The sequence below is a fragment of the Cololabis saira genome, chromosome 20, assembly GCF_033807715.1.
Source record: "Cololabis saira isolate AMF1-May2022 chromosome 20, fColSai1.1, whole genome shotgun sequence".
In the NCBI taxonomy this organism is placed as follows: domain Eukaryota; kingdom Metazoa; phylum Chordata; class Actinopteri; order Beloniformes; family Belonidae; genus Cololabis; species Cololabis saira.
In genome coordinates, this window is record NC_084606.1 from 12,203,145 (window position 1) to 12,275,233 (window position 72,089).

Consider the following 72,089-nt stretch of genomic DNA (forward strand, 5'->3'; position numbering starts at 1 on the left):
CTGCCGCCACACGGGACAGTGGGACAGGCTGAAGGAGCTACAGAGGTGGAGCAGACTGGTGTGAGGACGGTTTCTGGTCCTGGACCAAAACACCTCAGAGACAAACACATAATTCAGAAATGCATTTAGTCTCAGATCCTTAGACCTTAGAGGCTACTGATGCCACGTCTCTAAAGGGTTAATTCACAGACCAAGTCCAGGTTCTGTAGTAGATCAGTGTAAACTTTGTTAGGGACCAAAACAATAAACAACTGAACATGTTTACAGCTGATCACAATAACACGAAGGACACGTGGTGGTTCCTCCTCAGAGACAGACACAATCTCTGCAGAAGAGCACTAGGACGGTTTGTTTGTGTACGGTAAGTGTGCAGAGACCACGATCACATGGTGCCACCATGATGGACGGCAGAAGAACTAGTCCACCAGCGACGTTAGTGTGAGTAGAGTTAATAACACTTTGTTCCTGACCAATGGTCAAAAATCTAAAACCTTGTAGGTTATTATATTTGGAGAAGCCAGAACGTGCTGGGTGGTATGTTGACCTGTTCCCTCTAGTTCTGGGCTTGTTCAAGCGATTGAACAAGTCTGTCAGACTTCGGCGTACAGGAAGTTGTAAACACTGGTCTAAAAGCGTCCAAAGGTCTGGATCTTATCAGGTTGCTGGTCAGCACTAAAGAACCAAGCCAAAACTTGTGACTGGTTCTGGACTCTGAACTTTACCAGCCACATGAAGACGGTAGTGAAGTCAACCTGTTATCACCCAAAGGATATCTGGTGGATTAAAGCAGCCTTTCTCAACAGGGGTGTCGCGGCACCCTGGGGTGTCCTCTGACTGCTTTAGGGGTGTCGTCAAAAAATTACCTAGTCTGACATTTCATATATAAATATATGAATACATACATAAATACATTCTTTTTGCCAATGAATGAATGAATAAATAAATAAATAAATAAGATACCGTATTTTGACGACCATTAGGCGCAGACAAACGTCTTTTTTTTAAATGTGCCGCGCGCCCAATGACGCAATGCGCCCATTGTATTATTGTAAGGCGGACGTAATTGAGGCCACCATGAGAAGTTAAAAGGGGAAGGGGGCGCGTGAATCACCCGTGATTTGCGGACATGTTAGAGACCATCATCATTAGAGACCAGCTGACTTTCGATATCCCGGTGAATCACACGGTGGAGAGGAAGGGGACCAGCACGGTGACGATGAGAAGTCATCGTTCACTGTTGTGCTTGCCTGCACGCTGATGGACAGAAACTATGGTGATTTTTAAAAGAAAGACTGCCTAAAGAGACTTTTCCAGCCGGAGTCATTAAAAAGGCAAATGAAAAGGGCTCGATGGATGAAGGGATGGTGATGAGTGTTTGAGGCAGGTCTATGTAAGGTGACCCGGTGGTTTCTTTCACACATCACCATCGCTGCTGATCTGGGACTCTATGCGCGCCCATCTCACAGACAATGTAAAAAAAGAAGTGAAAAATATGAACGCTGTGCTTGCTGTTACTCCGGGAGGTCTGACGAAGGAATTCCAACCGCTGGACGTTGGTGTGAACCGGCCGTTCAAAGTTAAGCCTGAATTATGGTTCCGCGTTAAATCGACGCGTAGCCTACGGCATAGGGTACGCCGTAGGCTACGCGGCGCCGCACACCGTACGTGCGCGTCATATGCATTTACAGCGATGCAGTGTGGTTTTTAATTATAGTTTACTCTGGGGTGTCGTGAGATTTTATTCACTTTTGAAAGGTGTCATGACTGAAAAAAGGTTGAGAAAGGCTGGGTTAAAGGACTGATGTCTCAGCAGGACTTAGGAGACCTAGTCCAGCTTTTATCTTTAGCAAACTGGACTATTATAACGCTGGTCTCATGGGTTTCACTAGAACCTCCATCAACCAGCTGCGGTTAGTCCAGAACGCTGCTGCCAGAGTCCTCACTGAGACCAAGAGACCTCACTAGAACCAGCGTAAAGCCTTGTTTTCACTTTGCACACACACAGTTACACAGACATACACACTTGCTCACTCACCTACATGCTCACCCCACAGTTTTGGGGGACAGATAATCTCAGTAGCCTAGTCTTGATTCAGTTTTAGAGACCTGGAATGGTTGCTGTTTGTGTCTCTGCCTGTTCTCGTGTCTGTTTGTTTGTTTTCTCTCTTGCAGATTCCAAAGGCTTGTGTGCCCATTGTGTGTTTTCCTGTGTTTCTCTCATTTCAGATTTGCAGCAGACCCCCCTGTCCTCCTCATATATATGTAAAAATATAAAATAAAATAAATAGATAGATTATGGTTATTGCTGCTACCACTGTTGAGAAGATAGTTAACAGATGATGAAGCAGTGATGATCATTCATGATTATTCAGAGGTAAAGACCTTATGTACTGCAGTAATACTGATTGAGTAGTGTTGCAGTATAACTACATGTTAGATGACACTAACAGCTGGAACCAGATGTTGGTGACTTCAGATCAACCAGCGATGTCACATCCACTGAAGCCTGAGACGTGGAAATGTGAAAAGTAACGTCCTTCAAAAGAACTGCATTTATTCACAAATGCAGTTTCTGTGTGTGTGTGTGTGGGGGGGGGGGGGATTTACTAGCAGGCGGGGCTCAGTTACGCGTCCTGAAAGATGAAAACTGCGATGTCAGTGTCTCTGACGGGGGAGAAACGATGTCCATCAGCAGCATCTGCACAGAAACGTCTGTGTCATCAGTCATGAATGTCAGAGAGCTACATGAGTGAAAATAAAAAATTAAAAGAAAATGTAAATGTTTCACTTGAAGACAATCAAGGTGTATATAAACTGAAAATAAATACATGAGCTTTATTTCACTTTTGTGTTTTCATTTAGGCTCTATTATAGAAATTACATACACGGGAATGTCCACAGCATTTCAGTGTCAGCAGAGGTAGAACTATCAGATTCTGAGCTCATAAACGTAGTTTGTAAATGGTTGACAGGTAGATATTTTAGTTTCTTGTAAACATGTCTTGAAATGTAATACTGGACCTGGGTTGGGCTGGTGGGACAGCGGGTGGTGGAACATTTCCCTTATTTTTAAAGCCAAAACTTGACGGGTAGAGTGTGTGTGTGTGTGTGTGTGTGTGTGTGTGTGTGTGTGTGTGTGTGTGTGTGTGTGTGTGTGTGTGTGTGTGTGTGTGTGTGTGTGTGTGTGTGTGTGTGTGTGTGTGTGTGTGTGTGTGGTGACTCTTCAGCAGAAACAGAAAGCAGAAGCTGAACATCCAATCAGAAAAGCAGCTGCTGATGACTCATCAGTTGCCAGGAGACCTCGGTCTCAGTCTGCCATCAGCAGAGAGGAAGGATCTGGATCTCCCCGTGCTGGTTCCTGCTGAACTCAGACATCTAAAAGGTGTTCCGAGGTCACCTGTGGGGGTTCAGGTCCACCTGATGTGTCACCAGGAGCAGGTTCTGGTTCAGGTAACATGGACTGCTGCCAGGGGGGTCAGAGATAACATGAACCTGGAGTAACAATCACACAAACCTCTTCCATTAAATTATATTTTATTTATAAAGCATCTATTACAACAGGGGTTGTCTCTAGAATCTTTCCAGAGACCAAAACCAAATTTTTAGTGACATGTAACGGAACCGGTTCTCCGCTGCAAATTGTAATTTTAATGTTTTTCCATTCCTGTGCCTTTCCAAACTGAATTGCCACTAACCTCACGAGAACTGGCCCCTGCTGTAGCCTGGTTTTTGCAAGGTTTGTGGCAACAACGGGAACTTGGAACAATAAATCCGAGAGATGGATGGATGTAACCAGAGAGAAGACATTTCTGCCAAAAAGCGAAGACTTTGTGTAAATATCTCTAAAAAAATGTATTTCAATTTATTTATTTATTTCAAAACAGGGAAAGTGCACAATAAGACATTAATCTTGTACAAGCGAATATGCATTGTGCCAGGTTGTAGCAGCTTGCTAATTTCCACCTGTAGTCCCTGGGCAGGTTGATGGAATAGTACATAAAAATTAGTGTAGAAAAAGAAAAAATAAGTAAAAGAGCAGAACAAAGCAAAGAGACAATAGATAAAATAGATTAAATAGAAACATGGAAGCAGATTCAACAGAGCATGGGATCTGTCAGATGTTGGCACCTAAGATTTAAAGCTAGGCTGCCCCCCCAACACACACACACACACACACACACACACACACACACACACACACACACACACACACACACAACACACTTCATAAATGTATACACACTTGTTTTGACAGTAACCAACGCTTGGCAAGATGTGAGAAGGTGTGGGGACTTGTACATGAAATAATGTCTGTTGGCAGATTATTCCATTGAGTCATTGCAATACAGGAGAATGATGACCTCCCAAATGCAGTTTGGCGTTGGGATACACGACACTCACCCTGGTAACAGATCTGGTTGTTCACGTTGACTTCTCAGAGCAGAGAGTAACATATTTTCTCAAGAGGGGAGCTGCAGCATTATGGATAATTTTAAAAAGTAAGCAGGCATTTGAGTGCTTTATCAGATTTTGAAAGTTTAAAATTTCATATTTATTGAGTATATTACAATGATGGTAGCAACGTGGTGTTTTATCATGGATTTTTAGGGCACATTTGTATAATGATTCAAGTGGTTTTTGAACTGTTTTATTTGACTGAGACCAGCTTGTAAGACAATATAAAAAATGCAGTATAATCAATGCATTCAGATACATACTGGAGGGCTCAACTGGGAGTGAATTCCTTACGTATCTGAAATTAGCAAGATTAAATTTCAGTGTGTTTTTTATTTTTTTAACATGGTTTTTAAAGCTGAGAGTTGGGTCAAGGGTGACACCCAAATACTTGAATGTGTCCACATTGTTTATTTTTTGCCTATTTACTGAGACGTCTGGGCAATCTTTCAGTACGCGCCTGTTGGTAAAACACATGGTTACAGTTTTTTCTAAGTTTAAGGTGAGGCCTGAGTTATGTTACCAGGCAGCAATCTTTTGCATTGCCTTTGTTAATTTCTTGGCAACCTCTGTAGCGCTCTTACCATGACTATATATAACACTATCGTCTGCATACATTATTATGCTGACATCATCACACATGGAAGGCAGGTGTACATACTTTAAATGGAGAAAGTGTATTACACGCACACACTGGTGACGGTCACTAAGGTATGATTTAATCCAGTTTTGGGTGTGTAATGAGAGATTGTAATTATTACCAAGTTTATCTAACAGTTTATTATGATTGACAGTATCAAATGCCTTGCGCAGGTCTAAAAAGACCACACCAACCATTCCTCCTTGGTCTAAGTTGTTTTTAATGTCCTCAAGGAAATAGCAGCAGGCCGGGTCAGTGGAATGTTTTTTCTTGAATCCAAACTGCATCGGATGTAAAAGTGCCTTGGATTCAAAATGGGCAATGAGTTGTTCTGCCACTGCATTTTCCATGACCTTTGAGGCTGCTGGACGTAAACTAATGGGTCGATAGTTACTGACCTCCTGAGCATCACCAGATGTATGGACTGGAATTACTATAGCTGTTTTAAAAGTACTGGGAAAGATTCCTTCATTTATAGATTTGTTTATTATTGTAGTTACTGGTGAAATGACAGACTCTTTATGTAACTTTAAAATGCAGTATCCTGGCAGTGTAAAAATGGGATAGAAAATGTACTTTCCTAAAGAGGAGCAGGACGGGGCTCAGTTACGCGTCCTGAAAGATGAGAAACTGCAATGTCAGTGTCTCTGACGGGGGAGGAACGATGTCCGTCAGCAGCATCAGCACAGAAACATGCGTCTGTTATCAGTCATGAATGTCAGAGAGCTACATAAGTGAAAATGAGAAATTAAAAGAAAATGTAAATGTTTCACTTGAAGACAATCAAAGTGTATATAAACTGAAAATAAATACGTGCTTTATTTCACTTTTGTGTTTTCATTTACGGAAAGCTGTATTATAAAATTACATACACAGGAATGTCCACAGCATTTCAGTGTCAGCAGAGGTAGAACTATTAGATTCCGAGCTCATAAACATAGTTTGTAAGTTGTTGACAGGTAGATATTTTAGTTTCTTGTAAACCTGTCTTGAAATGTAATACTGGAGCTGGGTTGGGCTGGTGGGACAGCGGGTGGTGGAACATTTCCCTTATTTTTAAAGCCAAAGGTCTGAGTGTGTGTGTGTGTGTGTGTGTGTGTGTGTGTGTGTGTGTGTGTGTGTGTGTGTGTGTGTGTGTGTGTGTGTGTGTGTGTGTGTGTGTGTGTGTGTGTGTGTGTGTGTGTGTGTGTGTGTGTGTGTGTGTGTGTGGTGACTCTTCAGCAGAAACAGAAAGCAGAAGTTGAACATCCAATCAGAAAAGCAGCTGCTGATGGCTCATCAGTTGCCAGGAGACCTCGGTCTCAGTCTGCCATCAGCAGAGAGGAAGGATCTGGATCTCCCCCTGCAGGTTCCTGCTGAACTCAGACATCTAAAAGGTGATCCGAGGTCACCTGTGGGGGTTCAGGTCCACCTGATGTGTCATTGTTAATGCTGCTACCGCTGTTGAGAAGATAGTTAACAGATGATGAAGCAGCGATGATCATTCAGGATTATTCAGAGGTAAAGACCTGATGTACTGCAGTAATACTGATTGAGTAGTGTTGCAGTATAACTACATGTTATTAATGAGGACACAAACAGCTGGAACCAGATGTTGGTGACTTCAGATCAACCAGCGACGTCACATCCACTGAAGCCTGAGACGTAGAAATGTGAAAATTAACATCCTTCAAAAGAACTGCATTTATTCACAAATGCAGTTTGTGTGTGTGTGTGTGTGTGTGTGTGTGTGTGTGTGTGTGTGTGTGTGTGTGTGTGTGTGTGTGTGTGTGTGTGTGTGTGTGTGTGTGTGAGTGATAGAAAATTTACTTTCCTAAAACGGGGCTCAGTTACGCGCCCTGAAAGACGTGTAACTAAGATGTCAGTGTCTCTGACGGGGGAGGAACGATGTCCGTCAGCAGCATCAGCGCAGAAACATGCGTCTGTGTCATCAGTCATGAATGTCAGAGAGCTACATGAGTGAAAATGACAAATTAAAAGAAAATGTAAATGTTTCACTTTTCACAATCAATGTGTATATAAACTGAAAATAAATACATGTGCTTTTTTCACTTTTGTGTTTTAGACTGGGCTGTAACTTCAGAATCATGTAACCCTGTAGGCATTTTTGAGGAAAAGATGGCATACAGCATTTTTTGAAAGATCAGTGTGTCCCAAACCAGAATCCACCGTATGCCAAAAAAATTAGACCCCTGGTTTTCTATATTCCCACATTCAAGATGGCCACCCCATATGGTAAATTGGACTGTAAACGCTGTTGCCTATCCTGGTTTAGGCTCATAGATCAAGCAATTCCTAAGTTCCAATAATACTGTGTTTGGTATCATTTTAAAGGAGACATTTATAGCTGTCTTTCAAACCTAAAGTTGAACTTTTCTGACATACTTGGAGGTCAATAGAGCTCCAGAAACCCCAGAGAATGTTAATTTTTCACCATTTTCGCCTATGTTATTTTTATTTGAATTAACTCTGTGACACCTAGGAATACCAGAGACATAAAAAAACAAGTACAGCAATACTCACTTTCATATACAGTTTCAGAAAATGTATAATATCACCATATTATTTCTATCTTGTGGGTGATTGTGTGCTTAACGATTCAATTCTTTATTGATTCTCTTATCGATTCTCATATGGAAAAAAGGAGAAGAAACAATTTTAGTATCAACTTTGTTTTAATAAAACAAAGTTGATACTAAAATTGTTTCTTTGTTTCAATTTCTTTGTTTCTCTGATCTTTTTTGTTCAAAGATATAAAACTTTTATATCTTTGAACAAAAAAATTTAAGTGAGGTCTTAAGATGCCCCCAGCCTTGGGCTCCTCCATGGTGCCAGGGGGTCCCCACAAGATGAGTTGTAATATACAGTAAAATATGTATTTAATATAAAATAATAATAATAAAATAAATTCTTCTGTAGAAATTAACTAAAAACAACAAATTATTTTGTAGCAATTGAACAACAATGTCCAGTAATATGTTCAACACCACAAACTTAGTCACTGCTGGTAACATTCATCTATTGTGGCCTGATTCTCTTCCCTGCCTTGATGAAAGGAGAATCTAGCGGTAGATGCTCTTTAACTTCTCCATAGATGAGCTGACGAGCTGCAGCAAGACCCCGAGATACTTGAACTCCTCCATTTGAGGCAGGACTTCTCCACCCACCCGGAGAAGGCATGCCACCCTTTCCCGATGGAGAACCATGGCCTCGGTCTTGGAGGTGCTGATTCTCATCCCTGCCGCGTCGCACTCGGCCTCAAACCGCCCCAGCACATGCTGAAGGTCCCGGTCTGATGAAGCCAACAGGACAACATAATCCGCAAAAAGCAGAGATGAAATCCTGAGGTTCCCAAACCGGATCCCCTCCGGCCCCTGGCTGCGCCTAGAAATCCTGTCCATAAAAATTATGAACAGCCATAGACAACCAAGACAGCCTTACGACATCCAGAGACTTGAGGTACTCAGGGCGGATCTCATCCACCCCCGGTGCCACTGAGGAGCTTACGAACCACCTCAGTGACCTCGGCTTGGGTGATGGATGAGCACGCCTCCGAGCCCCAACCCTCTGCTTCCTCAGTGGAAGGCATGTCAGTCGGGTTAAGGAGATCCTCGAAGTATTCCTTCCACCGTCCGACAATGTCCCCAGTCGAGGTCAACAGCTCCCCACCCACACCGTAAACGGTGCCGGCAGAGTACTGCTTCCCCCTTCTGAGGCGCCGAACGGTCCTCCAGAATTTCCTCGAGGCCGACCGAAAGTCTTCCTCCATGGCCTCCCCGAACTCCTCCCAGACCGGAGTTTTTGCCTCCCGGACCGCCCGGGCCGCGGCCCGCTTGGCCTGCCGGTACCTATCTACTGCGTCAGGAGTCCCACAGGCCAACATAGCCCGGTAGGACTCCTTCAGTCTGACGGCATCCTGTACTTCCGGTGTCCACCACCGGGTTCTAGGATTGCCGCCACGACAGGCACCGGAGACCTTGCGTCCACAACTTCGAGCCGCCGCGTCGACAGCGTGGAGGCAGAGAACGATGTCCCCCGCCTCCCCCGTGATCCGAGAGAAGCTCTCCCGGAGGTGGGAGTTGAAGATGTCCCTGACAGAGGGCTCAGCCAGACGTTCCCAACAGACCCTCACAATCCGTTTCGGTCTGCCCGGTCTGTCCAACCTCCTCCTCCGCCAGCGCATCCAACTCACCACCAGGTGGTGATCAGTTGACAGCTCAGCCCCTCTCTTCACCCGAGTGTCCAAGACATGCGGCCGAAGGTCAGATGAAACGACAACAAAGTCGATCATTGACCTCCGGCCTAGGGTGTCCTGGTGCCACGTGCACTGATGGACACCCTTATGTTTGAACATGGTGTTCGTGATGGACAAACTGTGACTAGCACAGAAGTCCAACAACGAAGCACCGCTCGGGTTCAGATCGGGGAGGCCGTTCCTCCCAATCACGCCTCTCCAGGTATCACTGTCATTGCCCACGTGAGCATTGAAGTCCCCCAGTAGAACAATGGAGTCCCCAGTTGGAGCACTATCCAGTACTCCTCCCAGGGACTGCAAGAAGGCCGGGTACTCCGCACTGCTGTTCGGCCCGTAGGCACAAACAACAGTGAGAGACCTTTTCCCGACCCGAAGGCGCAGGGAAGCGACCCTCTCGTTCACCGGGGTGAACTCCAACACATGGCGGCTGAGCTGAGGGGCTATAACCAAGCCCACACCAGCCCGTCGCCTCTCACCCTGGGCAACTCCAGAGTAGTGGAGGGTCCAGCCCCTTTCAAGGAGCTGGGTTCCAGAGCCCAAGCTATGTGTGGAGGTGAGCCCGACTATCTCTAGCCGGTATCTCTCAACCTCACGTACAAGCTCGCCGTTTCGGGCTGAGCCCGGCCGGGTCCCACGGGCAAAGACCCGGCCACCAGGCGCTCGTCTTCGAGCCCCAACCCAAGGCCTGGCTCCAGGGCGGGGCCCCGGTGACGCCGATCCCGGCGACGTTACCTTCCTTTGTTCTTTCTCCTCCATGATTGGCGTGAACCGCTCTTAGTCTGGCCCGTCACCCAGGACCTGTTTGCCATGGGAGACCCTACCAGGGGCGTAAGTGCCCCCGACAACATAGCTCCTAGGATCACTCGGGCACACAAACCCCTCCACCACAGTAAGGTGGCGGTTCAAGGAGGGGAAAAATGTGATTGTTCAGTGAAATTTTTGATGAATTAAATTGATGAAAATCACTCAGGCCTTTGAATATTGCTTACATTTCATTTCATTTGTTTATTTGGAAGGGACAGATACAGAAAACATAGACGGACATAAATGGCTATCTGATGCCTGAATCATAGTGTTTCTAGCGAATGCTAATTTGCAACACTCGTCCCTAACAGGGCTCACATCACAATTAAAAGAAAGGAGTTAGTTAGAGTTAGAGTTAGTTAGTTACTAATAATGTGGTAGTCTTTACAAAATGCTGGTCCAAAGAATGAATGGTGGTGAATGGGACTGAGCTGGTTACAGCTATTTCAAGCCTTATAATAACTTCTCACAAAGAAAAAGTATGGTTATATCATACATTTCCTGACTCTTCAAAGTCCATTGGGTATTGTGGTTGTTGTCTTTTGGGTCGTTGATATCTCTTGATCCCACAAGATAAAATTAACTAGATAGTTTAGGCGAAAAATTGTATGGAAATGTGTGTAATTTATGGTTTAAGGAGGCCGTGTGACCTCTATGTTTGTCAGAAAAACACAACCATGGGCTCAGATAAAAGCTGAGAAGGTCCCTTTTACATTGATACCAAACAATCATATATCTACTATTGACAAATAGGAAACTGATCACCATTTCTAACTTTAGACTACAAATCAATAGTTGTGCTAATTAATCAATAATTATGACTAGACGATAACTTTGACAGCTTAGCATACGGCAGAAATGGATTCAGCACAAAAAAATCCTACCGAAACAATAGAGAAAGTGCTTTTCCTCAAAAATGCCTACTATGTTGTTTTCTAAGGGGCTTTTTCAATTTTCGGCCCTGACTATTTTCATTTAGGCTCTATTATAGAAATGACATACAGTACTGGGGAATGTCCACAGCATTTCAGTCAACAACGCTAGAACTATCAGATTCTGAGCTCATAATTGTAGTTGGTAAGTGGTTGACAGGTAGATATTTTAGTTTCTTGTAAACCTGTCTTGAAATGTAATACTGGAGCTGGGTTGGGCTGGTGGGACAGCGGGTGGTGGAACATTTCCCTTATTTTTAAAGCCAAAGGTCTGAGTGTGTGTGTGTGTGTGTGTGTGTGTGTGTGTGTGTGTGTGTGTGTGTGTGTGTGTGTGTGTGTGTGTGTGTGTGTGTGTGTGTGTGTGTGTGTGGTGACTCTTCAGCAGAAACAGAAAGCAGAGATTTCATCATCCAATCAGAAAAGCAGCTGCTGATGACTCATCAGTTGCCAGGAGACCTCGGTCTCAGTCTGCCATCAGCAGAGAGGAAGGATCTGGATCTCCCCCTGCTGATTCCTGCTGAACTCAGACATCTAAAAGGTGATCCGAGGTCACCTGTGGGGGTTCAGGTTCACCTGATGTGTCACCAGGAGCAGGTTCTGGTTCAGGTAACATGGACTGCTGCCAGGGGGGTCAGAGATTTTTCAATTTTTCAATTCAATTTTATTTATATAGCGTCTAATACAACAGAGTTGTCTCTAGACGCTTTACAGAGACCCATACCCAGAACATGACCCCCGAGCAGTTATTACATAAACAATGGCAGGTAAAAACTCCCCTAGTGGGAGAAAAACCTTAAGCCAAACAGTGGCAAGGAAAAACTCCCCTTTAGGAGGGAAGAAACCTTGAGCAGGACCAGGCTCATAAGGGGGGACCCTCCTGCCGAGGGCCAGACTGGTGGGTCAGGGACGGCAACAGCACAGCAGGCAGGTGGAAGCAGCAACGGGATGACCAGGGGTGGGGACCGCAGGCCAGCACGCAGCTCCCGAAGCTCCGGCCCAATCAGCAAGTCCCAGGTTGGGGTGCAGGGTCAGGGAAAGACTTGTGCTCCGTAATGCAAGCTACAAGCCACCCACGACCACCTGCAGGACAAAAGAGAGAAAAGGGAGGAGAAGGGGGGGCCAGCAACGGGATGACCAGGGGTGGGGACCGCAGGCCAGCACGCAGCTCCCGAAGCTCCGGCCCAATCAGCAAGTCCCAGGTTGGGGTGCAGGGTCGGGGAAAGACTTGTGCTCCGTAATGCAAGCTACAAGCCACCCACGACCACCTGCAGGACAAAAGAGAGAAAAGGGAGGAGAAGGGGGGGCCAGCAACGGGATGACCAGGGGTGGGGACCGCAGGCCAGCATGCAGCTCCCGAAGCTCCGGCCCAATCAGCAAGTCCCAGTTTGGGGTGCAGGGTCAGGGAAAGACTTGTGCTCCGTAATGCAAGCTACAAGCCACCCACGACCACCTGCAGGTTCCGGTGTCCGGCAAAGGATGCTGCAACATGGACAAAAGAGAGAAAAGGGAGGAGAAGGGGGGGCCAGCACAAGAAACTACAGGAGCGACTCTGACACACTAAAGTTTACACTACCTAGAGATTTACCAACACCAGCTAGAGGTTTACTAAACACTAACTATAGGCTTTACTAAACAGAAATGTTTTAAGTTTAGTTTTAAAGGTGGAGGTGGTGTCAGCCTCCTTAACCCAGATTGGAAGTTGGTTCCATAGTAGTGGTGCCTGATAGCAGAACGCCCGCCCTCCAAATCTACATTTAGATACTCTAGGAACTACGAGTAAACCTGCACTCTGAGAACGGAGAGCTCTGACAGGAACATAAGGCACTATCAGGTCTTGCAAATAATGCGGAGCTAAGCCGTTTTGGGCTTTATACGCAAGTAATAAAATTTTAAATTGGATTCTGAATTTTACGGGTAACCAATGGAGCGACACTAACACTGGAGAGACGTGGTCTCTCCTGCTAATTCCTGTCAGTACTCGTGCTGCTGCATTTTGGATCAGCTGGAGCCTATTCAGCAAATTACTTGGACATCCTGCTAACAACACATTACAGTAATCTAGTCTAGAAGATACAAACGCATGAACTAGTTTTTCTGCATCACTCTGCGAGAGGATTTTCCTAATCTTTGCAATATTACGGAGATGGAAAAAGGCTATTTTACAAACCTGATTGACATATGGTTTAAACGACAAATCCTGATCGAAAATAACACCAAGGTTTCTCACAGTTGCATTGGAAGCCATCGCAACACCATCTAATCCCTTCCTAAGATGCTCTGGACCAAGAATGATAACCTCTGTTTTATCTGAATTTAGCATGAACCTGAAGTAATAATCACACAAACCTTTTCCATTAAATTCTATTTTTATTTATAAAGCGTCTATTACAACAGAGGTTGTCTCTAGAATCTTTCCAGAGACCAAAACCAAACTTTTAGTGACATGTTAAGGAAACGGTTCTCCGCTGCAAATTGTATTTTAGTGTTTTTCCATTCCTGTGCCTCTCCAAACTGAATTGCCACTAACCTCACGAGAACCGGCCCCTGCTGTAGCCTGGTTTTTGCAAGGTTTGTGGCAACAACGGGAACGAACAATAAATCAGAGAGATGGATGGATGTAACCAGAGAGAAGACATTTCTGCCAAAAAGCAAAGACTTTGTGTAAATATCTCTAAAAATTTCAATTTCAATTTATTTATTTATTTCAAAACAGGGACAGTGCACAATAAGACATTAATCTTGTACAAGCGAATATGCATTGTGCCAGGTTGTAGCAGCTTGCTAATTTCCACCTGTAGTCCCTGGGCAGGTTGATGGAATAGTACATAAAAATTAGTGTAGAAAAAGAAAAAATAAGTAAAAGAGCAGAACAAAGCAAAGAGACAATAGATAAAATAGATTAAATAGAAACATGGAAGCAGATTCAACAGAGCATGGGATCTGTCAGATGTTGGCACCTAAGATTTAAAGCTAGGCTGCCCCCCCAACACATACACACACACACACACACACACACAACACACTTCATAAATGTATACACACTTGTTTTGACAGTAACCAACGCTTGGCAAGATGTGAAAAGGTGTGGGGACTTCTACATGAAATAATGTCTGTAGGCAGATTATTCCATTGAGTCATTGCAATACAGGAGAATGATGACCTCCCAAATGCAGTTTGGCGTTGGGATACACGACACTCACCCCTGGTAACAGATCTGGTTGTTCGCGTTGACTTCTCAGAGCAGAGAGTAACATATTTTCTCAAGGGGGGAGCTGCAGCATTATGGATAATTTTAAAAAGTAAGCAGGCATTTGAGTGCTTTATCAGATTTTGAAAGTTTAAAATTTCATATTTATTGAGTATATTACAATGATGGTAGCAACGTGGTGTTTTATCATGGATTTTTAGGGCACATTTGTATAATGATTCAAGTGGTTTTTGAACCGTTTTATTTGACTGAGACCAGCTTGTAAGACAATATAAAAATTGCAGTATAATCAATGCATTCAGATACATACTGGAGGGCTCAACTGGGAGTGAATTCCTTACGTATCTGAAATTAGCAAGATTAAATTTCAGTGCGTTTTTTATTTTTTTAACATGGTTTTTAAAGCTGAGAGTTGGGTCACCCAAATACTTGAATGCATCCACATTGTTTATTGTTTGCCTATTTACTGAGACGTCTGGGCAATCTTTCAGTACGCGCCTGTTGGTAAAACACATGGTTACAGTTTTTTCTAAGTTTAAGGTGAGGCCTGAGTTATGTTACCAGGCAGCAATCTTTTGCATTGCCTTTGTTAATTTCTTGGCAACCTCTGTAGCGCTCTTACCATGACTATATATAACACTATCGTCTGCACACATTATTATGCTGACATCATCACACATGGAAGGCAGGTCATTTATATATATGGTAAAAAGTAATGGCCCCAAGATTGACCCTTGTGGTATACCATGTGTACATACTTTAAATGGAGAAAGTGTATTGTTTACACGCACACACTGGTGACGGTCACTAAGGTATGACTTAATCCAGTTTTGGGTGTGTAATGAGAGATTGTAATTATCAAGTTCATCTAACAGTTTATTATGATTGACAGTATCAAAGGTCTTGTGCAGGTCTAAAAAGATCGCACCAACCACTCCTCCTTGGTCTAAGTTGTTTTTAATGTCCTCAAGGAAATAGCAGCAGGCCGTGTCAGTGGAATGTTTTTTCTTGAATCCAAACTGCATCGGATGTAAAAGTACCTTGGATTCAAGATGGGCAATGAGTTGTTCTGCCACTGCATTTTCCATGACATTTGAGGCTGCTGGACGTAAACTAATGGGTCGATAGTTACTGACCTCCTGAGCATCACCAGATGTATGGACTGGAATTACTATAGCTGTTTTAAAAGAACTGGGAAAGATTCCTTCATTTATAGATTTGTTTATTATTGTAGTTACTGGTGAAATGACAGACTCTTTATGTAGCTTAAAAATGCAGTATCCTGGCAGTGTAAAAATGGGATAGAAAATGTACTTTCCTAAAGAGGAGCAGGACGGGGCTCAGTTACGCGTCCTGAAAGATGAGAAACTGCAATGTCAGTGTCTTTGACGGGGGAGGAACGATGTCCGTCAGCAGCATCAGCACAGAAACATCAGTCATGAATGTCAGAGAGCTACATAAGTGAAAATGAAAAATTAAAAGAAAATGTAAATGTTTCACTTGAAGACAATCAAAGTGTATATAAACTGAAAATAAATACGTGCTTTATTTCACTTTTGTGTTTTCATTTAAGCTGTATTATAGAAATTACATACAAGGGAATGTCCACAGCATTTCAGTGTCAGCAGAGGTAGAACTATTAGATTCTCATAATCGTAGTTTGTAAATGGTTGACAGGTAGATATTTTAGTTTCTTGTAAACCTGTCTTGAAATGTAATACTGGACCTGGGTTGGGCTGGTGGAACATTTCCCTTATTTTTAAAGCCAAAGGTCTGAGTGTGTGTGTGTGTGTGTGTGTGTGTGTGTGTGTGTGTGTGTGTGTGTGTGTGTGTGTGTGTGTGTGTGTGTGTGTGTGTGTGTGTGTGTGTGTGTGTGTGTGTGTGTGTGTGTGTGTGTGTGGTGACTCTTCAGCAGAAACAGAAAGCAGAAGCTGAACATCCAATCAGAAAAGCAGCTGCTGATGACTCATCAGTTGCCAGGAGACCTCGGTCTCAGTCTGCCATCAGCAGAGAGGAAGGATCTGGATCTCCCCCTGCAGGTTCCTGCTGAACTCAGACATCTAAAAGGTGATCCGAGGTCACCTGTGGGGGTTCAGGTCCACCTGATGTGTCATTGTTATTGCTGCTACCGCTGTTGAGAAGATAGTTAACAGATGATGAAACAGTGATGATCATTCATGATTATTCAGAGGTAAAGACCTGATGTACTGCAGTAGTACTGATTGAGTAGTGTTGCAGTATAACTACATGTTATTAATGAGGACACTAACAGCTGGAACCAGATGTTGGTGACTTCAGATCAACCAACAACGTCACATCCACTGAAGCCTGAGACGTAGAAATGTGAAAATTAACATCCTTCAAAAGAACTGCATTTATTCACAAATGCAGTTTGTGTGTGTGTGTGTGTGTGTGTGTGTGTGTGTGTGTGTGTGTGTGCGTGCGTGCGTGCGTGCGTGCGTGCTTGCTTGCGTGCGTGCGTGCGTGCGTGCGTGTCAGTGTCCCTGATGGGGGAGGAACGATGTCTTTCAGCAGCATCAGCACAGAAACATGCGTCTGTGTCATCAGTCATGAACGTCAGAGAGCTACATGAGTGAAAATGACAAATTAAAAGAAAATGTAAATGTTTCACTTGAAGACAATCAATGTGTATATAAACTGAAAATAAATACATGAGCTTTATTTCACATTTGTGTTTTCATTTAGGCTCTATTATAGAAATTACATACACGGGGACGTCCACAGCATTTCAGTCAACAAAGGTAGAACTATCAGATTCTGTGTGTGTGTGTGTGTGTGTGTGTGTGTGTGTGTGTGTGTGTGTGTGTGTGTGTGTGTGTGTGTGTGTGTGTGTGTGTGTGTGTGTGTGTGTGTGTGTGTGTGTGTGTGTGTGTGTGTGGTGACTCTTCAGCAAAAACAGAAAGCAGAAGTTGAACATCCAATCAGAAAAGCAGCTGCTGATGACTCATCAATTGCCAGGAGACCTCGGTCTCAGTCTGCCATCAGCAGAGAGGAAGGATCTGGACCTCCCCCTGCTGGACTCATGAACTCAGACATCTAATTTAACCACAGATCATTAAGGCCCAATCTCAATTCTCCCCCTACTTTTCTTCACTCACCCTTCTTTTCTTCCCTACCCCCCTAAAAAAGAAGGGGGAGATTTTAGGGCACTTGAGATCTAGGGCACTTGGCCCAGGTGCCTGTCCCAATTCTCCCCCTACCCCTCGTTTTCATCCCTACCCTGATCAGGAAGCTGAGAGCCAAAAGCTGTTTTAATTTCAGCTGTAGCGCTGTTAATATGCCACTTTATTAAGTTTTAATATTTTTTCAGGCGAAAAGTAACCGTTAAGATCCCCAACCTCGGCTCAGTTTATCCAAATAACGCCTATTAAGAAATTTGCTCCGAAAATTTCGGAATCAAAGCTGCCTGCCGGCTCAAGAGCTGATTTATGGTTCCGCGTTAAATCGACGCAGAGCCTACGGCGTATGGTACGGCGTAGGGTACGGCGTAAGGTACGGCGTAGGGTACGGCGTAGGGTACGGCGTAGGGTACGGCGTAGGGTACGGCGTAGGGTACGGCGTAGGGTACGGCGTACGGCGCGTGTCTCTGCGGCTCTGCGTCGATTTAACGCGGAACCATAAAACAGCTCCGCTATCTTCACTTCAGCTTTATCTGAAAGTGTGTAAATTACCCAGATAACAGCTTTGTGGTTTCTGAAAACTATTATATCAGAAACATCCAAAACAAATCTGACGAGTCACAGGATTATTTCCCTCTATTTCCCACAAAAAAAATGCTTGCTCCCTTGGTCACAATCTGAGACGAGTCTGCCTGTTTGCCCTCGGTCGGCGAGTCAAATTGATGCAGAGCCTACGGCGTAGGTTACGTAGCCTACGGAGTAGCTTACTTAGCCTATGGCGTAGGTTACGTAGCCTACGGCGTAACCTAACAGCCTTTACTCCGGTGCGATTTTCGCGAACAACGGACAAAAAAGGGATTATGTACATTCACTGAGTGAATATTATGAAAGTAAAATATATATTTGTCGCTAGAAATGTAATCAAAACGCATTTTTATGCAGAAACTAACTCAAAATATTGATTTATTTAGAAATGTCCGCCATGTTTTTTTTTTTTATTCAGTCCGCAAATGACGACGAAAAGCATTCTGGGAAATTTTTATACCCCCTTGCTCGCGTCAGCCTGTCAAATCCCTCGATGTGAAGGGGCTATTCTCAGCCCCTAGCCCTCGTTATGCCCACTCCCCCTAGGTGAAAAGAGGAATTGGGACACCACTACCCTCACGGGAACGTGCAAAATTTAGGGGGAGGGATCAAAACGAGGGCGAGGGGGAGTATTGGGACGCACCCTAAGCTGCAGTTTTAGTCTGAAAACAATAAAACATTTAAACAACCTGCTGGAAATGACTTTAAATCAAAGCAAGAACCTCCTCACAGTCAGGTCTGCAGGCCACATCCTGTTCCAGGGCCTCTGCCCGTGGGCGAGGGGGCGCATCGCTGGCGGTGGGTTGCCTCCCGCCCTTTTCTCGCCCTCTGTGGGGTTGCTGGTGGCCTGGGTTCCGGGTTCTTCCTTGTCGGCCTCTGGTCTTGCGGGTGCCGGGGTTGCCTCCCCCCCTCCTCCACTATAGATACACTTCAGGTGGAGCTTTGATAGGATTATTACACACACATACACACACACACACACACACACACACACACACACACACACACACACACACTCATACCCACACACATACATACGCATAGCCACATAGACATATACACACACACACACTCACGCACACACACACATATATATATATATATTCATACATGCACACATACACACACATAGCCACATATGTACATACACACACACACACACACACTTAGCCACACATACACATACACGCTCACACACACACACACACACACACACACACACACACACACACACACACACACACATACAGCCACTCAGACATATACATACACGCACACACACACACATAGATATACACATTGGCTTGTTCACCTGCATGCTTGCTCTGTAGTTTTTGGGGTTAGTTAGCGGTAGCTTAGCTTAGACTGTGATCGGATCTCGAGATTTGGGTCGATTGCTGCTCGTGTTTTGGTCGGCTCCGTGTCGGTTTTGTGTTTCGTTTGTGGTTTTTGATTTCCAGTGCTCGATGTGTTTGTATGTGTATATATATATATGTATGTGTATGTGTATTTATATGTATATATATATTAAATATAGTAATAATGCACATATATATGCCTTAGGTTTTTACCGGCATGGTATCAACCATTAATATGTGTGCAGACAAGGTAAAAAAAAAAAAAAAAAAAAAAGAAAAAAACACCACACACACAAAATCAATGTTTCTGAATTCAAACGCCACAATCATTTGCAAACGTCCTGCTAGGGACTTTTAGTACAGTTCTTAAATGAAGCTCAAATCTTTAAATAAATCCTGAACCAACATTTAACCCGTAATATAATTTGCATTTATTCTTTGGGTTAATCTGGGATGTGTAGTATGAGGGAGAGCATCTGCATATTCTAATTTAACGTCAATATCATCAATATTTGGTATGAATAAACAAAACACTTGAATGGGCATATACTTTTCTGAACGTTTATTGAACATTGGGATTGAAACGGTGCCAGTGCTCCAGTCGTGCTCTTTAGAGGTTTCTATGGCTACAGTTGTCCACCAGATGGCACCATCACTGAAGTCTTGAAGCTTTGAATCTTTTTCGGCACAATTGTTAGGAAAGCCTCAGTGCTTCATGAGGCTTCACTTGCCCACCACTACAACAAACTGCTCTCAGTTGTTAACGGACGATAACACGTGCAATAACAAGATGTGCAATAACCATATGTGCAATATCTATGCAATATCTGTTTGTCTACCTCACACACATTCTACCTGCTTTTTTTGCACTGTTTTTTCTTTCGCATTACTTTTATTTCCATTGCAATTATATACTGTCTATATTTCGTAATTATATATATTTTTTACCTTTTACTTTTTACCTCTCCCCTGCATGTGTATGTTAAGTGTACTGCTGTTGAACAACCTGAGTTTCCCCATTGAGGGAGAAATAAAGGATTATCTTATCTTATCTTAAATTCAAAACCCCAATAAACAAAAACAGACCAAACTGGCCAAAGAAACAAAAGCACTCCAAGAGTCAAACTGATACAAATGAGGCCAAAAGAAAGAAAACCAGACCCAACTAACAGGGCAGAAACCTGCAGGAACCAGCAATGAAAGCTGGTTGCAACTGACCCAGATGAGGCCTTATATGCTGCACCTGGGCAGCAGGGGGAAGAGCTAAAGGGGGGCTGGCTGAGCTTCCTGGCTGTGTTTACCCCACAACACTATGAAGGTTTTGTTATGATTTGTTAAGACTCAGAAAACTGGATGAATGAAAAATGTAATTATGGACTACTGGAGAATGGGAGGATTAAATAGGTTTTACTTCTTCTACCCCTTTTCAGGCATGTTAAACAGGATATGTGTTTAATGTGTATTGTTATGCGTCTGCATGTATATAGGTACGTATATATAGATAAGTAGGTGCATGTATATAGAGATGTGTGTGGGGAGGTATATATAGATAGGTGTGTGCATGCATATATAGATAGGTATGTGCATGTATAGATAGGTGTGCATGTAGTATATAGGTATGTATATATAGATAAGTGTGTGCATGTATATAGGTATGTATATATAGATAAGTGTGTGCATGTATATAGGTATGTATATATAGATAGGTGTGTGCATGTATATATAAGTAGGTGTGTGCATGTATATAGGTATGTATATATAGATAGGTGTGTGCATGTATATAGGTATGTATATATAGATAGGTGTGTGCATGTATATATAGATAGGTGTGTGCATGTATATATAGATAGGTGTGCATGTAGTATATAGGTATGCATACGGTATATAGATAGGTATGTGCATGTATATCGATAGGTATGTATATATAGATAAGTGTGTGCCTGTATATATAGGTAGGTGTGTGCATGTATATATAGATAGGTGTGCATGTATTATATAGGTATGTATATATAGGTAGGTGTGTGCATGTATATAGGTATAGAAAGGTGTGTGCATGTATATATAGGTAGGTGTGTGCATGTATATATAGATAGGTGTGCATGTATTATATAGGTATGTATATATAGATAGGTGTGTGCATGTATACATAGATAGGTATGTGCATGTATATCGATAGGTATGTATGTATATATAGATAAGTGTGTGCATGTATATATAGGTAGGTGTGTGCATGTATATAGGTATGTATATATAGATAGGTGTGTGCATGTATTATATATATAGACAGGTGTCCGCTGTTTTCCTTACTGAATTCTCGTCACTGTTAACATCTGTATGCACAATGTCCCCTACTGTTATCCTCCATGGCGATTTCAACATTCATATTGACGACCCATCCTGCACCCTAGCAAACGACTTCACATCACTTCTAAACTGCCTTGGTATCACACAACACGTCAACCTCGCAACACATAGCAAAGGTCACATTCTCGATTTAATCTGCTGCACAGACATAACTCCCGCCAACCTCACTATCATGGACTTCCCCATCTCGGACCACAAAGCCATTCTTTATGACATCCACACCCATTTGCACAAAGTCAAAGAACAACGGATCATCTCCTTCAGAAACATCAAACACATCAACCCCACAGATCTCTCTACCCTTATCAGCTCCTTCCCCAATCCCCCCTCATCCTCCTCCCCTGCCGATCTGGTACAACACTACAATAACTGTCTCTCCTCCTCTCTCACTGCCCTGGCTCCACTTAAAACCCGCTCAGTTTCATTTACCCACTCTGCCCCCTGGTTCACCCCTGACCTCCACCAGCTCAAATCCACAGGCCGTCAACTGGAGCGACTCTGCAAAAGGACCGGACTCACTGTGCACATCCAAATGTACTCCGATCACCTTCAGCTCTACAAAAATGCACTTAATACCGCCAAATCATCATATTACTCCAACCTCATTAATTCTGCCACAGGAAACAATAGAGTCCTTTTTTCAACCGTCAACCGCTTACTTCAGCCTCCAAAAACCCTCCCTCCAGACATCTCCACTGACCAGTGCACCGCCTTCCTGGACTTCTACAGCTCCAAAATCAACATCATTCACCATCAACTGGCCTCAACACGCTCTTCCACAAATGACCCACCATGGATAACCACCACCAACCAACCCCTCTCCAGTCCTCTCACCAATTTCACTCCGGTATCAGAACACATCATCTCAGAACTAATTCGTAAAGCCAAAACCACCACCTGTCAGCTCGATCCCCTCCCCACCCTGCTTGTCAAAGCATGTCTGCCATCCATTTCCCCCATGATTACCAAAATAATTAATTCTTCCCTCACCACTGGAACCGTTCCCCCAATCCTCAAACTAGCTGCCATCACACCCACCCTAAAAAAACCAGGTGCAGACCCATCTGACCTCAATCACTACAGGCCCATCTCCAACCTTCCCTTCATCTCCAAAACTCTGGAAAAGGTGGTAGCAGCACAATTACAGTCCCACCTAAATTCAAATAAACTCCACGAACCCTTCCAATCCGGTTTCCGCCCCAATCATAGCACTGAAACAGCCCTGGTTAAAATCACTAACGACCTCCTCCGTGCAGCTGACTCCGGCCTACTCACCATCCTCATCCTCCTGGACCTCAGCGCAGCCTTCGACACCATTTCTCACCCAATACTCCTGGACCGCCTGGCTGGCATTGGGATCACTGGTGTTGCACTCTCCTGGCTTTCATCTTACCTCACTGACCGTCAACAGTTTGTCCAACTACAGAACCATAAATCCGGATGCACGGGTGTCACAATGGGTGTCCCCCAGGGGTCAGTACTGGGTCCACTTCTCTTCACCATCTACCTCCTACCCCTAGGTTCAATTCTCCGTCACCATGGGGTCCATTTTCACACTTACGCCGATGACACTCAGATATATATCTCCTCCAACCCCACCGCTGCCATTCCTCCCGCTTCCCTCACCACCTGCCTACACGACATTAATACCTGGATGAGCAATAACTTCCTAAAACTCAACGGCAATAAAACTGAGGCTCTTCTCATCGGCTCCAAATCCACCCTCACCAAGTCACAACCCTCTCCCGCCCCTCCCATCATCATCGACGGCTTCCCGGTACCCTTTTCCCCCCACGTCAAGAGCCTCGGCGTCATTCTGGACAATACACTCTCATTTGCACCTCACATCCACAACATCACCCGGACTGCATTCTTCCACCTCCGCAACATCTCCAGACTTCGTCCAGCACTGTCCCAATCCAGCACCGAAATTCTGGTCCACTCATTCGTCACATCCCGTATCGATTACTGTAATGCTCTCCTCACTGGCCTCCCAACCAAACTCACCAACAAACTACAACTCATTCAGAACTCGGCCGCCCGGATCATCACCCGCATCAAGTCATCTGACCACATCACCCCCGTTCTTATCCAACTCCACTGGCTCCCAGTCCAATACCGTATCATTTATAAAAACCTCCTCCTCACCCACAAAGCCCTTCATAACCTAGCCCCCACCTACCTCTGTGACCTACTGAAAGAATACACCCCCTCCCGTACCCTCCGCTCAACCTCTGCTGGACTTCTTTTCACTCCCACCTCACACCTTAGCAGCATGGGTGCCCGAGCTTTCAGTTGTACGGCACCCAGACTCTGGAACTCCCTCCCCCCATACATAAGACAAATAGACTCCATCACCACATTCAAAACACAACTCAAGACTCACCTGTTTAAACTTGCCCATTCACTTTGACCGGTCACCACACACTACCTCCCACCATACTGTTCTGTTATCTGTACTGTTGCTCCTTGATTGTATGTATTGTGTATGTGTGTATGTATCATAATTTCTACTTTATTATTATTGTATTTCCTTTATTGTATTGTTTTGTTTTTATTCTGTAAGGTGACCTTGGGTGACATGAAAGGCGCCGTTAAATAAAATGAATTATTATTATTATTATTATTATATATAGACAGGTGTGTGCATGTATATATAGACAGGTGTGTGCATGTATATATAGGTAGGTGTGTGCATGTATATAGGTATGTATATATAGGTAGGTGTGTGCATGTATATATAGATAGGTGTGTGCATGTATATATAGGTAGGTGTGTGCATGTATATATAGATAGGTGTGTGCATGTATATATAGACAGGTGTGTGCATGTATATATAGATAGGTGTGTGCATGTATATATAGGTAGGTGTGTGCATGTATATATAGATAGGTGTGTGCATGTATATATAGGTAGGTGTGTGCATGTATATATAGATAGGTGTGTGCATGTATATATAGATAGGTGTGTGCATGTATATATAGATAGGTGTGTGCATGTATCTATAGATAGGTGTGTGCATGTATATATAGATAGGTGTGTGTGTGCATGTATATATAGATAGGTGTGTGCATGTATATATAGATAGGTGTGTGCATGTATACATAAGTAGGTGTGTGCATGTATATATAGATAGGTGTGTGCATGTATATATAGATAGGTGTGTGCATGTATACATAAGTAGGTGTGTGCATGTATATATAGATAGGTGTGTGCATGTATACATAAGTAGGTGTGTGCATGTATATATAAGTAGGTGTGTGCATGTATATAGGTATGTATATATAGATAGCTGTGTGCATGTATATAAAAATAGATAGGTGCGTGCATGTGTATAGGTATGTATGTATAGATAGGTGTGTGCACTTTGGGTATACATTTATTTAATTTGTGTAATTTTAGTTAAATAGATTCATTTATTTATATACATTTATTTACAAGGGATTCTGTATGTGCAAAATGTGTGTTTATGCATGTGTATGCATGTGTGTGTATATGTGTATGTATTTATATATAGAGAGATAGATTCATACTAGTATTAACGTTGTTATGCTCTTAACGGTTTTGACATATCTGGAATGAATCAGTACATGAATGAAATTACATTTACTGGTTAAGGAAAGGAGTTCCTGTTTTCAGTTTTCTGACAGATGTGTTTCTGTCCTCTCTCTACAGATGTGCGTGGTTTCAGTCTTTCACTCTTTCTGAAACTCTTTTGTGGCTCTGTGGCTCGGAGTAAATGTTTGACGTGCCAGAATTTGGTCTTAAAGAATTGGCTCGTGTGCTCTTTGTGCGTTTCCATGTGTTTTTCGCGTCTTGGACTAGCAGCGGATGCCAGAGGCTCCGTCAGAGGTGACCGTTTCCTTCCTCTACGCAGGAGCACTATCAGTAGGGGCGCTAGCGCTTGGAGCTAAGGCCCAGCTCTGAGGCCTCCATCTGAGGACAGCCTTGATTTTATTACAGCTGACTGCATGGTTTTGAAACAAAGGCATTAAGGAATGACTACAAAGCCCAGCGGGTCTTGTAGTTCACCGCCGGAGAGGTGTCAAAAAGGGGCGGGCCTGAGGTCACACGCGTACAGGAAGGACAGTGAATTGGTCTGCAGGCGCTGCTGATGCAAAGCGCGTCCCCGCTGGTGGTTAAATAGCAGTGGCTTCCCGAACCTCGTTCTCTTATCCTCCAGGTTTCTTTTCCTCTAGAGCCGAAGAAAAGGGAAGCCCTTCACCAGGACCCCCTGCGGAGCAAAACTGACCAGCTGTTCACCAAGGAACGCTGTTCGCTCCCTCCGATACTCTCTCTTCGTGCTCCTCTCTCCGATACTCTCTCTTCATGCTCCTTTCTCCGAAGAAGAAGAAGGGGTCCACTCAAAGCTCCAATAAAATGGAGCAAAGCTGGGTTGAAAGTCACAGCCCAAGCCAAAAATTAGAGTATATCAACTCTCCAATGTCCCGGGGCCTCATCTATAAAGCTTGCTTGCGCAGAAAAAGCGCCTGAAAGTTGCGGAAGCCGCCATCTACGCAAAGCCTCGGATCTAAAAAGAAAAAACGAACCGAAAAATCTGCTTATCTTTACGGCAACTAGGACCCTCCCGTAAGAATTTACTTAAGACACGGGGAACTGGCGATGCAGGGTTTGAGGTGGTGAAATGAAGCCAGATTCATGTCATACTCTTAATAATGTCATCACATATCACAACATATATCAGACTTATAATAAAATAGCGCTGATCGTGTTCCTCTGTGTGTGAAGCTCAGCGTCAGTCAGGACTGTGCTTCTGCTGCTGCTGCAGCCGCAGCCACAGCCGCAGCCGCAGCCGCGGTGACACGCCGGGAACCTCCTCCACCGCTTTAGGACAGAACAAATGAGGGGCTTCGTATAGCGTTTAGGGGCTCCACGGAGCCTCTCATTTCTTCCCTAAAGGGACACAGATTTTTTTAATATATATAATGAGTTTTACGCGTGCGTGAAACCTTTAGGAAACCTTTAGGCTTAGGTGTAAGCCTAAATTAGGGTCCCGCGTTATAACGACGCAGAGCCTACGGCGTAGGGTACGCGGCGACGCGCACCTACGCCGTAGGCTCTGCGTTGGTGACGCGGAACCATAAACCTTCCCTGAGCAGCTCTGAGGGGAGACGGGAGAGAAGGAGAGGGAGCGGGGGGTGAAGCGGGGCTGCCGGGCCCTTCGCACAGGGTGTGATTTGCAGTTAATGGCTGATCCTACAGTTAGTTTTTAAACTATAAAAAGTGGGGGGGACAAAAACATGATTTTGAAAAGACGGGGGGACATGCCCCCCCTGTTGCGCCGGGGCACTCACGGCGTTCCGCGCACCAAGGGCGTGCTGCCACTCACTCGCTGTATTTTATACTATTTATTTTTCTACTTTTACTGTGACCACAAAATAATGTCGTTTTCCTGTCCTCCACCTCATCCTTAACATCTTGATCTCAGATCTCAGTGAAATTCAGTACGGTGGCTGGACACGTCTCATCCATTCTGAAGCCAAACAGGCTGCAGGAAGCCACTGCGCATGCTCAGCAGGCTCATTCATATGCAAAAACATACCATTTTTGGTATGAAGTTGGCGTGTAGAGGGCGGGATATGAGGCGGATTCAGCTGCGCAACCTTCCAGCTGGACTGTGATTTATAAAGAGAACCTTACGTGGAAGTCTGCGGGCACGCAGTTTTATAGATCCGGATTTCTTTTTGCGCCCGGCATTTTCGGCTTTTGGGTGTACGTGCACTTTTAGTATGAATTCTACGCACTCCATTTTAAATGAGGCCCCCGATCACTAACAAACATGTGCAGCAGTGTGATAAATGGCGCGACCAATCTCACACTGACCCATGGCCAGCAGAGGGCAAGAGAGAGGATCCAGCAGTTATGTAGGTTGATTTATGATTATAAATTGCCCGTCGGTGTGAGTGTGAGTATTTCTGGTTGCCTGTATATGTGGACCTGTGCCTCTTGCCTGTAAAGAGCTGGTACAGGCTCCAGCAAACCCCATGACCTTGCAAAGGATAAAGCAGGTATAGAAAATGGATGGATGGGTTTACAGTGGCACCTCAAGGAAAGAGGATGAGATTTGATGACCAAAGCGCTGGTGTTTCTGAATAAAGAGACTGCTGGAGCCTCCTACGATGGAGAAGAGCAAAAATAAATACTGTATGTCATATAAGAAAAAACAACAACAAAAACTAGAAAATAGTTTAGAACAAAGAATTAAACAATTTACAAACCTTCTCTCCAATAATCCCACAGAACAGCTAGAAAAGGAACTCAGTAACCTAAAAGAGCAACTGGACAATATTAAACACAAAAAAACACAATTTCTATTCCAACAATTTAAATATGACAACTTTCAATATAGCAACAAAGCAGAGACATTTTTAGCAAATCAACTACAACACAAAAGAGAAAAATCAATTATTCCATCAATAATTAATTTGGTAAATTAAAAAGTAAAATGACTCAAGACCCACAGGAAATAAATGAAAACTTCCAAACCTTCTATAGAAACGTATACTCTTCCAGTCAAGAACCTCTTCCATCTGAAATAGAATCCTTTTTAAATGATCTGGACCTACCCACTCTCCCCAAAGAACTAGTCGACACTTTAGACGCGCCAAACACCCCAGAATAACTCAGTAATGCCTTAAATCAAATGCCAAATAACAAAGTACCTGGAACAGATGGATTCCCAGCAAAATATTATAAACATTTCTGGCACATACATTCACCACTATTTCAGACTAACCTCAGAAGTTAAAACTACATCCAAAATTTCCACACACATGAATACTGCTAATATGTCACTTATATTAAAACCTAATAAAGACACAACCCACCCCTCTAGCTATCGCCCTATTTCTCTAATAAATTCCGATTTAAAAATGATCACCAAAGCATTAGCTACCCAACTTGAAAAAGCCACCCCCATTATTATCCACCCAGACCAAACAGGCTTCAGCAAAAACAGACACGCTTCCAATAATACTCGTAAACTATTCAATCTGATTAACCTAACATAGTAAACCAAAAGCAAAACTATAATTGTATCATTAGACGCAGAAAAAGCATTCGATAAAGTGAACTGATCATTTCTACTCAACACCCTCCATAAGTTCGGTTTAGTTCGAGAGTCGTTCATCCACTGGATCATAACTCTTTACACCTCACCTATGGCCACAATAACCACAAAGGATATCACATCATGAGGATTCACACTTCACAGAGGAACCAGACAAGGATGCCCACTCTCACCGTCTTTATTCGCCATCTTCATTGAACCCCTCACCATAGCAATACGAAAAAGCAATAAAATTAAAGGAATCCAAAATATTCATTCACAACATAAAATTAGTCTTTACGCAGATGATATACTATTGTTCTTACAAGACCCCTACAAATCATTAAAAGAAACCTATCAATCTAATCAGCAATTTCTCTGCGATCTCTAACTACAAAATTAACTGGAATAAATCAATTATACTCCCTCTGTTTGAAAACGCTTGGGATTCTGCAACTCAAGACCCACTCCTTCCCTTTCACATCGGAAATATTAAGTATTTGGGTGTCAATATTTCCTCCAGGCTGTCAGAGTTATTTGACCTCAATTATGTTCCACGACGTAAAAAATACAGGATGACCTCAAACGATGGACAAATCTTCTACTCTCACTAATAGGATCAATTGCAATGGTTAAAATTAAAACCCTACCTCAAATCAGCTACCTCTTTTCTATGCTTCCCACTACCGCAACAGATAAATGGTTCAAATCTCTCCACACTTCAATTACTCAGTTCTATTGGAAAAATAAAAAAACAAAAGTCTCACTCTCAACATTACAAAAGAGAAAATCCCAAAGCGGCCTTGAAGCACCAAACGTCTCACTATACTTTCTAGCGAATTAACTACAGTACCTAACAAAATGGACTCAACAACCCAAATACAGTAATTCATGGACAGATTTATGTCTTTTAAGTATTTATTTTTATCTATATCCTATATATGGCCTGAAAACCACACGTTATCTTCCTGATGGTGCCAGGAGTAATTAGATCCAAAACGGTGGTCGCTGGTAAAGAGTGATGATTTATTTATATTTAAACATGTCTATTTTCTTTTTCTTTTGTTTATTTTACGTTATCTAGCTAGAGATATATGAGGAAAATCTCTGATTTAAAGCAGCACTATGTAACTTTTCCACCTTAATATAATATTTCCAGAGTCATTGTGATGGTACATCAACTTCCAACAGGTTTAATGACACCTCTGTCATGGTCTGAGGGGTCTGTATCGCCTTCACTGGCACTATGTAACTTTGAGGAGCATGGTAGGAACCCTGCCACACTAAAAAACTACACATTTTTACGGCTTTGACTGCTTTACGGCATACGTCACTTCCCCCTCCTTCCCGATTCGTAGTCGAGACGAAAATGGGCGGGACGTGGAGCGCAGAGCTCAGGAGAAGATGGTATCATGGCCGAAGCAGCGAAAAAACCGAAGAAAATAAAAGTTTTATCGGAGGAGGCGAAAAAAGAAAGCGGGAGAGTAACAAGCTAAATGCCCGGACAAGAATAAACATTGGCCCGGTGTTCACTGGCTGGCGTGGTTTTGGTAATTCTAAAATTACTGACAATATCAACAACAGACACATAGAATAATAATAGTGATCATAAAATTGTGTAATTCGCAATGAGGAAGCTTTATAAAATAATAATACAATTGAATAGAATTACAGCACTAGAGGAAAGAATGCATTGCAAAGAAAATGTATAGAACATTTCTAGTATTTTTCCTGAGAACTGTAAAATTGTGCAGGGCTGATCTGCAAAATATAAGGAATGGGCATTCAGTTATTCACAGGTTATAAAGTATTTTTTTATTTTGTCAGTAAGTATGTTGGACTAGCGTATGAGTTTTTTAGTTTGGGGCGCATTATCTCGCTGAAACAGGACAGGGGGGCGGGGGTGACTTCACTAATAAAACCAAGTTGATTTTCAACATCGTCATATTATATTGTTTAGCCAAAAATAGATACATTACCTCTTCGCTATCCACCCTGCAAACGACTGCTGAAAACAGAAAAGTGGTTTTGAAAGTCTGTCCCGTTCATTCACTATCAAAACAAATGCACGCGACGGGAGATCAAGATCTTTCCGGCAGTACGCGCTGGTGCTCATGGGAAATGTAGTGTTCTTTCTGGTAAAGCACTACCGCTTTTGTCCACAGGAGCTGCCAAACTCAACAAAAGCTGAAAGTTACGTTGTGCTGGGTTTGTCTTCTCAGGTAAAGAAAAACTGGTAAATGTGTATGTTCTGATTAGGGAGGATTAAACCTGTCTATGATAAATGAAGACGTGTTATCAAGTGGGGCTGGCAGTGGCAATCCGATGCCACATGTTGGAAAGCACTTGTTAGGATTATTATGAAATTGTTAAAAGTATGAGGGGTTTTTCTATAAGATTCTACACTGGTTGTTGCTCTCAGCGCAGAACCACCTCCTGTTTTTATGACCAGACTGATTAGCTGAGTTCTTCTTTGAAGACGGTGAAGAGGAACGGATGTTTAAGATTGATGGGTCCCCTCCTGTTTTTCTCTGGGTTTTGGTTGTCGTAGATCTTTGCTGCGTTGGCATGTCGGATTAGAGATAGACAACAGAAAATATATGGCTGAAAATGTGACATGTTTAAGTTTCTTTCACTGCAGTTGGCCTCCCAGATAAGGTTCAACAGATAAGGTTCTGCTCCTATAACATACAAAACACCTCCCTTTTCCAGTATAAATATGACTGGATCGATAACCACAGTGTGCATTTCTCTCCTACCTATGTGGTTTGAGAGAGGTGTACCTCTGGCTGAAAAACATTGTGCATGATATAATAAAAACTTGTGTTAACATTTGATTCTGTTCACTGGTTTTCTTATGGTACACCAGACAAACGAACACAAGGATCTTTCAATGCCTATCATAGGACTCCACAACCATGTCCGTGGCTGCTGTGGAGGTCTCTGACTCCTCATTTTGGCCAGTGGGGGCTCTAGCTCCAGAATACTTCAGAAGTGCCTCATAAATGTACAATTAAGATACAATATGTAAGTTAGATCCCGCTTACATCACACATGAATCAGTTACCCAATTAAAATGACCATAATGCACATTTTATTAACATTTGTTAACATCCTATTAATTAAGCAAAACACACCATTAATTGTTGAAAAAGCTTTGTCATGTGTAGATTACAAAATGCTATGTCAATGTATATTAGTATATACGGTAAGTTATTTAACCCAGAATCTACCATATAGCAATAAAACATTCCACGATCAGGAAGTCGTGTGAGTTTGCGCTTGTTGTTGCAAACACACACCAGACCAGGATGCCTCTGCGGGAATTGAGTTGCATGACATGATGCCTCAGTTTTTATAGTTGCTAGTTCAGCAAAATTAAAAGACAAACATAGTTGTCTTCTGTGGTTAATAGCAACATATTAGCAAGAGGCTGATTAACAACCTATAGCCTACTGTCACTCATGTCGCTCATAGAATATTGCCCGTTTTATCCTCTTTTTCTTTTTCTGAACTAGGCACCTGATGGCTTCTTTGGTTTTTTACTAGTTTGCTCCATGATGAAGATGAAGACTCGACATCATTAGTTTTGTTATTACCTTCCAACACCGTCCATTCATCCGTCAATCAACCGAAATCACTTGAATCACGTATGACTGCATAGATTTTTATTTACTTATTTATTTTTTCATTTTGTACCTTACCCATTTAATTACAGTTTGTACCAATACCAGGCCTCGGCCATGGGACCAGTTTATTCTGTTACCATTACAGGTTACAGGAGCCAGTCCACTTGTTTAGATTTCATGTTAGGAGTGAGTTCATCTTCTTACGGTTATATCAGTTATCAAACCTGTTTTTTGGGAGCTACTATAAATGATTAGATCTTTTCATGTCCCTCTGATTCAGATGGAACTGAACCCGGGGACTTTGATGAGGTAGACCCATGTAAAACCCATTTCAAGACTTAACTAAAATTTTAAGACTTCTATCTATATTTGGAGTTACTGAACTGAGTCTTCGTGTAGCAGATCTATATTTACCTGTTTCACGTGGTTACAGTCACTTCCTGTTAAACTGAAAATGAATTTTATAATCCAAACATTTGTTTTAGTTCTGATATCACTATTTACAAGATACAACATGCAAATGTGTGAAACAAAGTTAACCTTCTTTCAAGGTTAGTTGTATAGACTTAATAGAATCATCTGCTCCGACCAGGTTTAAAGACCATGTAAATATGAAAAAATGACATATTACACTGGTTTATTATTTATTCAAGAATACATCTTGAAGAAGAGAGTTTAATAACAAGACAGAAATATGAGAAACAGGATTTGATAAAAAATAAAATCTCACAAAAGAATAAAAGAATAGAGACAAAACCTCGACACCTGACAACAGGTGAAAACTCAGCTGCACTCGTTTCCTTTGACGAGGAAGAAGGTTCCTGCTGCCACTCCGAGGAGACCGATGGTCTGACCCACTCCACAGAAGACCGCAGGTCCAACACCAGGGACAGTCGTCTCCACATCTGGACACAGAAAACCAGACGTGAACATCCGGACACTGAAGAGTTTTTTGTTTTTTTCACGTTTATTTTCTCAGTTTGAAGTTTAAATAAAGTTTAGATCTTATTGGAGTGTGAAGTGTTCTCACCCCAGGTTCGGGTCAGGGGTTCGGTCAGGGCCAGATGTTCCACTGAACATGTACATGTCTCCTTGCTGCGGGATGAAGTTCAATCTGGAGATCTGGTGGAAGGAGCCGTCTTTGTTGGGTATAGGAAGGTTGATGCTGGTTCCTTCAGTGACCTTCTCTCCGTTCAACCCCCACCCCCACCCCTTCTCACACACCCCCACCCCTCCTCATACACCATTGCAAGCCACTCTGATGGATGCACCGTCACCGCTCATGTCTCACCGTATTTGTTTATTTAAGGGATTGTTTCACCTAGTCTTAAAACAGAACTGATCATCTGGATCCACCCAGTGACTGCTGTGAAGAGAGCAGCTGACAACTAGGGAAAGACCTGGTGACTGCTTGAAAAGACAACTGACAGGAGGGAAAGACCCCATCGGGCCTGCCATAGGCTAGCTCCCTATGGTAGGAGGGACCTGGCACTGATGGTGTACAGGTCCCACCCCTCTACGGCTCCTAAAAGTTCAAAGAAGAAAACACCCCCAGAGTCAGCGAGAGCGGGGGAGGATGATGACTCATCGGCAGACTACACGGTAACAGACCCAGGAACGAAACAGACAACGAGAATGTTGATCAATATGATACCTGAGACAACAACACCTACTCCAAGAACTAAGCTCCAGAGTTGCAGATGTGGCTGGACCAAAGTAACATCTAATGCAGGCTTGAGAATACACCAAGGCTTGAAAAAGTGCTTGATTTCAGAACAACAGGGACCTTGCATCGACCGCTACTTCTTACGAAGCAAGTTGAGTAAGTCAAGCAAAGTTCAGCAGCAGGACCAAAACCAAAGTCTGCAGGACATCAATCCCCCTGTTCGAGAGGAAGAGGAGAAGCCAAGCATAGCGGTGCCCCATGAGCCCAACCTGCCACAGCCTGCAACTGAGAACAAGATCCAGGGGCGAAAACCACAAATCAAGTGGCGAAAGACCTTTGAGAAAAAGGAGTGGGAAACGATTAACACAGACATCAGCAAACTCCTGGAACAACTGAGGGGAACTGCAGTTAAGAAGCTGGAACGAATGGGAAACCTGATTTACAACTATGGTGCTGAGTGATTTGGAACTGCAGAAAAGAGGACGAAAATCAACCACCCCGATGAAGTCTAGGAGACAGCAGGAGGTAGATCGGCTAGTCAAGGAAAGAAGGCAGCTGAAAAAACAATGGAGGAAAGCTCCAGAGGAGGATAAAGGAGGGAATTGACCTGTTGCGGGCAGAAATCAAGAGCCGACTGTCAACTTTGAGGAGAGCTGAGAACCTGAGAAGGAGGCGTAAATTGAAGGAGTGGACAAGATCAAACTTCTTCAAAGACCCCTTCAAGTTTGTGAAGAGCCACAAAGGACAAAAGCGGCAAACTCAAAATAGCAAAGAAAGATCTTGAAGCTCACCTCAAAATGAACCACTCTGACAGCCAGCAGTGCGGACAGACAGCTCTTCCACCTGATATGCCACCAGTACATCCTCCAGAACATCAGCTGGAAATCAGCCCTCCCAAGTGGAGCGAAGTGGAGAGAATTGTACGTCAGGCAAGAGCTGCAACCTCCCCTGGGCCCAATGGAGTCCCATACCGACTTCATAAGAACGCAATAGAGGTATTACATTTTCTTTGGAGGCTGATGAAGGAGGTGTGGCAGAAACAAGCAATTCCAGCAGCGTGGCGGAGGGCAGGATGTATCCTAATCCCCAAGGAAAAGGATTCTGCCCACATCAGCCAGTTTCGCCAAATCAGCCTCCTGAACGTTGAGGGCAAAATCTTCTTCAGCGTAGTGGCTCACAGGCTGGCGGTCTACCTGGAAAAGAACCACTATATTGATACCACGGTGCAGAAGGCAGGGATCCCAGGCTTCTCCGGCATCAAATGGCATCAAATCCAGACCGCCAAAAAGGAGGGAAGAGATCTCCATGTCGTGTTCCTGGACCTCGCCAATGCCTTTGGGTCAGTTCCTCACAATCTCCTCTGGACGGCATTCGACTATTTCAGCATCCCAGAAGCAATCACCGGCCTCGTCAAATCCTACTTCCAAGACGTGCAGCTATGCCTGACAACTGATGAATATACCACCGCATGGCAACGACTGGAAATAGGGATAATGGCAGGATGCACCATCTCGCCTCTAGCCTTCACGATGGCTATGGAGGTCATCATCCGAGCCTCCCGGTGGGTAGTAGGAGGACAGAAGCTCAAACCTGGTCTTCGTCTCCCTCCCATCAGAGCTTATATGGATGACATGACCATACTTACCACTACTAAGGCATGTGCCAGACGACTGCTGAACAAGCTGCAGGAGAACATCCAGTGGGCCCGGATGGAAATAAAGCCGAGCAAGTCCAGGAGCATTTCAGTTGTCAAGGGGAAGTTGTCAGAACACCGGTTCTACGTCGGCGAGGAACCCATACCAACAGTGTCAGAGAAGCCAGTCAAGAGTCTTGGGGCCTGATTTACTAAAGGTTTGCGTGTGTAAAAACCTGTGCAAACTTGACAGCACCCGCAAACCAAGGTGCAAGCTGATCTACTAACAGCATGCAAAGAATAGCGTGCGCAAAATAACACACGCTATCCATTTAGTACTTTTGCCCTGATGAATAATCAATATGGGGCGTACCCGGCAGAACGCGCTAAATACTGGGAGGGGAAAATGCAAATTAGTCCATTTACCACGCGCAATGAGATTTACCAAGCCTGAAAGTTTTTGCGGGGATTGTGATTGCGTCTGTATTTAATACGTTCGAAAGGAAGGTGCTAATCTGCACAGCATTACTATTGTGGTGAGGATTCTCCACATGCAAAAGGAGAAATATTTTATTTGAATGTTAAATCGAGTATTATTCAGCAAAAGGTTGCCACAGGAGGCATCTTCATTTTTTTTATTTGTGATAATAAATAAATGACGTGTTTTCATGGAGAAAAAAGTGTTTCTTATTGTGCGCCAATGACGTGATCTACTAGTTTGCATTATTCGTTTTGGAATACTCAATTTAGATATATACTGCATGGGATTTGGACTCAGAATAATGGCTATAATTGCCACGGCATGCCACGGTCAGCTGGAGACAATTGTCTCGAGCTGACCGGAGCATCAAGACTGGAGAGATGATTAAAAATGATGTCCGAGCTGTCATGTTAGTCTATGTCCAAAATAACACTGAAAAGCTTGTCTGATTACGCTTTTAGTTGTCATCCATCCATTCAATACACGTAAATGACATTGATGTATTCACAGTGATTCATTATCAGCTGTAAATACTTGTGTACAGCCATTATTCTGAGTCCAAATCCCATGCAGTATATATCTAAATTGAGTATTCCAAAACGAATAATGCAAACTACAGATCACGTCATTGGCACCCCAGGATACAGCTTTGCCACCGAGGTGGCAAAGCGCTCTCTGCTCTGTGCGCTCTGTGTGCTCTGTGCGCTCTGTGCGCTCTGGGCGCTCTGTGCGCTCTGTGCGCTCTGTGCACTGCTCTGAACACTTCTCTTCTTTCGGCCATATGATGGTCCCGTCTGTCACACATTTACTGTCAGTGTTTGCTATATAATATATAATATTTGCAATATACTGTGGACATGATGTCTTTTTCTCCTCAGATCATGCCGAGCACCACCGGGTCACGTAAACCCGACCAATTCAATATTAAAATCAAATTCGGTCCCGTGGCCCGTTTTTCTATTTCGTATTTTTGATCTGTGCCTAAAATTGAAATATGAAAAACCAGACGTTTTTCCGTTTTTTGTGTTACCAACTGCATTTACTCTATCGCAGGTTTTCTCCGATATTGCGTTTCTTTTGGTGATGTTTAAATTTCTTTGCTGTAGTTCATGAATGTGTTTATTTGCCTCTTCCACTAATATCTCTAACTCCAACTCGTCAAATTTCATTTTGCGCTTGCGACTATCCTGCTTTCCATCCACTCTCCATGGCGCAGAGTTTGCGCTCGCAAACCTTAAGACACGCAACACCTCATTTAAATACTGCTGTTTGCACCTGTTATCAATTGCGCACGCAATCTTAGTTGATCACCCGCAAAACACGCAACAACAGCACGCGCAAACTTTTTCAGTGCACACGCAATTTAGTACTCTTTATTTAGGATCTTAGTAAATCGGGCCCTTGGACGTTGGTACAATGCCACCCTCAGGGACACAGAACAAGTGGACCAGCTTATGCTGGACACCATAAGTGGCCTTGAGAGTATAAATAAGTCCATGCTCCCAGGCAGGCTGAAGCTCTGGGGCCTCCAGTTTGGTCTGTTACCCAAGCTGATGTGGCCTCTTACCATCTACGAGGTCCCAATCTCAAAGGTTGAAAAACTGGAGAGATTGGTCAGCTCATTTGCCAAAAAGTGCCTGGGACTCCCCAGATGCTTTAGCAACATCGGGCTGTACGGAAGAGGCATTCTGGAACTTCCTGTTTCCAGCCTTGCAGAGGAGTTCAAATGTTCCAAAGTAAGGTTGGAAATGACACTGTCGGAATCCTGTGACCCTTATGTAGCCCAAACAGCTCCTACCCTGGTGACCGGAAGGAAATGGACCCCAACCGCAGCTACTCAGCAGGCGAAGTCAGACCTCAGGCTATGCTTCCCACCTGAGATCGCCAAAACAATCCTCAGACCGGGACCTTGTGCTCTGGTCCTCCTCACTTCACACGGTCTATATTATAGAGCTCACTGTTCTCTGGGAGGCTGCTGTTGAGGAGGCCTTCGAGCGCAAAAGTCTTAGGTACAGCGAGCTTGCAGCTGATGCAGAGCAACGCGGTTGGAAAGTCAAGGTTTGCCGAGTGGAAGTTGGCTGCAGAGGCTTCTTGGGCAAGTCTACCATCAGGCTGCTTAAGGACTTGGGGATTCAAGGCCAAACCCAACGCCAGACCATAAAAGCCCTCTCAGGTGCAGCAGAAGAAGCAAGTCGGTGGCTCTGGGTGAAGAGGCGAGACTCCTCCTGGGCCCCAAAGTAATGACACAGGGGGTTGAAAGCAGAGGGGGGCACACCTGGGACGCCAGGTGTTGCAGATGAGCCCTCTGGAGGTGTCGTAGGCCTATAATCAAAACACCGGGGAAAGAGGGTGCCCACCTGATGACCCCAAATGAGGCTTACAACCCCCACCCCCACCCCTCATCACACACCCCCACCCCTCCTCATACACCATCGCAAGCCACTCTGATGGATGGACCGTCACCGCTCATGTCTCACCGTATTTGTTCATTTAAGGGATTGTTTCACCTAGTCCTTAAACAAAACTGATTACTCTGGTTTATTATTTATTCAAGAATAAATCTTGAAGAAGAAAGTTTAATAACAAGACAGAAATATGACAAACAGGATTTGATAAAAATAAAATCTCACAAAAGAATAAAAGAATAGAGACAAAACCTCGACACCTGACAACAGGTGAAAACTCAGCTGCACTCGTTTCCTTTGACAAGGAAGAAGGTTCCTGCTGCCACCCCGAGGAGACCGATGGTCAGACCCACTCCACAGAAGACTGCAGGTCCAACACCAGGGACAGTCGTCTCCACATCTGGAGACAGAAAACCAGACGTGAACATCTGGACACTGAAGAGTTTTTGTTTTTTTCACGTTTATTTTCTGTTTGAAGTTTAAATAAAGGTTAGATCTTATTGGAGTGTGAAGTGTTCTCACCCCAGGTTCGGGTCAGGGGTTCGGTCAGGGCCAGATGTTCCACTGAACAGCCGTACATGTCTCCCTGCTGCGGGATGAAGTTCAGTCTGGAGATCTGGTGGAAGGAGCCGTCTTTGTTGGGGATAGGAACGTTGATGCTGGTTCCTTCAGTGACCTTCTCTCCGTTCTTGGTCCAGAAGACTTTGACAGGAGGAGGAAAGAAACCAGAGACGAAGCAGATCAGGGTGTTCTCCTGCTCCAGCTGCACGTCGTCTTCAGTGTAGATGACCGGACTGTTGGGAGGATCTGAACACAAACAGGTGGGATTTCACCTGGACTTTTTAACACTTTAAATTCATGTTTATGAACACAGTTCATTTATTTAATACCAACTACTGACAAAATAAACCAACTAGAATTAAAACTCGAGGAAATATTTCTAAAAGATCTCTGATCATCAATCAGTCTGATCACGTCGACACGTCTCAATAAAGTTGTGGTACACCAACAGATACACACAAACAGAAGAAGAATTGATCTCAGCAGGAGAAGAAGAACAGGATTCTGATCTGCAGGAGAACATCTGAGGTCAACCAGACCTGACTGATGATAGTTAACCGTTTATGAGGTTGGTCCAGGTGACAGCTGTGAAACATCTGTTTAAACCTGAAACATCAAAGTCTGAACGAGGAATCAGAACATCAGCTGACCACAGAGACGATGGTGATTGGCTGATCAGGAGTTTGATTCATCTGAGTTTGATTAGTTTTCCTCAGATCAGAGCAGTGAAACTAGAGTAGAACTGCTGCTGTTATAAAGTTAGACGTATTTGAGAATAATCTTCATCATAATCATCATCATCATCTTCATCATCATCATCATCTTCATTATCATCATCATCATCATCATCACCATCATCATCATCGTCGTCATCATTATCATCATCATCATCATCATCAGATGAGGTTTTATCAGAGTTGTTAATTTTATCCGCAGCTGGAGGGAAAGTTTATAATTTTATATCTGAGCTGCTTTAATTTAAACAAATTTATTTTGTAAGTTTGTCTAAACAGATCTGACATCTGTCAGGGCATCCTCAGCTTTAAGTCCCCCTGGGACTTAAAGCAGGAAACATCTTTTATTAAACAAAAAAGTGTCAACTTTTTGTCATCATTAAATAAACTTTATTTATCCACGAATTGTAATTAATTGACAGGCGTCGGAGCCAGGGCGAAAGATCAGCACAGCCCCCTTCCTGTCTCACGTCTCTCTTCAAAGGACAGTTAGTTTAATTACTTCAAAGTTTTTATCAGAGAGGAAATAAAGTTCATTAAACTGAGTTTTATTTCTCGTCTATTCCACAGAAAGTTTCAGTGCGTGAGGTTGTTGGAGGTAAACATGTCCTGTAGTTGCCATGACAACAACAACAGCAGGTTGGTTGAAGTAAACAACAACAGTTCATCTGATTATGTTAACTGTTTACAGTCTAGAACGGTTCAGTTTTATTTCTTATCTCTACATCCAAACATAAATTTTTTTTTCTAATATTTATCTTTTACATCAGAACTTCATCTGGGAGTTTTAGGACAAACTTCCTATAAATAAATGATTAATTAGACGTTGTTCTGATCAAATGTGACTTTTACGTGAATGAAAATCCAGATCTGATCTGAACCGGATCCAGACTCCTCCACCAGTCCCCTCTCCACGGCTCGTGACGATGGGACACTGTGCCTTCTCTGCCTCCGCCCCCCGCCTATGGAACTCTCTACCTGACGACCTCAGGAATGCACCTTCTGTGGAGTCCTTTAAAACGGGCCTTAAAACACTTTTCTACAAGCAGGCTTTCCCCTGAACTCTTCCCTTGACCCCTTTTATTCAAATTTTTTTTTCTTTCATTTTTGCTGCCCACAACTTTCTATCTTATTTAGTAACTAGGCTTTGTCTTTGTCTCTTAGTCTTGTTTTTAGTCTTCTTTGTAAAGTGCTCTGAGATCTGTCGCTTCAGGTGAAAAGTGCTATATAAATTGAAATTATTATTATTATTATTATTATTATTATTATTATTATTATTATTATTATTATTATTATTATTACCAGAAATGTTTCCTAAACTGCAGTAACAAAAACATCCATTCACATCAGACTGTTTTACTAATTTAACTTCTAGTTCTCCAGGATGAAGGTGGAGACGGAGATGAAGGAACCACCTCGGGACCCAAACCTTCATCATCTGGATCTGGACCCGGCCCGGTTCTTCCAGATGTGGAGTCAGGTCCTTCAGTTACTCTACGGTCCTGTCAGCAGGCAGCACAAGAATGTTGAAGGGTTCATGTTTACCTTTTTCTGGAGGAAGGTCCTTCAAGGCAGTACGAATAATGTTCAGGTTTGATCTACAGACCTGTAGATCAGCCACAGCGTTTTCATAACCTGCTGTGAAAGTTATAGGATCTACAAAAGGAGGCATAGCATTGACTCCTTCCTTCTTGATGAAGTCTGCGTACCACTTCACTTCACCATCCAGACCGTACATGTTCTCTCCATCAGAGTCTGAACAACCAACGATGCTCAGTTCCTCATGTAGAGCTGAGGAGACAAGAACCTGATTACTGACCTGCAGATGTCTTTACTTGTTTGTTTTGTATTTGTGTGTATTTCAATTGTTTGTTGTTGTTTGTTAATATTTTATCTACTTCTCTCCGTGTGTTTATTCATATATATATATATATATATATATATATATATATATATATATATATATATATATATATATATATATATATATATATATGTGTGTGTTTATTTTTGTGTGTGTGTGTTTCTCACCGTCAGCAGACACTCGGAGGATCCAGAGGAAGAGCAGCAGCTTCTTCATCTTCATCACTTCTGAAACAAACTGACACAAAGTTCAGCTGCAGCAGCTCTTGCCCTCACACACGCAGCCAATCACAGAGCAGAGGGGCGGTGACGTCATCGGTGTCCAGGTAGAACTCATAGATGACCACAAGACTCACACACACGCACACACAGACAAACGCACGCGCTTTCTTTTCTTTTTATTCAAACAATCTTTAGTAAAAATACAAAAACCGAACAAAGTTTTTCATCACAGGTACAAAATAATTATAAAACAATAAGAAAAAAGAAATAAATTAACTTATTCTTCACTCAGATCTAACTCTAAAAAACTGATATCAAGTAATATTTATGACGGTAAATCAGAGGAAATGTTTTTTTTTTTATGTAGAAACAAAGAATAAAACTTAAAACCTCTGACTGTATTCTATTAATACCACTACTACTACTACTACTACTACTACTACTACTACTACTACTACTACTAGTAGTACTGCTTCTAAATTCAGATAAAACAGAGGTTATCATTCTTGGTCCAGAGCATCTTAGGAAGGGATTAGATGGTGTTGCAACTGTGAGAAACCTTGGTGTTATTTTCGATCAGGATTTGTCGTTTAAACCATATGTCAATCAGGTTTGTAAAATAGCCTTTTTCCATCTCCGTAATATTGCAAAGATTAGGAAAATCCTCTCGCAGAGTGATGCAGAAAAACTAGTTCATGCGTTTGTATCTTCTAGACTAGATTACTGTAATGTGTTGTTAGCAGGATGTCCAAGTAATTTGCTGAATAGGCTCCAGCTGATCCAAAATGCAGCAGCACGAGTACTGACAGGAATTAGCAGGAGAGACCACGTCTCTCCAGTGTTAGCGTCGCTCCATTGGTTACCCGTAAAATTCAGAATCCAATTTAAAATTTTATTACTTGCGTATAAAGCCCAAAACGGCTTAGCTCCGCATTATTTGCAAGACCTGATAGTGCCTTATGTTCCTGTCAGAGCTCTCCGTTCTCAGAGTGCAGGTTTACTCGTAGTTCCTAGAGTATCTAAATGTAGATTTGGAGGGCGGGCGTTCTGCTATCAGGCACCACTACTATGGAACCAACTTCCAATCTGGGTTAAGGAGGCTGACACCACCTCCACCTTTAAAACTAAACTTAAAACATTTCTGTTTAGTAAAGCCTATAGTTAGTGTTTAGTAAACCTCTAGCTGGTGTTGGTAAATCTCTAGGTAGTGTAAACTTTAGTGTGTCAGAGTCGCTCCTGTAGTTTCTTGTGCTGGCCCCCCCTTCTCCTCCCTTTTCTCTCTTTTGTCCATGTTGCAGCATCCTTTGCCGGACACCGGAACCTGCAGGTGGTCGTGGGTGGCTTGTAGCTTGCATTACGGAGCACAAGTCTTTCCCTGACCCTGCACCCCAACCTGGGACTTGCTGATTGGGCCGGAGCTTCGGGAGCTGCGTGCTGGCCTGCAGTCCCCACCCCTGGTCATCCCGTTGCTGGCCCCCCTTCTCCTCCCTTTTCTCTCTCTGCAGGTGGTCGTGGGTGGCTTGTAGCTTGCATTACGGAGCACAAGTCTTTCCCTGACCCTGCACCCCAACCTGGGACTTGCTGATTGGGCCGGAGCTTCGGGAGCTGCGTGCTGGCCTGCGGTCCCCACCCCTGGTCATCCCGTTGCTGCTTCCACCTGCCTGCTGTGCTGTTGCCGTCCCTGACCCACCAGTCTGGCCCTCGGCAGGAGGGTCCCCCCTTATGAGCCTGGTCCTGCTCAAGGTTTCTTCCCTCCTAAAGGGGAGTTTTTCCTTGCCACTGTTTGGCTTAAGGTTTTTCTCCCACTAGGGGAGTTTTTACCTGCCATTGTTTATGTAATAACTGCTCGGGGGTCATGTTCTGGGTATGGGTCTCTGGAAAAGCGTCTAGAGACAACTCTGTTGTATTAGACGCTATATAAATAAAATTGAATTGAATTGAATTACTACTACTACTACTACTACTACTACTACTAATAGTAATAATAATAATAATAATAATAATAATAATAATAATAATAATAATCAGCACCAGTCCAGATCAAATCTGAGGTGATTCATGATCGTAGATCTTTCTTTAATATCTTCACCTAAACAACCGTCCTGATGTTCAACCTGTCAAACTACTTCTGGAGATCAAGCAGCTTCATCATCTCCAGTGTTCTGGTGTTCCTACGAGGAGGTTGTTCTGACGTGCAGGTTGTTGTTTCATGTCCAGTTCTTCAGAAGTCCAGCAGGTTCTTTCTTGTTCAGATTTGAGTTTTTCTGAACACATCACAACATGTCAGTCTTTTTAAGGGGTGCTGTACAGCTGAGCTGGTTGCAGATGCTCCGTGAAGCCTCGTCCTCATGGAGGTGGTGAAGGTTCAGATCCCGGCCTGAGACTCTCCTGGCTGATCGTCTGTCTCCGTCCCAACGATCCTCTCAACCAGCTGCTAATAAAGACCAGAACCACAACATCTAAGGGCCAATCCCAATCCGCACCCTCACAGACTCGCAGACTTACGTGCGCGCTCCCGCACCTTGCGTAAGGGCTTAGGGCTGTCCCGTTCCTCAAGTGGTTAAGTGCGCGAGGGCTCCCGGCAGCCATTTTGAGCCCTTACTGCCCCCTTCCCGCAAGTCAGCATCCCAGCACACTTTGGGGAAGGGAATTACCCACAATTGCGTTGTGACATGAAAGGAGGTTACCAGGGAGAATGTAAACAAAACAGGGGGCGGAGGAAAAGGAACCATGGGTGCGTCCGAAATCGCATACTAAATAGTATGTACTAAAAAGTATGCTTAAATTTGGCACACTTTTGAGTAAATATCAGTAGTGTGCATTCATTCGGACGTACTATTAAGTGCGCATACGTCACTTCCTGCCGTAGGGAGGGAATGGGGGGAGGGGGGTGTTACCATGGTAACCTGTCACGGCAGCGGTAGCAGCACCGCTCCGCTCCGAAATGCTCCGTTCTTTCTCGTTTATCCCGGCCAAACAAGATGACATTTCCCCTGCGCAGTGTGGTTTTATTCTCACCTCGTCAACTTCTAACGAGAAACAGAAGAAGAAGCTTAACAGACTTCGGGACTCCGACAGGGAACTGCATCGCCAGATACTCCTCTATTTAGAGGAAAAGGCAAGCATAAAACTTTTTTTTACTTCTCAGGGAATATGAGTTACGAAGTTCTATTTAATATGCTATACATAACAAAAAATAAAATAAATGTATTTTAAAGATATCCATATAAAATAGAATATCTTGTGAATATATCTAGTTTAATTCCTCATGTGATGTAATTAGGCCAGAGCACTGACAGTGCGAAGGCCCTATTGTACCTGTAGTTTATATTTGACATGTCTACTCATTAAATTAGACACATTTGCAATACACTGAAATTTACTTGGGTAATTTCATGGTTAGTTTAGGCTATTTAAAAACATCTGACAGAATATATATTTTGGTATGAACCATTTTTTGCAGTAACCCAAAGCAGCATACTAAGCATGACCATTTATAAGCCACTGTATACCTATAGCCTACTTTTGTGCCTTGTAAAGTGATAACAAAATAATATTACATTTTTAAAAAGAAAATACACCAATAACTCTTATTTCTTTATTTGATTTATTTGATTTCAGAACATGAAGCTGAAGCTCTGAAGCTCTGAAGCGCTTCCACTCCATCCAGCTGCAGGCCATCTGCGACCATCAGGGGCGCTTCCTGGACATACTTGTGGGTTTCCCAGGGTCTGTCCACGATGCTCGGGTGCTTAAGAACAGCCGATCCAGCCATCCTGCACAATATCTGCCTGGACAATGGAGACGTGATGGAGGAGGAGGACATGCAGCCCCCTGATGAAGACCCTGGAGCATCTGGATGTGCCGAGTTGTCCTCTGGAGAAAAAAATCAGACAAGCTGTCAGCCGCTGTCTCAGCTCCAGTGGTTGAAGTGCAAGCTCTGCAACACCATGATTACATCTAAATGTTAACAGATATTAATCAGATTTAAAATCAATAATTATAATTGACTAATCAATCAATGTAAATATTTATATAATAGTTTATACTAGTTATAATATAGTAGTTAGTATTTGGAATGCATAGTCAACATTTATTTCATCAAACATGATCTTGTTCTAATTTTTTTATTCAATTCAATCTGTTCATCTTTATTTTTACCTCACAGTAATATTATTTTTGATATTTGTTGATATATTGCAGAGATCAGTTTGGGATTGTTATAAAGGGCTACAGTGTATTATTGTCATTGTTATCATAATCAACATCTTCATTATTATTAACAATATTATTAGCATTAGCATATTATACTATATATTGATTCTAGTGAATTACTGCTTTAATAAAACTTATGTTACTTGTAATTGCTGTGGCGTATGGTGTTCAACCTTTGCCTATTGTATTATTTTATCCCCTGAGGTATTTTTTAGGTGCCAGCTGTTGTCCTTCTTCATGCAAGTTAATAATTATCCAAAATGTGTTATAATAACACCATTTAATATTAACCTTTCTATCATCCTCCTATCATAATGTGGTTTAATGAATTCAACACCCATAAAACCTGTGATACATACCACTGATTGTTTTATGGGTGTTGAATTCATTAAACCTCATTAAATCAGCCCATATATAGGAGGACTTCCGGTGATGGCGGCGAGCTGGTCGGTGGTGTAGTCGGAGAGCTCCCGGAACGGTCCGACGTTTCCCCTGTTATAGAGAACCCACCAAGTTTATACCTGTGAACTCCTATGGGGAAATACCAACTGAGAAACGCTAAGACCGCGACGAGTCCAAACGTTGAGGAAAACGAACATATGGCGACAGGAGAAGTTGATTCAGGTGCAGCTAACGTGCCTGCTCCCATGGACGCCCTACAGGCCAGCTTAGATGCTATCCGCGCTGACATAAAAGCAGGACACGAGGACATGAAAAAAGAATTGAGCGCATTTTGTGAGACAATCAAAAGAGACTTGAGAGAAGAGCTCAGAAACTTTAAAGAAGAAGTTAATCAGAAACTGAGCGAGATCGGGGCAGAACTCAAAACCACGGAGGCAAGGATGGAGGAGATGGAGACGCGAGTGGCCGATGTGGAGGAGTGGAGTGTGACTGCGAGGGACTCGCTTCTCCAGGCTTTGAAGGAGCAAGAGCGCATTGTGTCTAAACTAACAGATTTAGAGACGCGCTCCCGCAGAAATAATCTCCGCATCTTCGGGATCCCCGAGGGAGAGGAGGGGAAGGATGCATGTCAGTTTCTGGAGAATTTCATTAAATCGGAGCTGCAACTCCCTGACATTGACCTCAAAATACAACGTTGCCACCGGTCACTCGGACCAAAACCACCACCGCAAGCAGCCCCGAGATCCATGATCGCATATTTCCTCGTGTATAAAACCAAGGAACTTGTGCTCAGCAGCGCATGGAAAAAAAGAGAGATACAGATAAATGGGAAGAGAATTTACTTCGATCATGATTACCCAGCAGAAATCATCAAAAAGAGGAAGGAATATGCGCCTTTGAGAAAAGTGCTGAAAGAACGTGGACTCAGATTTCAAACACCTGCACCCGCTAAACTCCGAGTTTTTTATGATGGAGGACCCACCACATACAACAGTGCGGATGAAGCGACGAAGGATATGCTGAAAAGGGGGATACTAACAGCTGACGAGGGAACCGACGCGGGAAGTGCGCCCGACAGCGCATCCCGGACGGCCGTGGCGCCTCATGTGAAGCTGGCGGAGGGCGCGTGGCGGACCGCCGGCTCCCCGGTGCGTCGGAGCCGGGGCGCAGACATCGAGCGAGCTAAAGAGAAGCTCCGGAGATTCCAGCGAGCTCTCACACATCAGGAGAGCATGGACTGAGGTGCGCGCATCAGTGACGATGAGAGGGAGGCAAAACTAGGAATGATGAGAGGTATTTCAGGACACTGTTGGGAGTTGTTCTTTTGCGCTGTGTGACGGGTAACGCCCCCCTTTTGATTGTACACGTGTTGAATGCCATAGTTCTTAGCTAAAAACATTAAAAAAAAATATATATATATATATACCAATCGGACTGTTCCACGGGGTGACTTGAACTACACCGAACCGTTGTTTGAGCGAACTAATTTCGCTTTTGGATGATGTTAGGACACATCTGGAGGGGCCCTTCCTTCGGAGGCTTCCCCTCCCTGTTCAGAAGTTGTTATTTTACTTCACTGTTGGAGGTTATTTTTGTTTTATTGTTATGTTCAGCACAGATGGTTTTTATTTACATGCTTACAGTAATAGAGGTGGGAAATGTGTGTATCAAAATTAAAGAGTCATAATGCTGAATCAGGAATATAAGATTATTACATTAAATATTAATGGTCTACAAAATCCTATCAAAAGGAGCAAGTTGATCACTAAGATGAAGAGAGAAAAACAACATGTTATCTTTTGGCAAGAAACCCATCTTAATGATAAAGAACATGAGAAGTTTAAACATTTGGGCTTTAAAAATGCATATTATTCATCCTATAAACATGGAAAAAAAAGAGGAGTTATAATATTAATCTCTAACAAAGTTGTGTTCCAAATCTCCAAACAGATAAAGGATACCGAAGGGAGATACATTCTAGTGAAAGGTTACATTGATCATAAGCAGGTAACACTTTTAAATGTGTATAGACCCCCAGGTAATGATAAGACATTTATGAAGAAAATATTTGATCTGATTGCTCAAGAGGCTGAGGGGGTCCTTATTTGTGGTGGAGATTGGAATGTACAATTACAACCCTCGCTTGACTCCACTAATGTAACGAAAAGAATTAATTCTGAGACAGATACTGTTAAGAAACTTCTCCTCGAAGCAGGTATGATGGATGTTTGGAGGGAATTAAGCCCAACAGCAAGACAATTTACATTTTTCTCCCATCCCCATAATGTTCATTCAAGAATCGACTACTTTTTTATGTTTCACTCAGAGAGACATAGAATCTCAAACTGCCAAATAGGGGTCAAAGATATTTCAGACCATGCTGGTGTATATCTGTCCCTACATCTTAACACTGAAATTAAAAATACAACTTGGAAGCTTAACACAAACTTATTAAATGACCCCTTATGTAATCAATACATTCATAAGGAATTTAAAGAATACCTGGAACAAAATGATACCGGTGAAGTGTCTCCAGGTACTGTATGGGATGCTGCTAAGGCAGTAATAAGGGGAAAACTTATATTGTGGTCCTCAATTAAAAAGAGGGAAAAAGAGAAGCAAATAAAAGACCTATTACAGGAACTAAAAAATCTAGAAATGAGACACGTGGAACTTAATGATCCCAAATTATTAGATCAGATAAAACTTATTAAACAAAACCTAAATAAACTATATGATAGATATGAGGAGATGAAAGCAAAGTTCATCAAACAAAAGTACTATGATAATGGACCGAGAGCTAAAAAACTGTTAGCTTGGAGGATAAGACGACAACAAGAAGAAAGATCCATCCACAAAATTAAGAACACGCATTCTGGTAAAACTTGTCACAAACTAAAAGAAATACAAATGTCTTTTGTAAATTACTATAAAGATCTGTACGCGCAACCGAAAGGAGTAGACTCCTTAAGTATTACAGATTTTCTTAACTCACTGGATCTACCATCCATTGGAATAGAACAGAATAAAACAATGATGAATGACATAACACAAAAAGAATTGGATAACGCTATTTCGAGACTCAAGACAAGCAAAATGCCCGGTGAAGATGGATATTCTGCTGAATGGTATAAGACATTCAGAGAATTACTTTCACCAACATTATTGAAATGCTTTAACTTCATACTTAATGGGGGTGAGGCACCAGCTTCTTGGAGACATGCCATTATCTCAGTTATTCCTAAAATGGGCAAAGATAAATCTGAATGCAGTTCGTATAGACCGATATCGATTTTGAACTTGGATTACAGATTATTTGCTTCAATAATAGCAAAAAGATTAGAAAATATTATTCCGGACATGATAGATGAAGACCAGACTGGGTTCCTCAAAACCAGACAGACACAAGATAATGTGAGACGGACTTTACATTTAATGGAGCAAATGAGCAAAGATAAAGGTGAATCCATTGTCCTCAGCCTTGATGCCGAAAAGGCATTTGATTCAGTTATTTGGGAATATCTATACTTAACATTACAAAGATTTGGCTTTGATATTAAAATTATCTCATACCTAAAAAAATTATATCATTCCCCTTCAGCCAGAATCAAAATAAACGGTAGTCTGTCTAATCCTGTGTCACTTGAAAGAGGCTGCCGGCAGGGATGTCCCTTAAGTCCGGCTTTGTTTGCATTATTTATCGAACCTCTGGCTCAGGCTATTAGAGAAGACCGAGACATAAAAGGAATCTATTTCAGAGGCACTGAATACAAGACCTGCCTTTATGCAGACGACATATTGATCACCCTTTCACAACCAGATTTGAGTTTACCCAAATTAATGTCATCCTTAAAAACATTTGGTCACTATTCGGGCTACAAGTTAAACGTTCATAAAACACAAATCATCTCGTTTAATTATACACCTTCTTTACAAATAAAAAATCTGTGCGATTTCAGATGGGAGAATGACTTTATCAAATATCTGGGAATAAAAATTCCAAAGGATTTATCCAACATTTATGCAACTAACTATTTGCCAATTACCAAAGAGATAAAGACAGACCTGGATAAATGGAGTTTATTACCACTAGATTTACACAATCGAATAGATATAGTTAAAATGAATATTTTGCCGCGATTGCTTTTTCTTTTTCTGTCAATACCAATAGAAATACCTGAAAAGCAATTAACGGAATGGAAGAGAATGCTATCTGGGTTCATATGGAAAGGCCTTAAACCAAGGATCAGATACAAAACTTTGCAACTGTCCAAAGAAAAAGGGGGACTCTCTCTTCCAAATATAGATAACTATTATAAATCTGCTCAGCTTAGGTACCTGACTTATTGGTGCAATCCATATTATAATGCTAAATGGAAAAGTCTAGAACTAAGCCAATTAGACATGCCCCTGCAAAGCTTGCTAGGAGACAAAAATCTATACATAATGCATAAACAAAACCTAAGTATCTGGACAAAAACCCCCCTAAACATTTGGTTTGCAGAATGTTATAAGAACAAACTGGAAAATCATATCAAAATATTACGATGGGTGGCGCATGATAAGGATTTTAAACCCGCCGAACTGGATGGGCGTTTCAAACAATGGCTGCGGAAGGGCATTACAACGTACTGTCTCATTTCTGGTAAAGGGAGACTAGACTGTTTTCAAAAACTTAAAGACAACTATGACTTGGAAAACCAAGACTTCTTCAGGTACCTACAGGTGAGAGCTTATTTTAACTGTGATATAAAAACAACAGAGCGAGGTACCTCTGATTTAGTTAACATCATGATTGATGCATACAAATCTAAGTTAAACCAGAAATTGATTTCTAGAATCTACTCCTGTTTACAGTCCCTCAATGATTATTCCACTCATTATGTTAAATCCACCTGGGAAAAGGAGGCAAAAATAACAATTTCAGAAGATGATTGGCTAAATATTTGCAAAACTCAAATGAGCACTTCCAGCTCTGGTCATTGGAGGGAATTTTCCTGGAAGAACATGATTCGTTTTTTTATTACTCCCAAAATTAAAGAACGTCATAAAGGTCACCCAAGTTACGGAAGGTGCTGGAGAGAATGTGGAAATGCCCAAGCGGACCATTTCCACGTCTTTTGGGACTGTCCGATTATACAACCTTACTGGCGGGATGTAGTGGAGAAAATTAAATCAGTTGTAGGCTTTGAGATTGAACACGATTTTTGTACAATTTATCTTGGTAATATCTCACCCACAATCAATGTTACTGATAAATACTTGATTAAAATAATGTTGGTGGCCAGTAAGAAAGCTATTACGAGGAGATGGCTATCAAAAGAGCCCCCATCGAAGGAGGAGTGGATTACAATTGTGAAAGAAATATATGACATGGAAAGACTGACTTTTTCCTTGAACTTGTGCATGGATAAATTCTCTACTTACTGGAGGAAATGGACAGCTCATTTGGAATATGGTTCCTCACCATAGCAGGACACAGTTAGCATTTATTTATGTGATTGTGTTTTGTTGTCTTGGCTTTGAGTACTTTATGCTCTATAATATGAATGATACAGTAGATTGTGGAAATACGAAGATAAAAATACAATTGTCTTTGAGACCTGGACCTAGCTCTATCTCTTAAAATGTACACATTATATTGATCCACTTTGCCCCTGTGCTTTTTATTATCCCATCTGTGCCGTTTGTTAATGTCCTTTTCTTTTTTTTCCCCTTGTTCCATATATATTGTAAAATTTCTTAAAAATAAAGTAAAAAAAAAAAAAAAAAAAAAAAAAAAAAAAAAAAAATCAGCCCATATATATGATTTTATAATAATAACTCTCTTGTGATATATAGTCTAGATGACCATGAACACTCACAAGCAATATGACCAAAATCAGTGGTATCACAGGTTTTATGGGTGTTGAATGTCCAATATCCAATATCAAACCAATTCAACCGCGGTTGAGAACAGTCTGTTGTTGCTGCTCTCCAGCGGATCAGCTGCTCCGGGTTCTCGTCTTCTCGTCCGTCCCTGGCACATCAAAACAATTCACGTGATAGTATTTCACTAACAGAGGAAAGTATCACCCCTTAAATTGATTAGATACCATGGTTGTGTTTCCCTAGCCCCTCTCACTCAACGTTAACATTATACCATAAATAACATTAACACTAGCGATCACTGCCTGTAGGTAGCTCATTCAACTTTGCAAATACATCTACCTACACGATAATGTGATAAATTATGAACTCATCTGGTTAATATCTTATGGAAACCAAAGCAAAATCACACCTAATTACTCACATTTGAATTGTAGCGTGCTTCTGCAACTTTCCTCGGCATCGGCAGCTTTATCCTCCATCATGTTGCTCTGCGCAGCCGAAGGTGCGCGCGCAGCAACCAAACACCGCTGCATTGCATTGTGGGAAATTTCTGCTCGGGTAGTGTCCATCGATGCACACTCAAAAGATGAGTATGCATGATGCACACTATTTAGTACGTTCTAACGTTTCGGACGCACTAAAAAATCTTGCATACTCATTTTGCATACTAAATAGGGTGCAAGTATGCGATTTCGGACGCACCCCATGTGCGACTGCGAGAAGAAAGTTCACCTGTAAATATAAATACATAGAACACTGGTGATTTAAATTCAGAAACTGTTGTCCCGTGATGATTTTTCAATGGCCCTATTATTTCCTTTACAAACAAGGAGCGACCAACAAACATATTATTTAACTATTGTTCTTTGGTTTAAATATATATATATATATATATATATATATATATACATACATACATACATACATACATACATACATACATACATACATACATACATACATACATACATACATACATACATACATACATACATACATACATACATACATACATACATATATATATATTTCTCTTTTCTTTTTTTTGAGCATGTTCGAAATAAAGTTTTCATTCACTCATTCATTCATTCAAACGGAGGGAAGAAAACCAAAAAAAGGACAAATGACGTTTTGGACTTTCTTCAACACTAAAGACAAGAAAAGAGGCTGAGGGAGCTGGATGAAAAGGAGGAGGAGAGGGAAAGGAAGAGGGATGACCAGTTATCTAAGTTAATTGACATTTGTGGGAAGATGGAGGACAAAATGTTGTTTTCTTCATCATTTTTTCATTCATAATTTGAGGTTCAATTTCATTTGTTTTCATTTTATATTAGACAAATCCCCAGTTGACCTGGGGCCTGTACTACGAAGCGGGATTTGGGGTTAGCGAGGTAACTTCAGGTTTAACCCTGGGTTTTCAGGACTACGACGGTGGTTCACTTCTCACCGGGGTACATCGCCATGGTAACTTATGCTGAACAGCTAACCTGCTCCGGAGCAGGTTATGTTCGAGATACAGATCGCCGGGTATAAAAGCACCGCCCACTGACCAATCAGCTCTCTTGGAAAATGGCATGCCCTTTCGAAGAGAATCCAGTGGAGCTCGGTGCGCGGATCGTGAGAGGATCCCTCCGAAGAGAACGCGTATTCAGGGACCGCCAAAACCCCTTTGCTTTCCGTGATGAGTACCTGTATGAACGATCCAAGAAAAAAAAGGAAAAAAGAAAAAAGAGGTGGAGGAGAAAATAAAAAATAAATCAATCAATGAATAAATAAAACAAATCATCACCCAAAATCCGATGTACAGTCAATCCAAAACTAATACCAATTAAATAAATAAATCAAGAAGAAATCAAAAAGAAGATGCATTTGTAAGGGGATAGCAAAAAAGGGATTTGGTCCCTCGAACATTCTGAGAAGTCACTTTAAAATACTAAATACCCCCCTCCTGAAAAAATAAAAAATAAAATAAAATAAATAAAAAAACCCAATTCTTTGGTACAGCATCAGCACAAGTTATCGGTCAACAACAATAGTTATAGAACCAATATATACAGGACTGTCTCAGAAAATTAGAATATTGTGATTTTCTGTAATGCAAACACAAAAACAAAAAAATGTCATACATTCTGGATTCATTACAAATCAACTGAAATATTGCAAGCCTTTTATTATTTCAATATTGCTGATCATGGTTTACTGCTTAAGATTAAGATTCCCAGAATATTCAAATATATGTTTATATCCCTATGAACTTACGCATTTATACAGTCAGCGATCTTTTGCCAGCTGTCTTTCCTGCATTTTGCAGCTGCAACTGTGTTGCTTTTTAACTGTATTATATGCCTATACTCATCATATTTCCGTAAAATTATTGTTTGCTCTTCGCTACTGAAATAAGCGGCTCTGACAGCGGACTTCTCCATGCTTGCGATTGGTCATGCGCTGAAAACACCGCCCCTTTTATGTGCACGCACTCATATCCAGATTGGAGAAACCTGGGTTGATATACCGAGTTGATAACCACCGTCGTGTGACCGCTTAGATATAAAAGATATAAAAGATATCCTGGGTATGTTGAACTTGCTTCGTAGTACAGGGCCCTGGTGTTGAATAAACAAGACTTGCTTTTCTTTAATCTGAGTACAGTGTTTGAATTAAGATTTCCTTTGTTAACAAAAATGCATACATGTAAATACTAGCAAGATAGTTTTAGATCCAACACAAACAAGTCAGGCAGTAATTTGTCTAATATAAAATGAAAACAAAAGAAATTGAACATCAAATTATGAATGAAAAAATTATGAAGAAAACTACATTTTGTCCACCATCTTCCCAAAAATGTCAATTAACTTAGATAACTGGTCATCCCTCTTCTTTTCCCTCTCCTCCTCCTTTTCATCCAGCTCCCTCAGCCTCTTTTCTTGTCTTTAGTCTTGAAGAAAGTCCAAAACTTAATTTGTCCTTTTTTTTGTTTTCTTCCCTCCGTTTGTTGGTCGCTCCCTGTTTGTAAAGGAAATAATAGGGCCGTTGAAAAATCCTCACGGGACAACAGTTTCTGAATTTAAATCACCGGTGGGCTATGTATTTATACTTGCAGGTGAACTACTTTCGTCTCGCAGTGGCACATGAATACTTTTCCTCCGCCCCCTTTTTTGTTTACATTCTCCCTGGTAACCTCCTTTTATGTCACAACGCAATGAACTTTCCAAAAGTCTGCGGAGATGTGGGTGACGACATCCACTGCCAATCCAGGAAGCAGGAACACACGGAGGCACACGTCGAGCACTGGAAATCTGCAACAAAAACCACAAACAAAACACAATACCGACAAAACCGATACGGAGCGGACCAAAACACGAGCAGCGATCGACCCAAATCTTGAGATCTAATCACAGTCTGAGCTAAGCTACCGCTACCGCTACCTAACCCCAAAAACTACAGAGCAAGCATGCAGGTGAACAAGCCAGTGTGTATGTCTATGTGTGTGTGTATAAGCGTGTATATGTATGTGTGGCTAAATGTGTCTGTGTGTGTGTAAACATATGTGTGTTTATGTGTGTGTATGTGTGCATGCATGAATGTATGAATATGTATATATGTGTATGTGTGCGTGAGTTTGTATATGTCTATGTAGCTATGTGTGTGTGTGTGTGTGTGTGTGTGTGTGTGTGTGTGTGTGTGTGTGTAATAATCCTATCAAAGCTCCACCTGAAGTGTATCTATAGTGGGGAGGGGGGGGGAGCAACCCCGCCAGCCGCGAGACCAGGGGCCGACAGGGAAGAACCCGGAACCCAGGCCACCAGCAACCCCATAGAGGGAAGAAGTAGGAGGGAGGCAACCCACCGCCAGCAAGGGCCCACCGCCAGCAAGGCCCTCCCCCCCAACCCCACCCCCGGCGGCCAGAGATCCCGCGGCGGCGGACCACGACCCAGGCAATCCCCAGCCACCCGGTCCGGGCCGGACAATGGAGGGCCCCAGACCCAGGCATCCCATTCATTCATCCATTCACCTATCCGATACCTATACTAATAATAATATGATATACTATACATAATAATAATAAATGTTGTTGCCACCACAGTAACATCTATGGAAGTGCCTGAAGGAGTTAAAAGGTCACCGATATCAGACTCGGGGAAGGCTGAGAGAGCTGGATGCCTTTGCTGTGCTCGTAGCCACTCTTTGGAAGAGTGCAGACAGTTTAAAGGAAAGAAGCACAAGGAAAAAATTCAGTTTCTGAAAGGAAAGGGGGTTTGCTTTGCATGTTTAGGCGTTGGTCATGTGAGTCGTGAGTGTGAGAGACGGTTAACATGCAAGGTATGTGGTCAAACTCACCCCACTGTGCTTCACATCAGAAAGCAACCAGCTCAGGATATGTTGGACGCATCTAGCCAGACAACATCAATCGAAACATGTGGACATACAGGGGTCGGTAAGGACCGTTGTGCTTTGTCCATTCTCCCGGTGAAGGTTAAAAGTGCAAAGGGAAATCAGATCATTAAAAACTTTGCCATCTTGGACCCGGGTAGTTCAGCCACGTTCTGCTCAGAGCATTTAATGCGGAAGCTGAATGTCACAGGCAGAAGAACCAACTTCCTGTTGAGCACAATGGGGCAAAAAACTGTTGTTCCAGCCTACTCATTGGCTGGTTTGGAGGTATCTGATCTGGACAGCAATAACCAGAAGTTCTCACCTCTCACTTTGAACAGGAGTACTATGATACTCGCAGCAGGACCAGTGTCCAGACTGAGAATAAGCAACTTATTGCTAGACAGAGTGCTCGGGCCATCATGGCACAGCTTCCCCAGGAGGAGAAGGCGAAGATCGCTGAGCAGGTGGAGAGCTTCAGACAGGAGAAGTGCAAGTTTGATGCTGGGGTCGCCAAGTGAGATGACAATGGCAACGATACCATTGTGCTCGCCAAGCAAATGTGTAGGATCATGATGGAGATGACGGACTTCACCAGAGGCAAAGGGCCCCTGAAGAACTCTTCAGATGTGATCAAAGCAGCTAAGAAGATTGCAGAGGCGGGTTCCAGGATGGACAAATTGGCTCGCGCTGTTGCCGACCAGTGCCCTGGCTCAGCCTGCAAGCAGGATCTGCTGGCCTACCTGCAGAGAAACGCTCTATACTGTCATCAGCCCAACATCTGCAGTAAGGTGAAAGCCGAGGTACAGAATTTGGGAGGAGAGCTCATTGTGTCCGGGTTGGATAGCGCCACTTCTCTGATCCAGGCAGCCAAGTACCAGAAGGTTTACGGGACAGCTGCAGTCAACTCACCTGTGGTGCCGTGGCGCATGAAGGCCCCAGAGAAGAAGCCTCTGGTAAAAAGAATGAAGCCGGAGGAATGCCAGACGCATGTCCGACGAGGCTCGCAAAAAAAAACAAAAAAAAACAGATAAACAAGGGCTTTTGCATTTTGTAAGGCTACAAACAAAAGCCAACATTATTGAAAGACCAGTGACAAAGTTCTGTTTGGTGCATGGAGCATAGATTTGTTTGGCTGCACTGTATTTTGTCATAACTTGGTTATAACATTTTTTGCTCTTTTGTTTTGTTAATTTTTAGAAATTGTTATGTCGGTCTGCCATTAACAATTAGGGGCCGGTGTATAGGAGCCAAATATGTTGTTGTTCACTGTGTGTGTGTCTGTGGGTGGCGCTGTGTTGTTACCTGAGCCACAGGTATAATAATAATAATTAATAATAATAATAATAATAATAATTCATTTTATTTCGAGGCGCCTTTCATGTCACCCAAGGTCACCTACAGGATAAAAACAAGAAATACAATTAAAAATACAATAAAACATCCATAAAAGCAGCAATAGACAGTATACAAATAACACAACAATAAATAAACAAACTGGTGAGAAGTAGTGCATGATGTCCGGTCAGAGTGAGTGGGCAAGTTTGAACAGGTGAGTTTTGAGTTGAGTTTTGAATGTGGTGATGGTATAAAGGTGGTTACGCTACGTTTGTTTGACAGATGTTTGGCCCGGAAGGGCAAAAGGTTTTTGACCGCTGTGGCGCTAAACCTTACACACGTTATGCTTTGTCTGATCAATCATAATGAAGACGCAATAAATTCAGTTTTAATTGAATATTTACACATTTCCCTGAGGAAAGTAAGGTGGGAGTAGTTACATTACTGTTTTCCATAACAGCTTAGGCCCTTCCATAATATTAACTGAGGTCAAAACTAACAATTATAACTATAGCTATTTATTGATTAGCAAACCATGTTATACTAATAGTTAACAACGTTATCGTCATTCTGCAACAGACAAATAATGCCATGACTCATGACACCATCCTTATTGTAATAGACTGGGCTGTAACTTCAGAATCATGTAACCCTGTAGGCATTTTTGAGGAAAAGATGGCATACAGCATTTTTTGAAAGATCAATGTGTCCCAAACCAGAATCCACCGTATGCCAAAAAAATTAGACCCCTGGTTTTCTATATTCCCACATTCAAGATGGCAACTCCATATGGTAAATTGGACTGTAAACACTGTTGCCTATCCTGGTTTAGGCTCATAGATCAAGCAATTCCTAAGTTCCAATAATACTGTTTGGTATCATTTTAAAGGAGACATTTATAGCTGTCTTTCAAACCTAAAGTTGAACTTTTCTGACATACTTGGAGGTCAATAGAGCTCCAGAAACCCCAGAGAATGTTAATTTTTCACCATTTTCGCCTATGTTATTTTTATTTGTATTAACTCTGTGACATCTAGGAATACCAGAGACATAAAAAACAAGTACAGCAATACTCACTTTCATATACAGTTTCAGAAAATGTATAATATCACCATATTATTTCTATCTTGTGGGTGATGTGTGCTGGAATTCGTGGGCAGTTAGGCTGCTGAAATACCGCAGTCAAGTAAAGCAACAGGTGGCGAGTTGCCACGACAACGAGTTAGCGAGACAACTAACTAGAATGGATGTTGCCAGTGCAAATATGTGTGGTGGTGTTCAGTGTCTCCTCTAGGAATTTTTTCAGCAGTGGGGGCATGCTTCCCGGGGGGGTGGCGGCGGCTGCGTACGGCGTACACAAATGACCACTTGACAGCAAATGTAACTTTCAAAACCTATTTATTGGCTTTTATCCCTGAACAATAAATAAATGTTACTTCAACTTCAACTCTAACCAGTTGAAAATGTAAAAAATAAATAAAAACAATAACATTAAATAAATAACATGTAAACATCAGCTAGACGAGGCTGTGTAGACTATATGAAAGTTTGCATAACAGTTTTTTACCCGTTCTTACCAGGTTTTACCAGGATGAGCTGCTCTGAGCAGGAGGGGCCCCTTAGAGCACCTTTATATTAAATTGTAGGTGTAGGGACTGCAACGTTTCATCCTCTCCTCCTTTACTTTGTATCACTTTCACTTATTGTTAGAAATATGACGTCATATAGTCTTGTTTGACTTTGTTTTGATGATAGTAATTGATTTCATGTGGCCACATTTAACCACACTAGGTGAAGTTTCTCAGCTCTGGAAGAGAAAAGCCTGAATTATGGTTCCGCGTTAAATCGACACAGAACTACGCCGTACCCTACGGCGTAGCCTACGGCGTAGGGTATACAGTGACGCGCAATTACGCCGTAGGCTCTGCGTTGGTGTAACGCGGAACCATAAATCAGCCTAAATGCTCGGCTGCGCGTATCGCGCTGAGCAGCTCATCAGCTCTCCGGAGCCGTGCGAGGAGAAAACATCCCCTCCCGTCTTTACTAAACCGGTTTGCTTTGAAAAGAGTCGCGTAACAACCGCGCGGATGAGCTCATGGCGCAAACTGGCCGAGTTTGGGAAAGTTAAAGCGGGGAAGTGAGCGGCGGTCCCGGACCGCAGTGCCGACACCAGCAGCTGGTTGGGGGCCAATGATAATGCACACACGACAGCACGTGACTGACGTATGTGACTGGGTACGCTTGTTTTATGTCTCAGAGAAGGAGAGACGAGACGAGAGAGTGAGAAAAGCCTGTAATTTAATGCCCGCGGCTAAAAGCAAAATGCGTGAAAATGTATACTCGATGGGATCCCCCAAACACTCCACTCCCTCCCTCCCCTCCCCTCCTCCCGCCGTTGCGCTCATCATCACACAGGCTGTGCTGTGAAGGTGGAGAGATGCGGCGATTTGCCACAAAAAAAATAAATAAAAATTATAATAAAAAACAAATTTCAGGCGTGGCGGCTATGATTTAGCAGTGGCGGGCCGCCACTGCTGAATGAATATAGAGGAAACACTGGTGTTCATCTCCTCTATTAGGGGTGAGTAACAGTAACAATAAATTTGAAAAGATGAATCATGTGTGTTTGTAACATTACTCTCTTCCAAAGAGTTTGAAGCCGTCAAATACACCTACTTTGAAACCAATGACAACCCAAACTTCAGGTTTTGGTGGGGCTACATGCAGATGGTCCATATCCTTTTGTGGTTCATTCGTGCTCAGAGAGAGGGTATGTGGGACCTGCACCTTTATGCATTCCAGCAAATGGTGCCTTACTTCCTACCGTACAATCATACCAACTATGCTCGCTGCGGAACCATCTACCTGAATGAGATGCAGCAACTTCCACAGCAGGTCAAGAGGGAGTTTGATGCCGGAAACTTTGTGGTCAAACGCTCGTCACAAGGCTTCAACCAAGTGGACCCAGATCAAAGTCAGGAATGGCTTAGCTGTATCGGCAAAAAGGGAGGAGGCATTATTGGAATCACAAAGACATCTTCAGCTCTCAGTCGGTGGGCTTTGTCTTTCAACATCAGAAGTGATCTTGCCCATAACACCAAGGTGGTCATGGGGCCTGGGAACAAGTGAAGACTGCATCCACAATGAAACCACAAAAGGCAGAATGAAACAGGACTCAAGAGACGAAGATTCTTTGTTCACTGTCTTGCAGAGATTTGGTCTCTTTTCCACTTACCTGCCCCAGACACTGCAAAACATTGCAAACCACGACTTGGCTACACAGGATATTGAAGATGACCTGTTGAACGCTCCACAGAAAGGGCAAGATCAGTTGAATGCTTTTGTCAAGGAGAGGCTGATGCCATCTAAAGAGAGAAGTGTGAGCTTCAGTGACAAACTGACTCAGAACAAGTATCTAACTTTTTCCTCACTGTTTGAAGTGAAGCAGACCGATATCAAAACAGGAAAGGCAAAAACTATCAAGGCAGACAGGAACATCCTACAGCGTCTCATCACAGCCTACGAAGCAGGATGCACAGTCAACTTGGACAACATAATGATGGATGAACTGTTTGTTGTACCTCTGTCTTTGGCAGAGGTTAATCGGCAGCTTCGTTCAGGTTCGAAGGCAATATTTTCCAAGATCTTGACAGGTGATATACCCTGCCCCAGTCACCTCAAAGCCACAGATCTACAGTGTACAAGCTCTTATTATTTCCATTGGAAAACCACACGAAGCCAAGACCTTTGGAGACCTGGCAGACATCTTTGTTACATCTGTTCTTCAAAGTGGCACACAGTTTCAGCAAATTGATGTCCTGTTTGATTGCTACTGTGAGCACTCAATCAAAGGGGGAACAAAGAAACGGCGAGGGAAAGGCTCAGTGGCAATCAGAAGACCTGTGACAAGCAGAGATGTACCACTTCCTGCAAAATGGGAAAACTTCATTGCCCACGAAGCCAACAAGGCAGACCTTGCTCGCTTTCTCTCTCAACAGCTGATTCTGTGGGCACCAGCAAACAAAACCATAGTTGCAGCAGGTGGTCTCAGCGATGAAGAAAGGGTCGAAGCTTCTGACCCAACCCTTGACACAGACAGCTTGGAAGCTAATGACCTGTGGTTGCACAACTGGATGCAAGACAGCCCGATGCGGTTGCAAACCAAACCCATGCACTGCATCTTGTCAGTGCGAAAGTCAAGTGACTGTTGCATGAATATGTAGGCCTAAAGCACTGAAGACAAAAATGTGATTGTTCCGTGAAATTTTTGATGAATTAAATTGATGAAAATCACTCAGGCCTTTGAATATTGCTTACTAATAATGTGGTAGTCTTTACAAAATGCTGGTCCAAAGAATGAATGGTGGTGAATGGGACTGAGCTGGTTACAGCTATTTTAAGCCTTATAATAACTTCTCACAAAGAAAAAGTATGGTCATATCATACATTTCCTGACTCCTCAAAGTCCATTGGGTATTGCGGTTGTTGTCTTTTGGGTCGTTGATATCTCATGATCCCAAAAGATAAAATTAACTAGATAGTTTAGGCGAAAAATTGTATGGAAATGTGTGTAATTTATGGTTTAAGGAGGCCATGTGACCTTTATGTTTGTCAGAAAAACACAACAATGGGCTCAGATAAAAGCTGAGAATGTCCCCTTTACATTGATATCAAACAATCATATATCTACTATTGACAAATAGGAAACTGATCACCAATCAATAATTGTGCTAATTAATCAATAATTATGACTAAACGATAACTTTGACAGCTTAGCATAGGGCAGAAATGGATTCAGTACAAAAAAATCATACAGAAACAATAGAGAAAGTGCTTTTCCTCAAAAATGCCTACCATGTTGTTTTCTAAGGGGCTTTTTCAATTTTCTTTTCTTCCTTTCCTCCCCTGGGCGCCAGAGAGTTTAGGACGTTTTGATATTTTGTTTACGAGCTTGCCTTTGTGTCACATCAAAACAAGCCCCCCCCTCCCCCCAGGTAGCAGGTACAGTCTAATTAGTCGGTGGGGGGGGCTTTGCTATGCAGTTAAATTAATGTTGGCTCATTATTTTCATATTAACACATAATACCAACTAGTTTTAAGGATAGTGGAAGTTAATTTTTTTCTTCCCCCATTTGTGGCGCCCCCTGGATGGACGGCGCCCTTAGCATTTGCCTATACTGCCTATGCCACGGGCCGGCTCTGTAATTAAACCACAACTCTTCACAGAATGCAACACAAAGCACAGAACAACAATACCCATAATGTAATGCAGATTAAATCAGAAGAAATGCCCCCAAATAAATTCTTTCCAGCCTCAACTTTTGACAGGACTGTCTCCAGCTCACAGCCAATGTTTTTTTTATTTGTTTTACTTGTTTTTGCAAGTTCCTTGTTAGAATGAGCGGTTTTTAATTGATAATTATCCTATTATTATCCTATTATCATATTCAAATATATCTACTTGAGGGAGAAGACGGGGCGGAGTGTTGTGCTCAAATCCACGTTGATTGTGATGTTCAAAGAAACGTGCGTATGCACAGTTTTGAACATCTGAATTTTTTTGTTGTATACGCAAGAATTCTACGCACGGATTCACGTTGAAATCCACGCACTCTTTGTACATGAAGCCCCAGTCCTGTTAGGAGCAGAGGAGGTGGAGGTCTTGCAGACCTATAAATATCTTGGGCTGTGGATGGACAACAAGCTGGACTGGACAAGCAACACGAGGCAGCTGTACAAGAAGGCCCAGAGCAGGATGTACTTCCTGAGGAGGCTGAGATCGTTCAACATCTGCAATAAGCTCTTGGGGATGTTTTATCAGGTCGCCAGCATCCTGTCCTACGCTGTGGTGTGCTGGGGAGGGAGCACTTCAGAGGCAGACCTGTCCAGGTTGGAGACGATAATCAGGCGCGCTGGATCCGTGGTCGGCACTAAGCTGGACCCTCTGGAGAACAGTCCACAAACTCCTATTTTTCCTGGACAACGCCAGCCACCCTCTGCACGCTGTCATCAGCAGCCAGAGAAGCCGGTTCAGTGAGAGGCTTCTCCTTCCCAAGAGTAGGACCAACAGACTGAGGAACTCCTTCGTCCCCCGGGCCATCAAACTGTTCAACTCCTCACTGGGCGGGAGGAGGGCCAAGAAGCACAACAAAAAGACAGAGGGAATGTGGGGGATCAGTCAGTCAGTCAGTCCAACAACAAACTGGACTGTGCAATAACCAGGACACTGCAATAACTTTGTGCAATATTTCACAACACTAATTTCTTTTCTATTCATATAATACTATTTATGGCACTGCACTTTTAATTTTTATTCTTAAAATTTGTATTTTTATCTTTTTATCTTTATATGGGTGTTTGGTTTTTGGGGTGTTTTATTTGTATATGACAGTGCTGTGTGATTGAGATGGAGATGTCAGTTTCCCCGAGGGAACCTTCCAAAGGGATAATAAAATTGTATGAATCTGAATCTGAATATTTAATCTTGTTTAGTCTCAAACAGGAGATCAACAAAATATGTATTTGTAAGTGATCAGGTTGATGTATTCAGGTGGATCAAAGTGTAGAAACAACAACGTGCACGAAAATAAAACAAGTTTATTTGAAGTTTCCAGTGAAGACGCCTCAGTGATGAAAGCAGACAAACAAACACGAAAAAGAAAAAAACTTATTTATATTTCGTCCATCTTTAAGGTTTCTTTCCTAAAATGATAATTAGCAACTTTATACAGTTTTATTTTTCATTGGTGCTGTTTTAATTAAATAATATTGCCATTTATTTTTCTTATTTATATTTATACCTTTTGGTCTGTGTGGCAGGGTGGAGAGGTTGATGGGACACGCGCACCTGTGTCCCATCAACCTGAGTGGCTGCCGCGCCTCCACCCTGCCTGCCTTATAAGGCAGAGCTGGACAGCAGAAGGGGAATGTCGGAGGAGCTGTCTGAGGCTGTGCTTCTGCACTGTGTGTTGGGTGATTGTGAATAAACGGGTCTGCACGAAACTCCGTGTCTCTCCATCCTTCGGTCGGCCCCAGTAGCACTCGCCCTGCTACAGTCTGATTCTAACAGCTTCATATTCTTGTTCACATTCATCTTTATCTCTTCTACTTTTATCATTTAATCTTTATTTCTTCTACTTTTGTGATTTCATTTGTATTTCTTCTACTTTTATCATTTCATCTTTATATCTTTTAGTTTTATAATTTAATCTTAAATTCTTCTACTTTTGTCATAACCTTTATTTCTTCTACTTTTATCATTTAATCTTTATTTCTTCCAGATCACAGGAAACACAAATGTTTTTTTTGAAACGTGTCTGAAACATTAATGACTAATGTGTATGTGTGTGAAAGCGTATACGTGCGCATGAGTGTGTGTGCATGTGTGAGTGTGTGTGTATTTGAGTGTGTGATCAGGTGATGAGGCTGCTGTGACTCTGTTCTACCCGGTAACAGCTGATGCTGCGGTCATGTGACGTGTTTCTGGTCTTTAGAGCAGCTCTCAGTCTCAGTCAGTCAGTTTGTGTCGGAGACCAGAAGAACATGGATTCAACTTTCATCAGAGTCTGCCTCCTCTTCATCACCATCAGCACTGCAGGTACCATCGATACTCTGATCAATGGTCTGATCACTGATCAATAATCTGATTACAAATCAATAATCAGGATAGAGTTAAGCAAACTGATCACAAATCAATAACTGATTTACAGTATTGTCAAGATCAGTGATTCTGTAATTAATCAATAGTCTGATCAATGGTCTGATCACTGATCAATAATCAGTTATCTGGTGTCACCCAAAAGCCAGATCAGATATCAGTAATCTGATCAGAGATCAATATTTTTAAAACTGTTTTACAATATGACTGTTTATCAATTATCATGTCAGAGACTGATCATTAATCAGAGATCAATACAGTGATCAGTCTGGTTGTCTTCTCTTTCAGATGCAATGGTGCATCATTTTTTACGGAACTGTGAGTTTAACTCCAGTAAACTGGAGGACATCGAGTTCATCCTCTCCATGTATTACGACAAGGTGGAGTTCCTCAGGTTCACCAGCAGTTCTGGGAAGTTTGTTGGCTACACGGAGTTTGGAGTGAAGCAGGCGGACTACTTCAACAAGGATGCTGCGCAAATGAGCAGCTGGAGGGCTCAGAAGGAGAGCGTCTGTGTTCACAACATTGATATGAACTACAGCAACATTCTGGATAAATCAGGTGAGTCTCTACATCTCCTTCATGTTGTGTAAAACTACAGATCAGTTGTTACAAACGTCAACTTTTTTATTTGAATTAAAACCTGACAGTTAAAGTCAGTCATAAACAACATTTGTGCATTTAATCAGACTGGAGTTTATTAAAGTATAAAATCTACCAAACACTTTTAGAAACAACTTACAAACATGAAAATTACAAACATCTGCAATTTATTTCAGTCAATATTCTAATAAAGTACTTTTTTAGTTAAAGATGCTGTTTTAATACTAAAGTTAAAAATAAACATTTGAACCAGCTGAAAATGGGGATAAATGTTTACTTGTTTGTTTTCTGGATAAATTCAGGTTAAATTCAGGTTTAATAAATACGAAGTTTCCTGTAGATCAGAAACATTTCTGAGGTTATTCTGCCACATTGATCAATACTTCAGGTCATCGATTGATTTATGGTGGGGTTAAGGGTCACGGTAACAGGAGCATGAAGATGAAGGTCCTCCTCTTCATCACCTTACTCACCTGTATCCCTGCAGGTGATTTACAGACAAACATCTGCAGCTTCTGAGAAGCAGATGTTTGTTTATTTGTTTATTTGATAAGGATCCCCCATTAGTCTTCACCATGTGAAGACTATTCTTCCTGGGGTCCACACAAAGACATACAAAAGATTACAATAATCACAAATCAAAAAGGGTGAAAACATTCACCAGAATTTCTAAAATAATAAATTAAAACAAAAACAAAATAAAAGATTAAATAACCAACCAAAAACATCAACATCTTAAGTAACAATATTTGCTACTATCACCAGATCTGTATCCACTTATTAACAAAAATAGTTTGCAACGACAAAACCCCAAGGTTTTACATAGGAAACATCCCAACATCCATTCAACTGCAGCTTTTCAACAATAGCTAATAGTTGCAGCTCTTTCAAATCAGCAGTTGCACTCCATAGCATATAAATTTATAGTATACAATCAGTCCACAGCGTATGATTCCTGCGCACACTGAGGTCTTTTGATGTCTGTGTGGAGATGATGACCATGTTCTACCACACAGTGGTGGCCAGTGCTCTCTTTTTTGCTGCTGTGTGTTGGGGGGGCAGCCTTGCAATAAAAAACACCAAGCGACTGGACAGACTGGTGAAAAAAGCGGGCTCAGTGTTGGGCAGGAGTCTGGACCCGCTAAGATCTGTGGTGGAGAGGGGCACACTTAACAAACTGAGTGCTATAATGAACAATAGCAGACACCCTCTCCACAGCCTCCTGGAGCAACAGAGGAGCAGGAGCTGCAGCGGTCGGCTCCTCTCACTGCGCTGCAGAACGGAGCGGTTCAGGAGATCCTTCGTCCCCACAGCCATAAGACTGTTTAACTCGTCCTGAACTCAGTCTCACACACTCACCTCTGCCACAACTGGACTATATTTTAGTTTGCACTTTACTTGATATTTGTTTTAAAAACCTTATATTTCATATTTATTTTAATATTATGAATGTGTTTTTATTGTGTGGTTGATTTTTTATGTTTACGTTTTGATGAGCTGCTGGACGGTTGAATTTCCCTCTGGGGATGAATAAAGTTCTATCTATCTATCTATCTATCTATCTATGATATGATATCCAATTTCTAATATACTTACAATTTAAAATATATTTACTATTTAATATATAATATACTATATACTTATACTACTATACTATATATACGCATAGCCTACAGTAATTTCAAATATATTTACTATTCAATGTATAATATACTTACAATTTGCACAATAATCACAGTATATACCTAAGACCGATCATAACTTCCTTCTGAACCACAGCCTGGTTCAGTCTCCTTTTAAAATTTGATGCCTTGATTATTGCAACTAGACATGGGGGGAGATGGTTCCAGGGTGCGACTGCTCTATACATTACTGTTTTTTTCAATGCATTAGTTCTGGGCATAAGCAGAGAAAAGTGATTACCTAGGGCCAGTCTGGTATCATAGTTGTGTCTATTATTTGTCGGTAGAAGCTGCATAAACAAGAAACCAGGTTTGCGTAATATACAGATGTTTTTTAAAAACAGAATAAGGCTGCATGCTAGTCGATCCTCCACCATCATCCAAGAGCTCAGCATGCATACTCTCAACATTGCTTCGGATAGAGCAGCCGAGAGCAAGGCGTGCAGCTCTGTTCTGAGTGAGCTGGAGTTTTACAAGTGCTTGTTTGGAGGCACAGGACCAAACTGTTGAGCAGTAGTCAAGATGAGACAAGACTAGAGATTGAATTAATAATTTGACAGTTGTTTAATTCAGCAGATAGGTGCTTCTTCTAATATTAGAGATGTTACTATTCATTTTAGACACAATATTATTAATATGAGAAGACCAAGATAATGTTTCATCAACAGTCTCTCCCAACAGTTTGGCTTTTTTGACCTGTTCAATGGAAACACCTTGCACAGAAAGACTCAGCTTAGGATCAGACCTCAGGGCATGTTTAGAACCAAGAACAAGACATTTAGTTTTCAGGACATTTAGTTTTAGTTTGTTCTTTACTACCCAGTTAGAAACCAGCATCAACTCTTGTTGTAGCGACTTGTTAACAGATTCAATACTTTCTGCGGAGACATACATCGTGGTATCATCCGCGTAGATCACCATACTCGCATTTTTAAGTACATATGGCATGTCGTTAACAAAGATGGAATGGAGTAGAGGTCCAAGGCAACTCCCTTGTGGAATACCACTTTCCAGTGTTACAGTGTTTGAAAGAGAACCATTAAACATTACGCATTGTTTTCTGTTTGACAAGTAACTTCTCATAAAATCAACAACCGAATCTTTAAACCTGTAAGCCAATAGTTTCATAAGTAATAACTCATGATCTATAATGTCAAAAGCTGCACTGAAGTCTAACAGTACAGCTCCGTCAATTCTTTTTAACCAGTCATCAGTAAGAGATGTTAGAGCTGTACAGGTGGAACATCCTGCTTTATAAGCATTTTGAAGATCAGAGTTGATGCTGTTTTTTTCAAAATACTGCTGAATCTGCTTATATATTATTCCCTCAAAAAGTTTGCCCAAGACAGGTAGAATGCTAATTGGCCTGCTGTTGGGTCCTGAAAACGGCTCTCTGCTGTTTTTAAGTAATGGAGTTACTTTTGCTATCTTCCATAACTGAGGAAAAACACACTCATGAAAACATAGATTGAATATATGAAATATGGGCTCAACCACACTTCCAGCTCCTAGCTGTAGTAGTCTTCCATCTAAATTGTCAATACCAGAGGGTTTGTTACATGTAATTGTTAGAATCAGTTTTTCAAGCTCTCCCCTGTTGATCATTTTGAATTGAAAGATGCACTTTTTATTCATATGTATTTCTTTTTTAATAATGGAATCAGAAAGCTTGCCGCACCATATGGTTTCTTATTATATTTACTTTGTTATTAAAATAATTATTAAAATAATTTGCTATATCAAATGGTTTAGTCATTCTTGCACACTACAAACTTGGATATATAGTATTGTTTTTTCTTTTGTCTGTTCATTTTAGTGATTTTGTTTCTAAGTGATCGGTAAGCTTGCCACTCGTCTACATTACTCAATGCAATAGCAGATTTTTTCAGTAAATCTCTCTGTTTAATCCAGCATCTCAATTCATTGTTAATCCAGGGGGCTTTAACTGATTTTACAGACAACTTCTTGATTGGAGCATGTTTATCACAGACAGCAGAAAATAACTCCATAAAAGTGAATAGAGCAGCCTCTGCATGTGAACAATCCAGAACAATTTTCCAATTCACATTTTCTAGGTCTTCTATAAAATCCTTCTCAGAGAATGTTTTATACATTCTTCTAAATATGATCTTAGGTCCCGATTTTGGAACTTTAAAGAAGTGATCAATACAGGTTGATGACGAGGTTTTATCACTGTTCATTTTGATTCTTGTCGGTACATTTATGATCTGTGATAAGTTACACACAGCGGCTGCATCACTCAACCTCTTTTTCAAACTGCAGTTATTTGAGAACCAGTTAATATTCATATCCCCAGCAAAGAATACTTCTTGATTTTTATCCGTTACATTCTGCAGCATGTTGCATATATTGTTTAAATACTCAGCATTTGAACACGGTGGCCTATAACAACAGCCTGTCAATATTGGTTTGTGATGCGGTATGGGAAGTTGAAGCCATAAGGCTTCTAAACCATTCATTCCCAGATCTTTCCTGATTTTAACTGGAATATTCTCTTTAAGAAAGAAAGCAGTACCACTGCCAAATCTGTCGTAATCTAGTCTGAATAAATTATAACCATCTATTTCAACTTCTGAATCATTTATTGTGCTATCTAAATGTGTTTCTGTAACAGCCATTATAGGAATATTGTTCTCTTGTAAGATGAGACCTAGTTCATTAACCTTGTTTCTCAAACTACAAATGTTCAAATGGCCAAATTTAAATCCTTTTTTCGGTAATTTAATAGTTTTTCTAGAAGTTTCAGCCATGAGTGTGAGATAGAGAGCTAAGCATGAAACCCTGATCAGTCATGCATTAAGTATCTATATCCGGCTTGGGAGTGCTGCTGCGAGGGTGGATTACCTGTTTATCACGTCTGAGGAAAGCAATGTCTCCTCTCTCTCTTGCTGCTCTCAACTTATGCATAAGTTTTCCACCTCCTGATTCAGACATCTGACTCCAACCCCTTGATCAATCGGTGGCCTGTAGTGTGATGACCTCAGATACAGTCGACTCAGCCGCTTAGAACCTCAGCAGAATAGTTACAAATAAACTATCTACTCGGCACGTTAGACCCCTAGTGGGAAAGAACCAAACCCAGGCGAGTCGAGTCGGGCTGAGTAGGTACTAGTGGAAAAGCGCCATAAAAGTGAACATGGAGTCTGACGAGGTCCCTGTTCAGGACCAGACTGGTGGATCCCGAGCTCCATCTAGTGGTCACACATGAGCATCACACCAACCCTGACTGACCTGCATGAACCTCGGTTAAGCAGGATGACACCAACAGACATGTTTCTGTGTTTCAGTGGAGCCGAAGGTCAAGCTGCGCTCCACGGCGCCCCCTCCTGGCCAGCACCCCGCCATGCTGGTCTGCAGCGCCTACGACTTCTACCCCAAGAACATCAAGATGACCTGGTTCAGAGACGGACAGGAGGTCAAAACCTCCGTCAGCTACACTGATGAGCTGGCAGACGGAGACTGGTACTACCAGTACCACTCCCACCTGGAGTACACGCCCCGGTGAGTCAGAGTCCTGGTCCTGGTCCAGGTCCAGGTCCTGGTCCAGGTCCAGGTCCTGGTTCTGGTCCTGGTCCAGGTCCAGGTCAACCGCTGCCGACACTGGAATAAAAACAACCAATATTGAGTTCATATTGTGGGAAGTTTAATTCCTCTTTAATTCAGAATTAAAATTAAATCCAATTTAAAATTAGTAAAAATTACCATGTAAACACCTAATTCCGAATGAAAATGGCCATTCTAAATTAAACTTAATTCCGAAGTAAGTGGCTGGTTTATTCCGATTTTAAATCCGAATAGAATAATTCTGCGATCATGTATACACTCATTCCGCTTTAAATTAATTCCGGTCCTTCTGCGCTGCTCGTTCCCTTGCCTGTCTGTCTCCATGACGCTTATATTCCGTGCTGGGCTTGTTTTCCAAACA

The 72,089-nt window shown here is 42.3% G+C and overlaps 2 protein-coding genes and 1 pseudogene across 3 annotated transcripts in view; 2 read left to right on the top strand and 1 right to left on the bottom strand.

The window, feature by feature from the left end:
- Positions 1 to 33,180: 33,180 nt before the first annotated feature.
- Positions 33,181 to 42,011, bottom strand: LOC133420309 (rano class II histocompatibility antigen, B alpha chain-like). Of its 2 annotated transcripts, none has more exons than XM_061709977.1 (4): positions 41,951 to 42,005; positions 41,465 to 41,710; positions 39,147 to 39,431; positions 33,181 to 33,344 (listed from the first exon to the last, which is right to left on the bottom strand). In XM_061709977.1, exons 1-4 carry the CDS (start codon positions 42,003 to 42,005, stop codon positions 33,223 to 33,225), a joined length of 708 nt encoding a protein of 235 aa, XP_061565961.1. In that variant the 3' UTR covers positions 33,181 to 33,222. The 2 variants fall into 2 exon arrangements, with proteins under 2 accessions (XP_061565961.1, XP_061565962.1); XM_061709978.1 differs by lacking the exon at positions 33,181 to 33,344 and adding an exon at positions 38,821 to 39,024 and having other exon boundaries at positions 41,951 to 42,011.
- Positions 42,012 to 56,805: 14,794 nt separating this feature from the next.
- On the top strand, positions 56,806 to 57,897 carry LOC133420442 (catenin alpha-2-like; annotated as a pseudogene).
- Positions 57,898 to 65,732: 7,835 nt separating this feature from the next.
- Positions 65,733 to 72,089, top strand: part of LOC133420852 (rano class II histocompatibility antigen, D-1 beta chain-like) — a 16,632-nt gene continuing 10,275 nt past the window's right edge. The window contains exons 1-3 of the mRNA XM_061710708.1: positions 65,733 to 65,798; positions 66,147 to 66,419; positions 71,452 to 71,665. Coding sequence (XP_061566692.1) covers positions 65,744 to 65,798; positions 66,147 to 66,419; positions 71,452 to 71,665 — 542 coding nt within the window. The 5' untranslated portion in view covers positions 65,733 to 65,743. The remainder of the gene's footprint in view (positions 65,799 to 66,146; positions 66,420 to 71,451; positions 71,666 to 72,089) is intronic.

Coding starts and splice junctions, on each gene's coding strand:
- LOC133420309 (XM_061709977.1), bottom strand. CDS start 42,005: ATGAAGATGAAGAAGCTGCTGCTCTTCCTCTGGATCCTCCGAGTGTCT. Junction 39,432..41,464: donor GGACCTTCCTCCAGAAAAAG/GTAAACATGAAC, acceptor GTTTGTGTTCAG/ATCCTCCCAACAGTCCGGTC. Junction 33,345..39,146: donor ACCCCTGACCCGAACCTGGG/GTGAGAACACTT, acceptor TTCTGTGTCCAG/ATGTGGAGACGACTGTCCCT.